The following is a 72089-nucleotide window of genomic DNA, read 5'->3' as shown; positions in this document are numbered from 1 at the left end:
TAATGAAGAGAAGATGTTGGAAATTGAAAGATCCACTAAGAGCTTCATGCAATCACAATATGAGCAAAATAAATTGTTTACTAAAACAATGAATGAGCAATCTACCTTGTTGAAGAATATAGGGAATCAACTTGAAAATCTGAATAGGGAGATCTCGGGGTTGCAAACTAAACTTGCTGATGCTGAAAACCGAATCTCATACATGTCTGCATCACAATCTTCTTTAATTAATAAAATGGCTGCTAAACCTGAGGATTTAGATGATAAAATTACTACTACAGCAAATGCCATCCAAGTTAGAATTAATGAGAATATAAGATTAATGGCTGAACTGCGTGCTAGGTGGGATAGAGAAGAAAATGAAAAACTAGCTAAAAAGGAAAATGTAGCTAAAGTTTGGACTATTACCACCACTAGCAATGCTAATGATTCATATGTTGCTGCACCTCCTACTATCAATGGTAAAATAATTGGTGTTGGCAATGCTTCTACTCCTAGTGCAAAGCGCGCAAAATTACCTGAAACTGCTAAAACTGCTGAAACTGCTTGTGATAAAACTGCTGAAATTTTTCCAACCTTGGGGATGATAATCCCATTGCTTTAGATTGTAATGATTTAGATTTTGATGATTGCCATATCTCTGAAGTTATAAAGTTCTTACAAAAACTTGCTAAGAGTCCCAATGCTAGTGCTATAAATTTGGCTTTCACAAAACATATTACAAATGCTCTCATAAAAGCTAGAGAAGAGAAACTAAAACTTGAAACTTCTATTCCTAGAAAGCTAGAGGATGGTTGGGAGCCCATCATTAAAATGAGAATCAAAGATTTTGATTGTAATGCTTTATGTGATCTTGGTGCAAGTATTTCGTTATGCCTAAAAAAGTCTATGATATGCTTGACTTGCCACCATTGAAAAATTGTTATTTGGATGTTAATCTCGCTGATAATGCTAAAAAGAAACCTTTGGGGAAAGTTGATAATGTTCATATTATGGTTAACAATAACCTTGTCCCCGTTGATTTTGTTGTCTTGGATATTGAATGCAATGCATCTTGCCCCATTATATTGGGAAGACCTTTTCTTCGAACCGTTGGTGCTACTATTGATATGAAGGAAGGTAATATTAAATATCAATTTCCTCTCAAGAAAGGTATGGAACACTTCCCTAGAAAGAGAATGAAGGTACCTTATGATTCTATCATTAGAACAAATTATGATGTTGATGCTTCATCTTTCGATGTTACTTGAGATACACTTTACGCGCCTAGCTGAAAGGCGTTAAAGAAAAGCGCTTATGGGAGACAACCCATGTTTTTACCTACAGTATTTTTGTTTTATATTTGTGTCTTGGAAGTTGTTTACTACTGTAGCAACCTCTCCTTATCTTAGTTTTATGTTTTGTTGTGCCAAGTAAAGTCTTTGATAGAAAAGTAAGTACTAGATTTGGATTACTGCGCAGTTCCAGATTTCTTTGCTGTCACGAATCTGGGTCTATCTCCCTGTAGGTAGCTCAGAAAATTACGCCAATTTACGAGCATGATCCTCAGATATGTACGCAACTTTCATTCAATTTGAGCATTTTCGTTTGAGCAAGTCTGGTGGCCTAATAAAATCCATCTTTACGGACTGTTCTGTTTTGACAGATTCTGTCTTTTATTTCGCATTGCCTCTTTTGCTATGTTGGATGAATTTCTTTGATCCATTAATGTCCAGTAGCTTTATGCAATGTCCAGAAGTGTTAAGAATGATTGTGTCACCTCTGAACATGTGAATTTTTATTATGCACTAACCCTCTAATGAGTTGTTTCGAGTTTGGTGTGGAGGAAGTTTTCAAGGGTCAAGAGAGGAGTATGATGCAATATGATCAAGGAGAGTGAAAGCTCTAAGCTTGGGGATGCCCCGGTGGTTCACCCCTGCATATATTAAGAAGACTCAAGCGTCTAAGCTTGGGGATGCCCAAGGCATCCCCTTCTTCATCGACAACATTATCGGGTTCCTCCCCGAAACTATATTTTTATTCGGCCACATCTTATGCACTTTGCTTGGAGCGTCGGTTTGTTTTTGTTTTTTGTTTTGTTTGAATAAAATGGATCCTAGCATTCACTTTATGGGAGAGAGACACGCTCCGCTGTTGCATATGGACAAATATGTCCTTAGGTTCTACTCATAGTATTCATGGCGAAGTTTCTTCTTCGTTAAATTGTTATATGGTTGGAATTGGAAAATGATACATGTAGTAACTCTAAAATGTCTTGGATAATTTGATACTTGGCAATTGTTGTGCTCATGTTTAAGCTCTTGCATCATATACTTTGCACCCATTAATGAAGAAATACTTAGAGCTTGCTAATTTGGTTTGCATATTTGGTTTCTCTAGAGTCTAGATAACATCTAGTATTGAGTTTTGAACAACAAGGAAGACGGTATGGAGTCTTATAATGTTTACCATATGTATTTTATGTGAGTTTTGCTGTACCGTTCATCCTTGTGTTTGTTTCAAATAACCTTGCTAGCCTAAACCTTGTATCGAGAGGGAATACTTCTCATGCATCCAAAATACTTGAGCCAACCACTATGCCATTTGTGTCCACCATACCTACCTACTACATGGTATTTATCCGCCATTCCAAAGTAAATTGCTTGAGTGCTACCTTTAAAATTCCATCATTCACCTTTGCAATATATAGCTCATGGGACAAATAGCTTAAAAACTATTGTGGTATTGAATATGTACTTATGCACTTTATCTCTTATTAAGTTGCTTGTTGTGCGATAACCATGTTTACGGGGACGCCATCAACTATTCTTTGTTGGATATCATGTGAGTTGCTATGCATGTCCGTCTTGTCCGAAGCAAGAGAGATCTACCACCTTCATGGTTGGAGCATGCATGTTGTTAGAGAAGAACTTTGGGCCGCTAACTAAAGCCATGATTCATGGTGGAAGTTTCAGTCTTGGACATATATCCTCAATCTCATATGAGAATAATAATTGTTGCCACATGCTTATGCATTAAAGAGGAGTCCATTATCTGTTGTCCATGTTGTCCCGGTATGGATGTCTAAGTTGAGAATAATCAAAAGCGAGAAATCCAAAATGCGAGCTTTCTCCTTAGACCTTTGTACAGGCGGCATGGAGGTACCCCATTGTGACACTTGGTCAAAACATGTGCATTGCAAAGATCCGGTAGTCCAAGTTAATTAGGACAAGGTGCGGGCACTATTAGCATACTATGCATGAGACTTGCAACTTGTAAGATATAACTTTCATAACTCATATGCTTTATTACTACCGTTGACAAAATTGTTTCATGTTTTCAAAATAAAAGCTCTAGCACAAATATAGCAATCGATGCTTTCCTCTTTGAAGGACCATTCTCTTTACTTTTATGTTGAGTCGGTTCACCTATTTCTCTCCACCTCAAGAAGCAAACACTTGTGTGAACCGTGCATTGATTCCTACATATTTGCATATTGTACTTGTTATATTACTCTATGTTGACAATTATCCATGAGATATACATGTTACAAGTTGAAAGCAACCGCTGAAACTTAATCTTCCTTTGTGTTGCTTCAATACCTTTACTTTGATTTATTGCTTTATGAGTTAACTCTTATGCAAGACTTATTAATACTTGTCTTGAAGTACTATTCATGAAAAGTCTTCGCTATATGATTCACCTGTTTACTCATGTCATCACCATTGTTATGATCGCTGCATCCACTACATATGTTTACAAATAGTATGATCAAGGTTATGATGGCATATCACTTCGGAAATTATCTTTGTTATCGTTTTACTGCTCGGGACGAGCGAGAACTAAGCTTAGGGATGCTTGATACGTCTCCGACGTATCGATAATTTCTTATGTTCTATGCCATATTATTGATGATACCTACATGTTTTATGCACACTTTATGTCATATTCGTGCATTTTACGGAACTAACCTATTAACAAGATGCCGAAGTGCCGATTGCTTGTTTTCATGCTGTTTTTGGTTTCAGAAATCCTAGTAAGGAAATATTCTCGGAATTGGACGAAATCAAAGCCCAGGGGCCTATTTTCTCACGAAGCTTCCAGAAGTCCGAAGGAGAGACGAAGAGGGGCCACGGAGGGGCCACACTATAGGGCGGCGCGGCCCCCCCTTGGCCGCGCGGCCCTGTGGTGTGGGGCCCCCGTGCCGCCTCTTGACCTGCCCTTCCGCCTATAAAAGTCTCCGTGACGAAACCCCCAGTACCGAGAGCCACGATACGGAAAACCTTACTGAGACGCCGCCGCCGCCGATCCCATCTCGGGGGATCCAGGAGATCGCCTCCGGCACCCTGCCGGAGAGGGGATTCATCTCCCGGAGGACTCTACACCACCATGGTCGCCTCCGGAGTGATGAGTGAGTAGTTCACCCCTGGACTATGGGTCCATAGCAGTAGCTAGATGGTTGTCTTCTCCTCATTGTGCTTCATTGTTGGATCTTGTGAGCTGCCTAACATGATCAAGATCATCTATCTCGTAATTCTATATGTTGTGTTTGTCGGGATCCGATGGATAGAGAATACTATGTCATGTTAATTATCAAGTTATTACATATGTGTTGTTTATGATCTTGCATGCTCTCCGTTTCTAGTAGAGGCTCTGGCCAAGTTTTTACTTTTAACTCCAAGAGGGAGTACTTATGCTCGATAGTGGGTTCATGCCCGCATTGACACCAGGACGATGTGACGAAAGTTCTAAGGTTGTGTTGTGCTTGTTGCCACTAGGGATAAAACATTGGCGCTATGTCCGAGGATGTAGTTGTTGATTACATTACGCACCATACTTAATGCAATTGTCTGTTGTTAGCAACTTAATATCTGGAGGGGTTCGGACGATAACTTGAAGGTGGACTTTTTAGACATAGATGCAGTTGGATGGCGGTCTATGTACTTTGTCGTAATGCCCAATTAAATCTCACTATACTTATCATGTCATGTATGTGCATTGTTATGCCCTCTCTATTTGTCAATTGCCCGACTGTAATTTGTTCACCCAACATGCTTTTATCTTATGGGAGAGACACCTCTAGTGAGCTGTGGACCCCGGTCCATTCTTTAATACTTGAAATACAAATCTGTCTGCAATACTTGTTTTACTTGTTTTCTCGCAAACAATCATCTTCCACACAATACGGTTAATCCTTTGTTACAGCAAGCCGGTGAGATTGACAACCTCACTTTGTTTCGTTGGGGCAAAGTACTTTGGTTGTGTTGTGCAGGTTCCACGTTGGCGCCGGAATCCTCGGTGTTGCGCCGCACTACATCCCGCCGCCATCAACCTTCAACGTGCTTCTTGGCTCCTCCTGGTTCGATAAACCTTGGTTTCTTTCTGAGGGAAAACTTGCTGCTGTGCGCATCATACCTTCCTCTTGGGGTTGCCCAACGAACGTGTGAAATACACGCCATCAGCCTACAGCGGGGGAATTACTCACACATGGATGGGGGAAACATGGCTGGTTGATGGAGAGGCGTTGGCGGTGATGGCGGCGATGATCTCCTCCAATTCCCCGTCCCGGCGGAGTGCCAGAACGGAGACTTCTGGCTCCCGAGACGGAGTTTCGCGATGTGGCGGCGTTCTGGAGGGTTTATGGCGACTTCGACTTCTCCCCGTGCGTTTTTAGGTCGAGGCGAATAAGTAGTCCGAAGGAGGGCGTCGGAGGCCAGCCGAGGGGGCCACACCACATGGCCGCGCAGGCCCCCCCTGGGCCACGCCGCCCTATGGTGTGGGGCCCTCGGGCCTCCACCTTACTTGTCCTTCTGGCTCCGTCGATATTCGGGAAAATAGGCCCTTTCGTCAAAATCCCGAGGTTTTCCCGAAAGTTGGATTTCGCACAAAAACGAGACACCAGAACAGTTTTGCTGAAAACAGCGTTAGTCCGTGTTAGTTGCATCCAAAATACACAAATTAGAGGCAAAACAATAGCAAAAGTGTTCGGGAAAGTAGATACGTTTTGGACGTATCAATCACGATCTTGAAAAAGCTCGAAATCTGAAATTAATTTTAGCAGCTTTCGAGCAATTACCAGGATTGAAAATTAACTTCCATAAAAGTGAATTGTTCTGCTTCGGTGACGCCCAAGACGATGTAGCTCTGTATACAGAGTTATTTGGTTGTGGGCAAGGCCAATTTCCGATTCGTTATTTGGGTATTCCGATTCACTATCGGAGACTGACAATTGCGGAATGGAAATTAGTGGAAGAAAGATTACAAAAACGCCTCAGTAGTTGGAAATGTAAATTGTTGTTCCTGGGTGGAAGATTGGTACTCATTAATTCAGTACTAACTAATATGGTACTGTATATGTTATCATTCTTCATCCTACCGAAAGGAATTCTGCATAAACTCGATTATTATCGATCCAGATTCTTTTGGCAAGGGGACAACGAGAAAAAGAAATATCGACTGGTTAAATGGAGTATAGTTTGTAGTCCCAAAGATCAAGGAGGGCTTGGAGTTCACGACACGGAGGTCAAGAATTCAGCTCTCTCGGGTAAATGGCTTTTTAAGCTACTTACCGAGGATGGGATTTGGCAAACTATACTTCGGAGAAAGTACATCGGCTCGAAGACATTATCTCAAGTGGTTTGGAAACCTGGGGATTCACACTTCTGGGCTGGTCTTATGGCGACAAAAAATGTGTTTTTTCGACATGGGACTTTCTCTATTAAGAATGGAGCACAGATACGGTTCTGGGAGGATGCTTGGCTAGACAATGCACCTCTAAGTGAACAATATCCCGCTTTGTATAGAATTGCACGTCGACAAGGTGATACCATTGCAACTGTAATGGCTACTTCACCTCCGAATGTGACATTCAGACGGGTTTTACTAGGACAAAGACTTGCGGCATGGAACAGTCTAATTCAGCGGCTTGGAGATATTCAGTTATCGCCAGAGCCAGATGAATTTCGATGGAACCTCCATGTAGATGGTACTTTTTCTGTAAAATCTTTATACAATGCGATCCTGCTTTCTGACTTACCAGTTGATAATAATAAAAAAAATTGGAAGATGAAGATACCATTAAAAATAATTTTTTTTGGATGGTACCTTCGTCGCGGGGTCATACTCACCAAAGACAATCTTGCTAAGCGGAATTGGCACGGAAGTACACGATGTGTCTTTTGTCATCATGATGAAACCATCAAACATTTATTCTTCTAGTGCCAGTTTGCGAGATCTATATGGTCAGTCATCCAAGTAGCGTCTACCTTGTATCCGCCGACTAGTGTCGCTAATGTCTTTGGCAATTGGCTTCATGGTATTAACTCAAGGTTTAAAATGCTTCTTAGGATGGGGGCGCTAGCAGTTATCTGGGCGCTCTGGCTATGTAGAAATGACAAGATCTTTAATGACAAAAATTGCTCTTTGTTGCAGGTCATCTACAGATGCACATGTATTCTCCGTTCGTGGTTACCTCTTCAGCATGTGGAGAACCGAGACCTATTTACGGAGGTCTGTACACGGTTGGAGGATACGTCGAGGGATACTTTTTCCCTACATGGGTGGCAGCATAGTCTTCGGATAGTAGCTCCACCTACATCTTAGGCGTCATATGATTCATCGTTCCGATATGTATTTCGCCTTTTTGTTTTCGTAACTTTGGACTCGTGAGACAAAAAATGGCTGTGTGCATCCTGGTTATGCAGAGGCTGGATGTAATTGCTTCTTGAAGTAATAAAGCATCCTTTATCGAAAAAAATGTCCTAGAACCTTCACCACGAGAGCGACAATGGCACGGTTGGAGGCTTACAAAGGATACTTCAGAGTGACATTCAGAATGTTTAACCAGACGCCAACTTGACATGGGGTTTTGGTTGGAACCGTGTGCCAGAGCTGCCAATCGGGAATCACAAAGGTCGTCAAGGATATGGAGAAGAAAATACTGGGTGGCATCATCACGGACATGGTGAGGTATCCCATCGGAGTATCGGTGTGGCATGGCTGTTGTACTTGTGTGGATTGAGTGGAAGTAAAGTGTCGCAGATGAGATTGTACGATTGTTTTTACAGTGCCTAGGTTAGCCTATTTTATCTAATAAATTAGACTAGATCTTGTTAGTTGTTAGATTAGAAAGTATAGATTACAGTTGTCTTAGTTGTTAGTTGCTAGTGGTGTAGTTTACAATGTGGTGTAGATTAAAATTGTGTAGATAATCTAGTAGTATAAAGTAGTTAGTGAAGTGTACATGAATTTGCTATTGTAATTGTTCGTGTTGTTGCTAGTATCACGTTAGAGTTGAAGTTCCATGGTGTACACGAGAAGAAAAAAAACATGGGGGCAACTATTACCAGCAATAAGGAACCCTTCTCACATTTGGCACGAAAGGCCTAGTTAATCAAAGATCGTCCATGTCAACTTTGGGCAGTGGCGGACGCAGGAAAGAATTGGAGGGGGCACACCTCCAACAAATTTTTTGCATCCTCCAGATTGTGAAAAACGTTTGCCAAATGAACAATATATAAGGCTCCATTTGAATGTTTATATTGGGAGGCTTGGCATTGTATTTACTTGAATGTCAATAACATAAGATATTGAGATTAAATGCCAATATTTTTGTTTGGATGTTTAGATATTCAGAAGCCAAACTTAATATTGAGGGTGAATGTCAAATGTTGTTTGGATGGTCGAAGTGTTGGAGATATTCCCAAGAGGCAATAATAAAATGGGATCCAAGACATCACGAGAAGTTCCGGAATGGTCCGGAGAATAAGATTCATATATGGAAAGTCACATTCCAAGTTTGGGAGTGGTCCGGTGAATTTATGGAAGGTTCTAGAAGGTTCTAGAATCATCCGGAATAATTCACCAGCCCTAGCCGACCTACAAGGTGGGAAGGTGGAGTCGAATCCTGTGGAGTCGACTCCACCTCCTTGGTCGGCCACATGACAAGGAAAGGGAGGAATCCCACCTTGTCTAGGTTTCCCAATTTGGTAAGTTTTGGAATTGGACTCGAATGTGGTTTTTGGGTGAACCCTAGGGCTTTCCACCTATTTAAAGGGGAGAGGAGGGGGGAGGGGCCGAACACACCTTGGCCGCACCACCTCAAGGGCTCCCTGGCCAGCGCCCTAGCCCCCTTCCTCTAAACCCTAGCGACTCCATCCTCCTCATATCTCCCGCACGGCTACAGCGAAGCCCTGTCGGAGTTCTCCACCACCACCGTCACCACGCTGTCGTGCTGCCGGGATTCCGAGGAGGATCTACTACTTCCGCTGCCCACTAGAACGGGGAGAAGGACGTCTTCATCGACAGTGTACGTATGACTGAGTGCGAAGGTGCTGCCCGATTGCGGGACCGTCAAGTTCTTGAACGCGGTCTTGAGAGCGGCAAGTGATCGACTACATCATCCACGAGATTTATCTCGTAATGCTTAGCGATCTTCGAGGGTAAGTTGATCTCATCTCGTTGCTACCATCTACTAGATTAGATCTTGAGTTGTTATTCGTTCTTGCGGTAGGATTTTTGTTTTTGTTTTCTATGATACGAATCCATACACAAAGTATTGTACTAAATTGTAGTGGTATGCGAGTATGATCATTTTTATCACATAACAATAAGAAGAACAAGGAAATATTACATAAAAATAGTCGGATCAGCTTTGAATTTATGAAAAACTAAGAAACAATGGGTTCAACATTGTGCTACTGTATATAGAACTGAGTGATGAAAATATCTTCAGTACTTAGCATTTTTGTGACATACAACAAGCACCCATTCTCTGAACATCGATTAGTTATTTTAGGCATTATTAGAAACTAAACTTTTCAATCTGAGGAGAATAGCTGAATAGGGGCAATTTTAAGATTTAAACACTTAAAAATAACACACATTATAGCACATAGAAATAGAATCAGAGAATGGGGAGGCGGAAGCAGACGCGGGACGCGGACATGCTGGAGCGTAGTGGTGTGGCGGCCGGCCGGAAGAGCCGGGGAAGGTGTACACTGGCGGTCAGTGGCCGGCGCCGCGTGCACCTGAGCCCAAGCCGGCTTCTTCTTGAGCGCCGAGCGGCGGCCATCCCCAAGCCCACAGAAGTGCAGAGGGAGTCTTGGAAAGGAGGCAGCTACGGGAGGACATGCTAACAAGTGGGCAGGATCCGCCGGACGACAAAGAGCATAGTGGGCCGGGCGAGAGAGGGGCGACGACAGTGAATCACGTGGTCGTTCTCCTCGTCTCTCTAGTCGCTGTTTAGAACGAGGCATGTTTATTGGGCCTTTTTGAAGCACTTAAATTAGGGGTATCAAAAAAGTTTTCAAAAATTCTGGGTGGCCACACCCCCGGCCTTCCCGCTGGGTACGCCCATGACTTTGGGAGAAGCAACCCTGTAACGATGGGATGACCGAGAGGGGCACGTGGCGCGGTACAAAAGCCCAAAGACGCGAGCAGACAATTTGGGACGTTCGACGATTGAATCGTACAGACCAAGACGTTAAAACGCTACGAAGGCTCCTAGGTGGTTCAGTTATATCGATACCTAATGAAGTTCCCCACCCCGAGCTTAGTATGTTAGCCGTGTCTTATTGGAGGCCTTCCCATATGGTTAGGATGATACACATAATATTTTGTGTCGTAACATTCTGTTCAAGCTTGATAATTCACTTGGTATGTGCGATCCATTTGCAACTATCATTGCCACCACGTTAATTTGCTTTCGGCTACGCCAGAAATGACGGTTGGCTTTGTGAATGGTCTTGCAACACATTTTTTGGGAATAGATTTAGTTGATGCAAGAATGTAGTATGCCATGTGTATGTTTGTTTCCCTTTTTAGTATGTAGGATAATATCCGTTAGGTGAACTGTACTTTGTCTTTAATGTTGAAGATGTTTGACCAACTTATCCAATCCTAATTTTGTCTAACTATTTGTATGCAGATCCTGGAGATTTCTGTGGAACGCATCCTGGAGCTTTGGAGGGGGAAAATCGGAAGCTACCCAAACATTTTGCACTTAGAAAATTTCAAAAATCTCTTTCATTCGTAGTCACAAGATTGCATGACGACAACCTGTCGTCATGATTTGCCTTTCTTGTGTGTTTTGATGTTCATATATCTGATCTATATGGTTCTTTTGTGCAGATTTTAAAGAAAGACATATATTTTTTGGGGCGTCAGACTTCAAGCTGGTTGGCTACAATCCTCGTGAGGGAATAGAAATGGAAATATATAGTGGTAATCTTTCAGCATATGCTATTTACAAATGATTTTTTTGGTTTCTTTTCGAAGGGTTTACTTCTTGGCTAGATGTGCCACCGATCATGATATATAAAAACGTAGTTCAGTGCTACAATCATGTCTGCAAGCCAGTACCAGTAACTTAAACTGATAAGAATATGGATTTCGCAGGAATGGGACAATGGAGCATGTGGTCGGAATCAGTGGCGAAGGACGAAAATAATCTGAGGTAGGACAGCGAGCTCTTGAAACATAATGCAAAGACAAAAAGAATAATAATGAGAAATTGATGTTAGAAATGATTACAATGAAAATATAAACATATGGCTGGTTATAAGTAGAACCAACAAACATAAAAAAATCATCTCAATGGCAAAGCTTTACCTTTTTTTAAAAAAATCTACAATTCTATTGATCAAGACTTCTGAACATCCCTCCTTTGATGCACAACTCGGTTTAATCTTTATCGCTGGAAAATACGTTTCAATTCTTATTATCATCTCCGGAAAAAGCAAAACCAATTCAATGAGCTGATAATGTCGTCAGAGAAAACATGTTGTGCCTTTTAAATATCAAGAAATTTTTAAAACCGCCAATTCCCCCTATATGAATAACAAATAGCTCAATATAATCTTGTATATACTAAGATTCATGAATAATCTCTGCAAGTCAAACAATCTTGTTCACATTAAACTTAAAAAAATGAGGCTCTATTTCTTATACCTAGTTTATGTTCTTGGTTCGAAGTCGGTTTTATGTTAGGGACATATGCAAAATTTTCCAGCGATTCCGACGCTCCGGTGATCTGTGTCTTGGGAAACCCTAAGACGGGAACCCCGCAGATCTATCTCTATAGCTTTCTTCGTGCAAGGGTTTATCAATGGATTTTTTTTATTTTCTTTGATTTGTTTAGAACATATGTACATGGAAACCATAGGTTGTGCATACTTTACCATAAAATAGGTTTCGTTTGAGCCGTAGCAGGAGTTTCCACATACAGATCATGTATTTTACCAAGTGCTAGCCATGTCTGCTAAAATCGTCAACGCCGGGTACATGCAAGGTTAGGAAAACCCTACATCACACTTGTACACATATGTTAGGGACAAATGCAAGTTTTCCAGCGATTTCGACGCTCTGGTGATCTGTATCTTGGGAAACCCTAGGGCGGGGACCCCGCAGATCTACCCCTATAGCTTTCTCCGTGCGAGGGTTTACCAATGGACTTTTTTATTTTCTTTGGTTTGTTTAGAACATATGTACATGGAAACCATAGGTTGGGAATACTTTACCATAAAATAGGCTCCGTTTGAGCCGTAGCAGGAATTTCCACATACATATCCTGGATTTTGTATGCGAAAATCGTCAACACCGGGTACATGCATGGTTAGCCAAACCTTACATCACATTTGTACACATATGTTAGGGACAATTGCAATTTTTCCAGCGATTTCGACGCTAAGGTGATCTGTATCTTGGAAAACCCTTGGGCGGGAACCCCGCAGATCTGCCCCTATAGCTTTCTCCGTGCGAGGGTTTACCAATGGACTTTTTTATTTGCTTTGGCTTGTTTAGGACATGTGCACATGGAAACCATAGGTTGAGTATACTTTATCATAAAATAGGCTTCATTTGAGCCTTAGCAGGAGTTTTCACATACATCTCCTGGATTTTACCAAGTGTTAGCCCATGTATGCGAAAATTGTCAACGCCGGGTACATGCAAGGTTGCCAAACCTTACAACACACTTGTACACATTTGTTAGGGACAGATGCAAGTTTTCCAGCGATTCTGACGCTCCGGTGATCTGTATCTTGAAAAATCCTAGAGCGAGGACCCTGCAGATCTACCCCTAGGGTCAGGGTTAGGGTTACCAATGGACTTTTCCTTTGTTTTGCTTTGTTTTAGGACATATGTAGCAGATGTTGGGCCTACTGGCTCCGGTTGACCCGTCTGCGAAGAGCATCACGCGTGGGACCTACATATGCCATCTAACATTTTTAAAAAATAGAACCATTTTTATATAATTTAGACTAACAGATAAATAATACAAACATAATATAAAGTAATAGTTGAGAGGAAAAAAATCATATGCCGAGGGTGGCCGTCGGCATAGGAGGGGGCGGCGTTATGCCGAGGGAAACCCTCGGCGTCTAGGCTCACGTTGTGGACGCACCGTCACGGCCGGGGCGGGACCGGATGCATGCCATGCGCTACACCGACGGCCTGGTGGACGCCGATGGCTGCCGAGGGCTGCCGTCGGCTTAGCCGTCTCTACGCCTACGGCCAGTCTACGCCGACGGTAGCGTTTGGAGCTACCCCGACCAGGCCGTACGCCGATGGCCCCGACATTTGGCCCTCGGCGTATAGTTTGGCCCTCGGCGTACTGTCCCATTCCTGTAGTGAGTGTTCACTAAAACAAGCATAACCTTTTCATACGAAATCTATTTCTAATGCACGACCACTCAAATTGTTCAGAAAAAACACGTGCATCTAAATGCATTCGCTTAAAATCAAGGTAGGGCGGCTGCCCTGCCTTGACCAAAGGGGAACTTCACCCCAGGTGCGTAGGTGGTCTACTATCACCGCACGGAGGTTTCGCGTCATACTAAAATGCGCCCCATGTAGCTGTTTCATAAAAAAACCGTTTGGGCACGCTAAAAATGAAAAAATATTCGCCCGTGGATCAGATTAGAAATCCGCATCCGGGGTCTTGCTTCCCATTCTAGGGCCCACACACGTGCCAAATATGACCTCGTTTCGGCAAACTATGCCATGCCGAGACCGTTTTCCACCTCATTTCCGATAAAGTCAGTCGGATTTAAACTAGAGATACTTGATCTAATGCTCATGATTTATGGGTAAATTAACTTTGTAGGTTCAAAAGATGATATGGATGTCATATTTGTATTCCTCTCATTTTTCTGATCAATTTAGACATATTATTTGCCAAATTCGCATTTACTAATATTAATTATTCCATATTAAATAAAAAAACAAATAAAATAAAATAATTTAATTGTTTTTCAAATTCTATATTATTATTATTTATTTATATTTATTATTGTTTACTTAAGTAATTGTTTAGAATTAAAAAAATATAGAGGTGTGGCATCACGGTCAAAGGGTTATATGATTGATATGGTAGTATTAACAATAAGGTGTTATTTCTTTCATGAAAGCTCATCCGAAGTAGTGTGAGGATGAGTGACCAACTCGAAAGTTTGACCGAAAAAAATAAAAAAATTGAATTTTTAAAATGGTATGTCGACGGTTAATGTTTGAATTTTTTTCAAAAAACATAATTTCAATTTTTTTCAAAAATAAATTTGAAAATTTTGAAATACTATGCCGAGGGTAAAACCGTCGGCGTAGCAGTCTGTGTCGACGGTGATTGGGTTGTCCCCGACCAGATCTTGCCCGACAAGAAAACGCTGACGGTCACCATCGGTACAGCCTGTGCCGACGGCCTTCCTTGCTGTGCCGACGGCTGCGGCCGTCGGCAGACTCCCAGTCTCCCGTAGTGATATCCCATACCTGGCTCGGTTTCAAGTGGAAATCTTGCTCTTCCTCTAACCTCTGGCCAAATTATCTCTGCATATCCCTTTGTAATTCACAACATGGAAGCGAGTGGTGGTTCTCTCGTAGAAAAGTTTGAAAATGATTTCAATGGCATAGGACATCGTGGTGTAACATTAGCATTACCATGTGGGAGGAAAGTACATACCTTCAGGCTGTAACAATGTTCTCTCATGCACGTCGCTTGCCCATCTGATCAAATCGGAGTCAAACTGATCGATGCTTAACAAGAACTGAGTACTAAACCAAGTTTTGCGTGCGCTTATAATATACATATATAGATTGTGGGATTTCTTTTTTTGCGGGTAAGTTTGGTAACCTTGGCTATCACCCGACTGCTCAGGACATCTCCAGCGGCGCATGGTCGCTGAGCGACCGTTTTTGTCCGCCGTGACCGGAAATGCGTCTGAGGCCTGCTCCAGCGGGGCGACGCAAAGTGATCGGGCCGTCCGTGGAGACGCAAACCTGGCCCAAATATGCGCCAGGTTTGCATCTCCGCGGATGCTTGGTGGTCGCGCCGAGTGTCCGCCAAAAATGACGTAGGACCCACGCGTCAGTGGCTGGAGGCCGATATTATTCCCGCCACTGGCGATTCCCCCGCGCGAAATTGTAAACTAGACCGGCGCGAGCAGTCCAGAAGCGATGGACGTCCTCGCCGCCGCAGCTACCGCCATGCATGCGGAGCAAACCCTCGCACCCGCCGCCGCCCCACACTCCCCCGTAGCCACGACCATAGCCACAATGAAGGCTGCAGCTCCGGCGGAAGCAAAGCGGGACGCCACCGGCGGCGGCCGGGAGGCAAAGCCGAAGGCGGCAAAGAAGGTGCTCTCCCCGGAGGAGAAAGTCATGGAGGCCGCGAAGCGTCGCGGGCGGCGCAAGAACCAGAAGATCAAGACTGCCGCGGCCGCCAACCAGCAGGCCTGGCAGATGCAGATCAAAGCCGGCGTCGCGCAAGTAGCCCTCCATCCGAGCTTAGCGGAGGGCTACATGCTCGTCAAGAGAGAGGGGATCGCCGGCGTTGCTCCTCCGGCCACTTCGGCCAGCTCGGTAAGTTCCCAGCTCCGTCCTGGAACTCCCGCTCCCTTGCAGGGCCACGCGGCGTCGCGGTTCGCCTCCGGCCTGCCGCCGGTGAAGTTGACCGGGGCGGCGGTTCCCGACCTCAACCGGACGCCTAGAAGCAGTGACTCCTGCCCGGGCGCAACACAGAAGACGCGCCAGGTGCCGGAGGAGAGCATGCCGCAGCCCCGCATCCTGTTCGACGAAATGACGCCGCCTGTCCCGACGATGGACGACCCGGTACGTGAGCTCTGTCAATGTGTGCGAGTGCCGTGTATCATGCGTCTGATGTCCTGATCGCCGACGCCATGCGTCCAACACCTTGGCCTCCTTTTGGACTTTTTATTATTGCTGTTTCAGGCCTTGTTGTGTCCTTTTGGACTCCACTTTGCACCGTACCAGCTGCAAAGTGTGATGAACTTGTTTCAGCCCTCAATTTGTGGCTGTAATTTCGTGCAAAGTTGACGCTAGTTCATCTTTTTTGAAATCTGATCAGCGCCGAAAATGCGTCGCCCCGCTGGAGCCAACCCCAGACGCAAACGGACGCACGACCATTTCCGCGTCCGCCAGGCGACGCAAACGGACGTCCGCGGACAATTTGGGTCCGAAATGCGTCGCGCCGCTGGAGATGCCCTCATGTCGTGTTGGTCTGCAGGTACAGTAGGACCCCTTTGATCCAATCTCCCGTCATTTCGTTTTGGTACATCGCTGGCGTTTCCGGTACGGATGGCTTCAGTTGACACGGGGAATGTGTATGTTCGGCACGAGGCTCCTTGGAATCGACATGCACAAATTCAGGGTGAGATTCTAAAAACGTTTCGTCGAGGGGCCATATATGCCAAGTGTCCAATAGGGGCCAATTTGTCAAAAAGAAGTGGTTATGCACGTTTCCGAGTCCTACTCGTTGATGATCCCGACGGGGACTGGACTCGATATCACGATCACGACCGATAAATAAACAGAGCTTGCGGAAACGCTGTCACAACCACTCTGAGACCAGCCATGGCAATCAAATGTGCGAGCTCTCGCCCAAGCTTGGACAGCCCGGTGCCCTTCACGTCGATGAAGTGCCTCCGTGCATGCCGCGATACGGCGACGACCCTTCCCGTGGATCTCCTGCTGGAGATCGCCTTTCGGTCCGACGCTGTGACCATCATCCGCTGCGCCGCCGTCTCCAAGCCACTACGGGCCTCCATTCTCGACCCCGGCTTCCGCCGGCTCCTCGACCTCCGTGGCTTTGACCCCTCGCTCCTGTGCGGCATCTCGTACAAGCTGGAAGCCGGAGGCGTCGCGCGCGTAGTCCAGAACACAGCGACGTCATCCGAACCCATCCCCGTCCGCTCGAAACCTGCAAGCCTCTGCTGCTTCGAGCCCGTGGCCTGGCGCGACAGCATCGTCGTCTTCCGACACAACAGCTACAGTTGCAGCCAAGATCATGATGATGTCGTCGTCAACAGCCGCCGCAGCCCTACCGAGCGGCTAACAGTCTGCAACAACATCACCGGCCGCACCGTCTCCCTTCCTCCCGTGGCCGTAAGAGAAAACCACTACCCTCCGGCGTTGCTCACCGTCGACGACAATTTCGAGCTGCTCGTCGCCGACAAGGATCTCGGCACCCGAGTCTACTCGTCACGGGGCGGCGGATGGAGCGCCGCCCGCGCAGCCCACCACGCCGTGCATCCACCACCCAGGCCACTGCGTGACCGAAACAAACACCCCGTGGTCATCGGACGCACCGTCCACTGGCTATGCGTCCCCGGCTGGTGCCACAACCTAGGGGAAGCCCATGCCTTACAAATCGTGGCTCTCGACGTCGACACGGCACAGGCGACCGTGATGGAGCTGCCGCAGGGCTGCATCAGCCGAATGAATGGCTTCAAGAGCAACAACGCGATCACGTTGGCTGTTTCGGCGGATGGCGCTAGGCTGCTGAGCTTGATCGTGTCTGAGACACAGGTGATCTCGATGTGGTCCTTGTCGGTGGACGGAGGGTGGAGCCGGCAGGTGCTGATGGACAGGCAGCACTGGGGCGTGCACCGCTCGGTGCGGTTCGAGGGTTTCGGGGAAAGGAGCGGCACCCTGCTCTTTCACATGACCCATGTTGGCCTCGTCCACTTCAACCTTGCAACTAAGCAGGAGGCGCAGGCCCTCTGCATGAGCGACGACCCGACAACCACCAACATCTCGTAGGTGCGATTGCACGAGATTAACTTGGCATGGATTCTGCGAGCCATGAAACCTTTCGTCTAAGGATGGTTCTTGCCTTGGATGCGCCGATGGGGTTCGATCGGCTCTACAACAGCGTGTTGGTGTGGTGGCGTCCGTCGGCGGCGGCAGCGGCAGCGGCTTGACAGCGGGGTGGTGCCGGCAGCGGTGAGCTGGACGGGGGCGGCTAGAGGTCCCAGCGGCGCGATGACTTCTGCGTGTTGTGAGAATCGCAGCGAGATGGCGTTGCGGCACAGTGAGCGCTCAAAGTGGTTGCTTAGAGCATCTCCAGCCGCGTCTCCCAAAGCGTCCCCCAAAGAGATTTGGGGCGCGCCGGACAAAAAACCGTTCCAGCTGCGTCCCCCAAAGCCCATTTTTGTCCGACGCGTCCCATACGGTGTTCGGCGCCCCGAGCCCGTCCCCGTCCCACAGGGGACGCATCGGGGACGCCGGACACAACGAAAAGCGAGGTGAACCGACGCGGGCCCGACCCGTCAGTGGCACAGGGAAAATTCGTCTCACACTCCCGCCAAATCCCGCCGCTCCCGCCAAATCGCGCCTATACCGCCGCGCATTTCAGGCTTCCCAAAACATATCCCGCCGCCGATTCATTTCTCCTATCCCGCCGATTTGTTTCTCCCTCCCGCAGTCCACCCGCCGTCCACCCGCCGGCGCTACCCTCTCCACATGGCGCCGCCGACAGCCCCCAAAAAGATGGCGAAGAAAGCGGCCAAGAAGCCGCCGGGCAATGGGACGAAAGGGGCGACAGCCGCCGTTCGCGAGGCCGCGGAAGGCGCCGGCTTTGAAGAAGAAGCCTGAAGGATGGACCGACGATCAATGGCAGCAAGATTGCCTGCGCCGGAAGCTATCGACGGCGGAGCGGAAAGGACGGAGGGCGGCGGAGCTGGAGAAGAAGGCTCTGGCGGCGCGCCAGCACCAGCACATATTGGCCGGGTGTATCGCCGCCACCAACGCGAGCCCATATAGTACGAACGTGCCGGTGTACGTTCCGGGAGTCTTCTCTCCGTCGTCATCCGCCTTCTACAACGATGGCCCCTCCGGCACTCCCGGGTGCGTGACGCCTAACTTGTCGCCGCACTACCAGGATGCGCTGCCGCACGGCGGCTTCAACCCCAACAACCTCTACTCCCCGGCGTACGAGCAGCGCGAGCCAGGACCCGGTCCGGACGGCGGCCCTTTCACCGGCCGCAGGGGTCCGCTCGAATACGACGGCGCCGGTGCTGAGGAGGACGACGGGGTTGAGGAGGAGGACGACGAGGAAGATGACGGGGTGGAGGACGACGAGGAGGACGACGATGAGGACGAAGAGGGCGGCGAGGAAGAGGACAACGAGGGTGCCGGTGATGATGATCTCGTGGAGGTAGACGCGGACGGCGTGAGGACGAAGAAGAAGAAGAAGAAGAAGAAGAAGAAGAAGAAGAAGAAGAAGAAGAAGAAGAAGAAGAAGAAGAAGAAGAAGAAGAAGAAGAAGAAGAAGAAGAAGAAGAAGAAGAAGAAGAAGAAGAAGAAGAAGAAGAAGAAGAAGAAGAAGAAGAAGAAGAAGAAGAAGAAGGCGTCGGGCACACGAGGCCCGAAGTGGACGCCTCTGGAAGATCTTTGTCTGTGCGAGTCGTGGGCGACGATGAGCCATGACTCCATCATCGGCGCCAACCAAAAAAGCGGGAAGTATTGGGCGAGGATCAAGGCCGAGTTCGATGAGCGCAAGCTGATCAACAGCGACTACCGTAAAGTGCCAATGAAGAGGAGCCGGAAGGCAATGTCGACGCGATGGGCCATCATCCGGGCGTCGGTGAACTCCTTCCATGGGTACCATCAGGACTTAGAGACCGGAGGCGACAGCTGCGCCGACGTCGCCCAACTGGTACGACTCTTTCTTCCATAATCCGTAGCGCCTACATTGTGTTCGATGAAATGACTCTGCTTCCTTTGGTTAGTTTGATAGGGCCATGGATATGTACTCGAGGCACTCGGATGGGCATAAGCCGTTCGCGCTGATGCATTGCTATAGCAAGCTCAAAGTGAATGAGAAATGGCGGTTGACGTGCCTGTCGCTATCCAAGGGGAAGGACGCCATTGATCTGGACGCGCCGCTGGCAACTTCGACAGGGCATCCTACTGGCAACAAGGCTGCCAAGGCCGCCTTGGCCGACGCTGCGTCGTCTGAGAAGACGCAGGGGTCGATCACGAAATGCCTCGCCGACGTCTCCTCGACCTTTATCTCCCGCGACAAGAAGGCCGACCAAAGGTGGGCCGAGCTGCTCAAGAGGCAAGAGGAGAAGCTGGAGCTCAAGAAACGCAGGGACGACATGTCCCTGATGAGAAAGTCGACAGAGGGAATGTCTCCCCGGACGCGAGCGGCGCACAACTTCTTCAAAGGCTAGATCCTCGACGACATCGAAGCCAAAATGGCGGCGGCGGACGCGGCGGCCCTGGCAGCGGCATCGGCGGCAACGGCAGTGCAGCAAGAGAAGGCTGACGCGTCTTCTACTGCTACACCTGCGTCGGCCTCTGCGTCGGCGACGGAGCAGACGCACCATGCACAACAACAGGCAGATCGCGACGAGGTCATCGTGCTCGACGGGCCTGCGTCGACTCGAGGATACGACGCCGTCGCCCAACCCCTTCCCCTTCTTCTAATTTGCATGCACCACCGGTCTGTAATATGATCGCGCGCCCAGTACTTTGATCGATCGCTGCTACTCTGATCGCGACGAATCGGCGGGAACGATCTCTTTTGAATGCATCTATTTGAATTTCTGATTGGGGGCGGCGTTTGGGGGACGCGGCTGGGGAGCGACGTCCCCCAAACGCGGCACGAACAAAACACGTCCCCCAAACGCTCAATCCGGCGCGGTTTGGGGGACGGTTTGGGGGACGCGACTGGAGATGCTCCTGGTCCTGTGTGCCGAGAGGCGGGTCCATGTGGTACTCCAACAGTGGCAGAGCAGCAAAAAAAAAAAAAAAAAGCGGTATGCAACGTATAGTGACGCCCCGAAGGGTGAAGGCCACCTTGTTGCTTTACAATTTGGACAATACTGAGGTCTCCAGGATCTGATTTCCTAGCTTCTTGTTCCGACACATCATTTTTGCTTTATATAGCAAAAAAATATTCCCGCTTTTGCTTCAGTGTAGTAAAAAAAGATTCGCTCACGAAAGAAAAGAAAAAAGACTAAGCTTGCCGGAAAACTCGCCGGAGAGCTCGTAGCGAAAATAAAATGCTATTGTAGCAAAAGTCAACATCGTTAGAGACATCGACGGAGTTGTTGCCGGAGACCCTCACTGGAGACCCCGACAGAGACCACGTAGCAAATATATTATGCAATTGTGGCAAAACCACATAGAAGTGGTAGCAAAAAAAGTAGTCCTATGTTGCAAAATAATAGAACAGAGACATCGACTAAGACCTCACCGGAGAAGGTTGCAGCAAAACTTTTGTACTATTATAGCAAAACTACAAAGCGATCGTAGCATTTAAAAACACACAAAAAATTATCAAAAAATTCGTGAACAATAGTCTTATAATTCATCACCAACTTGAATAAATCCAGCTGGCAGCAGGCTAACAACCCTAGCCACCAGGTGTAGCCCTGCATGCTACCATCACCAATCCTCTTGACAGTAGCGATAATAGCATCACCGACCAACATCGGTAGCACCTTCAAGTTCCAACGTAGCAACCGTGTCACCCCTTTTGCAGCGACCGCCGCTAGTGGGAAGCATCTATATGGCTGATAAGGAGGAAGGCGGTGGCCATATATCTGCACGGTCATCGGCGACGTGCCCCCCGATAACCTCAACCTTGGTACGACAAGGCCACGATCGGGGCCATGGGAAGCAGAGGAGGCCATGGGAGGTCGAGGAAGTCACGTATGCACGTTGTTAATAGGTTGTATTAAGTCTTTGCTTAGTCCCTCTACTCACTTGTTACAGTTCAGATGAGGTCGCTCCATAAGATGGTGGTTTCTAGGTTGACATCGACGAGTAGCTTGGGGTTCCCAGGTGGCAGCCTGGAATCTATGGTCTGGAACGTCTCCGTTATGCTACTGGCCTCTTAGGCCTTTTGCTATCTTACTATGTCTAATAATATAACTTCACGTTCGATGATTGATGTAATGTTAGGTCAGTAACCTGACCTCTGCTTGTAGTACTTCCGTTCTTATCTATGTTATGAGCTCGTATTACATCTTTGAGCCGTAGAATCACTGGTGTGTTACCGATTTTCTCATTGTAGGCTCTCGAGCTGTACATTAGGCTTATGTGAGACGAAGATCTAGCGTTTGTCTAACCCTGATCCCAGGGGTGCCACACCCGGGCCCTGTAGTACCGATCTGGGTTCGGTTAGTATCGCGTATTTCCTAGGTTTGGTAGGGACACTCCTGAATATTGGGGGGGGGGGGGGGGCTCTTACTTATTGGGCAGTACTACTGTGGTTGTACCGCGCTGGCCCGTCGGTACATGACACACGAAAACTGCTTGTAACGGTTCGATTTTTTAGCCCCTACATGTAGTTCCCAAGGATACTTATGTCTTATTCTCTTGCTCCACCATTAATGACTGAGCTTAAGTTGCCTAGATATCTCTTCCTAGCAACTCAAACTCCTTATCTTCTAGGATTTTAAGAGAAGATCTAGATCTGGATCGCGAAAGTATTAGGCATGCTTTCTTCTTGTGTCCACGTGTGTTAGAAACAGGGAGCTATTTAGGACTGGGTGATCTCATATCCGCACGCATGCAGCCTTGACCTAGAAGGAGGTTCAGTTCTGAAAGTTCTCTTTCGTGACAAAATGTCAAAGGCCCCTCTTCTAACCGATGTGGGCAGAGTTGGCTATGTGGCCACGGCCGTGTGGTACATATGGTGGGAACATCGACACGCAACTCACAGTGAGTTACTGCAGACTCCAGCAAGAACAGCGCAAGCAATCTCCACTTTAGCTCTCAATTTCTCACGGGTAAAGAAAAAGAGAAGTGGCATTCTGACGCATGGGTGAATTATATCAAAAGAGGAATGCTGATGCAAGTTTTTTTTTTTTTGACCGGGGCTACGGTGGGCTTACGCCAGCCTGAACAACTTAATAAAGACAATAGTACATGGGATCATTACAAATTTTTAGAGGGGGAGAGAAGCAGGGGACCTAGAGAGGTTCAAGGCGGGTCAAACCCATTACACCAATTATTAAGAGAGAGGGAGGGAGAGGGGGTGTTACAACGGTGGGCCCAAAGTCTGATGTCCTCAATGCACCTACGGGAGACAAGAGCAACGTCTTCAATGACATCATTGAAGGTCCGGGCATTCCTTCTCTTCCAGATGTTCCAGGCGATGGCGGTGTTGATAGTGGTTTCCTCGTAGCTTCTGCATCTCGTCATCCAGAGGCCGGTGAGGTTGGAGGGTCCCCTAGTGTCGAAGTCTGGAAAGAAGAAGCTCCAAACTTCCCTAGCTCGGGGCCGAGCACGTCAGCAGGAGGTGGTCCATGTCTTCATGTTGGGAGCAGGAGAGACAGGCAGCAGTGTCGCTGAGTTGATGTCGGAAACGCCGCTCGTTGGTGGGGAGATGCTTCTTCCAGGCAAGCCAGCAGAAGACTTTGCACTTGAGAGGGGCATCACTCCTCAAAACCTTTTCTGCAACCTCCTGGATTTGCAGATGACTGAAAGAGTTGGTGTAGACACATTTGTTCGAGAGTGTTTTGTTAGCGAGGCGGTCCCAATGGGTGTCCGGGGAATCATGTCGCAGGGCTACGGAGCTAAGCTCGTTGGAAAGGATACAGAGGTCGATCTCTGCAGCCAGCGAGAGGCGCGGTCCAAGGGTGTTATGGAAATCAGGTGTGAGAGCAGCGGCGACATTGATGTTAGGGCGGGTGGAGTGGGAGAAAAGGTCCGGGAAGCGGTCCTGAAGAGGGGTATCCCCAATCCAAAGGTCAGTCCAGAAGGCGGTCGAAACCCCGTTGGCAACGGAGACTTTGGTGATGGCACGAAAGATACTAAGCCCGACCACAATGTCCTTCCAAACAGGGGTGTCGAGGTGATGGGAATCCCCCAGATCTCTGGTGTCGTTTCAGCCGTATCTACGGCGGAACCAGGAGGCCCGGGGAGCAGTGGTGTCAGAGTGAAGTTTGGTGAGGAATTTTTTTAGGAGGGCGGAGTTTTGGGGGTGGATGGAGAGAACGCCCAGCCCGCCACGGTTTTTTGGGGTATAGACGTCATCCCAGGCAACTTTGCAGTTTCCACCATGGCAAGTTTCTTCGCCAGTCCAGATGAAAGCACGCCGACGCTTGTCGTTAGCCTTGATAACCCCAGCGGGGAGGAGCCCAGCAGCCATGGCATGAGCAAGCATGACCGTGAGAACGGAATTTACAAGGACCAGGCGGCCACCAATGGGCAGACACCGACCTCGCCACCCCGAAAGGCGCATGTCGCTTTTCTGAATGATGGGGGGAAATTTGGAGGGTCTAAGCTTATAGGTAGAGAGGGGAAGCCCAAGGTAGGTCTGGGGAAAGGAGGAGACGACGCACCCAAAGGCATGGGCCATGGAGAGGGCCGTGGCTTGGTTGGTCTTGATGGGAATGAAGGTGCTTTTGTGGAAATTGATGATGAGACCAGTGGCCGCAGAGAAATTATCGAGGATAGCTTTGAGATTCACAACATGCTCAGGGATGGCCCGAATGATGATGAGGGTGTCATCGGCATACTGGAGGACAGGGCAAGGGAGGTCATCGACCAGAGGATGTAAGAGAATGCCGTTGCGCGAGGCGTGGAGAATCATCTGCTGAAGGATGTCAACGATAATATTAAACAGAAAAGGGGATAGGGGATCGCCTTGCCAGAGGCCGCGGCAGCACTGGATCCATTTGCCGGGCACACCGTTGAGGAGAATAGCCGTCAGACTTGTTTGGTTGAGCATTTTGATCCAGGCCCGCCAGAGCTCAGGGAAACCTTTGGCAAGGAGGATGCGGTCTAAAGCTTCCCAGCTGATGGAGTCGAAGGCTTTTCGAAAGTCAAGCTTGAAGACGGCAGTTGGGGCAGCCCGCTTGTGGCAGCTTTGGACAATGTCAGCGGCGTAAACAAAGTTTTCAGCGATGGAGCGCCCCGAGATAAACCCAGTTTGGCCGGGGTGGACAAGGTAAGGGATGAGGTCGCGGAGCCTCATGGTAAGACATTTTGTGTGTACTTTGAGGCAGCAGTTCTGGAGCGAGATGGGGCGGAAGTTATCGGGTTTGTTTGCACCTTCTTTCTTTGGGAGAAGGACAATGTGCGATTTGTTAATAGGCCTCAAGTCAGAAGAAAGGTTGTGGAAGCTTGAAAGGGAATCGAGCAGAGTCGTTTTGACAAGGTCCCAATTCTTTTTGAAGAAGGCAGGCCCGAAACCGTCCGGCCCAGGGCTAGAGTTGTCATTCATGGTGAAAAGGGCAGCTCGAATTTCTTCGAGGGAGAAGGGGCGGACAATGGCAGTTGCCTGAGAAGGCGAGAGAGAAGTGGAGGAAACAAGGGTAGTCAAGTCGAGGTGGTCAGAAGTGCTGACTGGAGTGCCAAGGAGGGTTTTGAAGAAATCATGGAGGATTGCAGACTTTGCCTGATGGGGGAAGACCACATTACCATCTTGATCCTCAAGGTTTTTGATTTGATTTTTGCGAAGGCGGCCCAAAGCGTAAAGGTGGAAGTACCGGGTGCTTTCGTCACCTAGAACGCAGTTTTTGACCTTTGCTCGTTGCCGCTAATAAGTTTCCTTGTTGGATATTTTTTGGCTGAGGGTGGTTTTGGCAAGGGAGCGAAGGCGCCCTTCCAGAGCAGAGAGGTGACGATGCTCCTCCAGGCGGTCAAAAGGGAGATGACAGCACGGCAGTTTAGAAGGTAAATTGGCGGAAGCTTGCGATTCCTAGACCAAACCCGAGCGGCCGCTCGAATACGCTTGAGCCTGAGGCAAAGGCCACTAACAGGAGAGAGGTGAGAGTGCCTGGGTCCAACGCTGTTCCAGTTGGCGCTAGCAAGGTCAGCGAAGGAAGGGTGGGTGAGCCACGAGTTTTCCATACGGAAGAAAGTACTGATGCAATCTTTAGTTATGAGGAGGGTAAAGAAAGTACTGATGCAATCATACGTGATGAAAGAGGATTTTTTTTGTGGCGACAAGCAATTGTGGTATTCCTTTTGCTTTTGAAGCAGCAACCACAAAAGCTCGGCGCTTGGGGCGGAGTATTGTTACAGAGCCAAATGAGTTGCAACGGAATAGAGATAAACTCGGATTCTGATGAAGTTATCAAAGTGGTGAAGAATGGAGGCAACTCGCTTGGACCCATCAGCAACAATCTACGAGGAGTGTACTTTTCTTTATCGTAATTTACGGAAGTTGTTTTTAGCCATTGTCCTAGGGAAGCTAACGTGGTAGTGCATGTCCACCTGATTTTATTATACACGTATTAGCGAATGATGTATCCTTATTTTTTGATCAATAAAGCTTGACATGATGGCTTTTCCTTAAAAAAAAGAAGACCTAAATCTGCCCCTCGCCCAAAAAAAAAAAAAATCCACCCTTGCAACCCTATAAAAATGATAATTATATACACGATGTACATAGTAACATACACGCCGTCCATAAATATGATTGGAATTATAGTACCATGAGCCGTACATACCTAACATCGACAAGCTAGCTAGGGCACCATGGAGAAGGAGGCGAGGCGCCCAAGCAAAAAGGCTCGCGGCACGTCTGGTGGCTCCACCAGCGGCCTGGCGGCGCTCGCGCTCCGGCTGTCAAACAAGCTCGCCGCCTGCGAGGAGCACGAGGGCAAGAACATCATGTTCTCGCCGTTGTCCATCTACACCGCGTTAGGTCTTGTGGCGGCCGGCGCCAAAGGCACCACGCTGGACGAGGTCCTCGCCGTGCTCGGTGCCGTTTCGCGTGACGAGGTCGCGGGAGTCGTGCGAGCCGTGGCGGAAGGCGCCCTCGCCGCCGCCGACGAAGATCCGTCAAGGCCGCTGGTTGTTACGACCGCGTGCGGTGTGTGGTGTCAGAAGGATTGGTCGCTCAAGCCGGCCTACCGGCAGGCCGTCGTCGAGTCCTACAAGGCGGAAGTACGCGCCCTTGACTTTGTAAGAAAGGTCAGCCATAGTATTCAGCCAAAGCTATCCTGATTAGATCTGTAACATATACTAGCTCACGTACTATTTGTGAGTTGTGACCGTGATCGATCGATGTGAACTGGCCTGTTTTGCAGGCAGAGGATTCAAGGGAGGAGATCAACAGCTGGGTCGCGGAGGCCACGAAGAAACTTATCACTTCCGTCCTCCCGCCTGGCTCCGTGCACGTCGACACCAGGCTCGTGCTCACCAATGCCATCTACTTCAAGGGCGAGTGGGAGAAGGCCTTCCGCCGGAGCGGCACCAAAGAGCACATGTTCTACCGCCTCGACGGCACTGCCGTCCGCGTGCCATTCATGGCCGGAAGCGGAAGCTGCAAGTACATGGTGTCATGCTACGACGGATTCAAGGTGCTCAAGCTCCCGTACAAACAAGGGAAGAACAGCGGTGGCGCACGGTACTCAATGTGCATCTTCCTCCCAACCGCGCGGGACGGGCTGCATAGCCTTACCGACCAGATGTCGTCTGGCGGCTCAAGTTTCCTGTTTGACCACCTGCCCACGTGGCCAAAGAGCATGACCAGGTTCGGTCTCCCCAAGTTCAAGTTGTCATTCTTCTGCAGCATGAAGGAAGTTCTCAAGAGCTTGGGACTCCGGGCAGCATTCGGCGACGCCGATCTGTCTGACATGGTGGAGGCCAATTCCGGCAATATTTCGGTGGAAGATGTGTTCCACAAAGCAGTAGTTGAAGTGAACGAAGAAGGAACCGAGGCGGCCGCCTCCACGGCGGTCACAGTGATTCTTCAGAGCTGCAGACCTCCTATGGACTTCGTCGCGGACCACCCTTTTGTTTTCTTCATCGTGGAGGAGGTGTCCGGTGCGGTGCTCTTCACCGGCCACGTCATTGACCCTTCTATGAAAACGGACTCATAACAGGGTTGTTCTGGAGTGAGTCGTTTTGCCTAGATGAAAACGGCCGATGAAAACAGACTCGCTACTTTCTCTTTTAGCTGAGTATAAGTAGGAAATCTGATTGAACTTGTCTTGTAAAAACTGTTGGACATCTCCCACATAATGCTTCCATTGAGCTGCCAGAACAGCTAAGCTACCCTAAGATCCACCTTGTGTTACCACTTACCACCAGAGCTCGTTTGATTGGAGATGGAGACGTAGGACCAAATTACAACCGCGAAAAACGCCTCTGAAACAGTTTGAAGGCTCGAAATCCACGGTTTCTTCAGACCATTACATCATTCTAGCTCTCACCTACGGCTTGGGTCCTAGCGGAAACGCCCAACCTCTGAACTGCAGCAGCCCAGCCATACGCTTTGCACTGTTTGCTCCATCCTGTCCCTTCTGCAACCACAGGCTTCTCCTTCCCCTTCGCCGGCTCCTGCGACTCCAGCACATGAGGTGGCCAAGTTACTACTTACAAGTACTTCTTGGTGGTTCCATACAAGAACAGCAAATTTGCATGCCCCTTGCAAGAGGGGCCTGCCATTTCTGTCAACTTTGTATTCTCTAGCACGGCCTGCCATTTCTGTCAAGGGAGTGAGGGCTTACTCTCACACTCTCTCCTCACCTTGAGAAGCTTGCTCTTTCTCTCAATCCTTCCATAATTCTTGCCCCATTTGAGGGAAAAGAGAAAGAAGATCTTGATCTACATTTTTACCAATCGAATCCCTCTCTTTGTGAGTGGAATCCTCTAGATCTTGATCTTAGATTCTTTGTGAATTTCCTTTGTTCTTCCTCTCTTCTTTCCCCCACAAGGTTTTGTAGCTTTGGTGGAATTTGGCAGTGAAGGATTTGCCATTGCATTTGGTGCATCGGTTTGAGTTCTCCAGGATGATGCGTGGTGGTGAAAGCAAGAATGTTGTTACTTTTGGGTTCTTCGAACCCTAGACGGAATCTAGGCCTCTGTGGAGATTTCTTGGGAGCCTCCAATTAAGTTGTAGATGCGTGCCCCAAGCTTTGTGGTAAGACCCGGTTTCCGCCTCGAAGGAAATCCCTTAGTGGAACCGTGACCTAGGCATTTGTGGCAAAGGTCACCGGAGAATAAGATGAGACCTTCGTGGCGCTCGGTGTGTGATGTGACTACCGCATCTTGGGGTGAGGCCTTTGTAGCGTTGGTGTGCATCGAGCAACCACACCTCAAGGTGAGGCCGTTTGTGGCGATCGGGAGCACTAAGCCACCGCACCTCTCCAACAAAGATTAGCACTCGCAAGAGTGTGAATTTTGGGATAAATCATCGTCTCCCGCATGCATCGGTTATCTCTATACCCGAGCTCTTTACTTATGCACTTTACTTTGTCATAGCCATCGTGCTTGAAGTTATATATCTTGATATCACATAGTTGCTTGTATTGCTTGCATAAGTTGTAGGTGCATGAACCATAGAATATAGGTTTTAGGCTTGACAAATAAACGCTAGTTTTATTCCGCATTTGTTAAACGTATCTCGTAAAAGTTTTAAACCGCATATTCATCCCCTTACTTTCCAAAAAAATGCTAGACCGTTCGTCAACCGTACCATCTACAATGCTTTGGAATAAAAAAATTGTTTGACCAACATTGCAAACCTTCATCTACATTGACATAAAAAAATCATTATTCATCCCCTCTTTTATTCGGAAAAAAATACTAGCTTTCTAAGACGTGTGTGGGGTGTCATATTTGGAGTACAACTTCCTACGTCTCTTTTGTCTTTGAACTACTGTGTTTTGCTGTAGTGTTTCAAACTTACCATCTACAATATTTCAGAAAGAAAATGTTCGTAGCTTCTCCAGTAGTTTGGAAAAAAATAGGATCGTTCCTCGCTTGCTTTATTTGGGAAAAATAGTACGACACCCTTTAACAGAAAATACTTCATCATTTGTCACCTCTTCTATTCGGAAAATATACTATTGCTTTTTTCTAAGGTAACTTTAGGAAAAAGGATGCTCCTTTATTTGTGCACTCTTTTAGTTGAAAATTATATTACTCTCTTCTTTCATTTATCACGCTCTACAGCTTCCTAGCTTGTATTATTATTCATCCAAAAGATACTCGAGCTCACCATAGTGCTAGTATCTTAACTAGTATCATGCATCTTAACCCCACCAAAATACTGATGTGGCAGCTAATTACTATGGAGGGAGAGAATTAGAGTAACATATGTGGATACCGTATCATAGCACATATCACGATAAAAATTAGTGTCAAATAGATCTTGTACGCAAATTTGTATTGAGATTTTACAAACCAATAAATAAAGTAAGACTATGATACTAGCCCATGATACTATGTATTATAGAGGTAGTATCGGGTGTTAAGCTTTTTATCATTCGAGCTATTTTGCCGCAGGACCCATAGCCATGCACCCTCAGCGTGCCATCAAGTGTTTTCTGCCAAGTTTCCACATTGTTTATTCCACAAAGTATATCTGAATAATTATTCTACCTTTAACTGTGTGCAACGCACGGTACTAGTAAAATACTAGCTGGCTCTTAATTATGTAAAGAATAGAAAAGAAGAAAAGCACAGTAGCTCCATGTGCCAATTGAAGACCGTGCTTCCACTACTACCTTGGGCACAGGACAAAAACCCTGTTCATTACTCGGTGTTGGTAGAAGGGTCAAGAACGTGGCCGGCGAAAAGCACCGCACCGGACAACTCCTCAACTATGAAGAACGCGAACGGATGGTCCGCGACGAAATCCACAGGCGGTTCAGGATCTTCATCGCACTCAAGGACCATGGTGACGGCCGTGGAGGCGGCCGCTTTGGTGCCTTCCTCGTTCACTTCCACGACCGCCTTGTGAAACACATCTTCCACCCGCATGTTGATGTCGCCGGAGTTGGCCTCCACCATGTCAGACAGATCGGCGTCCGTGCTGAATGCCGCCCGGAGCCCCAAGCTCTTGAGAGCTTTCTTCATGCTGCAGAAGAAGGACAGCTTGAACTTGGGGAGCCGGAGCTCGGTCACGCTCCTAGTCCACCTGGGCATGTGGTCGAACAGGAAGCCGGAGCCGCCGGATGCCATCTCATCAGCAAGGTTACGCAGACCCTCACGCGCAGTTGGGAGGAAGACGCACATGGAGTACCGAGCGCCGGCGCCCTTCGCGGCCTGCTTGTAAGGGAGCTTGAGCACCTTGAACCCGTCGTGGCAGCCTACCCGGTAGTCGCCGCCTCCGATTCCGGACATGAAGGGCACGTGGACGGCGCTGCCGTCGAGACGGTAGAACCTGTGCTCTTTGGTGCGGCTCGGGAGGAAGGCCTCCTCCCACTCGCCCTTGAAATAGATGGCATTGGTGAGCACGACCCTGGTGTCGACGTCCACGGAGCCAGGCGGGAGGACGGAGGTGACGAGGTTCTTCGTGGCCTTCGAGACCCAGCTGTTGATCTCCTTTCTTGCATCCTCTGCCTGCGCGGTTGAGAGATCGATCGATCACGGTTGAAAAACACAAATTGTGAGATACATATGTTACAGATCTAGATCGAGTGACCGACTGATGGCTTTGCCGACGAACTACTGCTAAACTTACTAATGAGGTCGACGGCCCGTGCTTCCGCGTTGTAGGATTCGACAGCGGCCTGCCGGTACGCCGGCTTGAGCGACAGATCTTTCTGGCACCACACGCCGCATGCGAAGGTAACGACCAGCGGCCCTGAAGGGTGATCGGCGCCGGCCAGGGCGCGCTCTGACACGGCTTGCACGATCTCCCCGACCTCGTCGCGCGACGTGGCTCCGAGAACCGCTAGGAGCTCGTCCAAGGTGGTGCCACGGGCGCCGGCCGCCACAAGGCCCAACGCGGTGTAGATGGACAACGGCGAGAACATGATATTCTGGTCCTTGTGCTCCTCGCTACTGGAAAACTTGTTGGCCAAGCGGAGCGCGAGCGCCGTCAGCCCGCCGGAGTCGATGGAGGTCCCGCGACCGCGAGCCTTCTTGCTTGGACGCATCGCCTCCTTTTCCATGGTGGCCTACCTAGCTTGTCGATGTTACGTATGTGCAGGGGTTTATATCGCTAATTCCAGAGGAGACATACTCCGTATTTTATTGACGGCGCTGGTGTACGTATGGCATCTGCTTTTTTTTTGTGAATTATATGGGCACGCCTTGTTATTGACCTTTTATAGCACTTTTACGGTTTCCTCTAAACTAGTAAGCGGGCATGTGCAATGCACGTCTTGAATGTCATTAATAAAATTTCTTAATAACCACTTGACAAGGATTTTTTGAGGTATTGATTGTCGCCTCTGTCCAGCAACAATGTAAGGTCACCTCCAAACTTGAGTTCCTAACTCATGAAGATTCCCACGACACTTATGTACATGAAGCCTAGGTGGTTTACATCTGGAAGTCCCAACACCACTATACATGCAAGGATGTTCTCAGCGAATACGAATGAAGCCAAATAAAAGAGCTCAAAATTATATTACTCATTTCTCCATCTATGTTTGAAATGTTCTGCCACAAAAAAATTCAATGCTTAATTAAGATATAATTTCCAAAACAAATATAATTACTAAGCTAAAATAGATGAGTCGATCTACTTGACCTCAAGGATCGATTGAGCTCTCAAACTTGATGGAAACCAGAAGTCCGAAGATAGAGTGCCATATCTAACACACAAAGAAAAAGAAATCAACTAATCAAAAGATACTCTTCACATTGTTATCTACCTCGTTAGTGGTGCTCATCTCACTCAAAAAGAGTATTACAAATAACTTACGTTTGCCCAAATCTCTTCTAGGCAGGGTTGATAAGAATGTGACACCTCTTTGTTGCTCTAATATGGAATGTGGCCTATTCACTTCGACAACCAATCATGTTGCAATTTTGTAGTCAGAGGCATTGCTTCTCCAAATGAATGGTATAAAGATGTGTATAGGTGGTTGCGGACATACCTTGATCAGCTGGATAAATATATAAGCTACTACACCTCAATATATGCGCATTGGCCTTCACTTTCAAGAACAATGTCGTGTGCCCCACTGGACACCAGCAGCACGCTGTAGCACAATTGTAATATTGAAGATATGAGACAACCACACAAACTGTAGGCAATCAGAGATTTCATAGGATCGTTATGTGAAGTGCATATCTCAAAAAGTTCCAATTTCTACGAATCGCATCAAATACATCTTGCTTGAGTGATGTGGGCATAGTTTTTCTTTTCTTTGTAAAACATCAGCATGGGAACTCAAACTCATACAAACAAACTTTACATTGCAAAATAACTGCAGAAGTTCAATCTCGTGTGTTTTTCTCTGAAACCATAGCATCAAGAAGTGATGAGAAATTTGACCCAAAAAAACTCACCATTAGTTACGGCTGGCAATTCCTTGGGATAAGGAATCAGAGGGCACCATTGTGCACGCCCATGACGCCTAGAAGAAACAGAAAAGGCTGAAGGAATCAGAAAAAGGAAGACCTCTTTGCGCCCAGGATGCCCAGCACGCTTGAGACACCCGCCGGAAGACCTCTCTGCGCACGTCGTCGAGGCATTGAAGCGCCATCCTGGACATCTTCGTACACTACAAAAATACCTTGCTGCGCATGCGTTGCGGGCTCCATGCTTGTTCTTGAGGGAGCCGCCACCGACGGGGACGTTGTGCAAGGATCCGCCCTCGCTCCTCGGTCTAGTACCGGCGACAGGTCTTGCAGAAGTAGCGCGGTTGCTGGTAGAGAGCTTCATACCTGAAACTGTTTGTTGTGCACGCCATGCGAATCTTCGACGGCACGCCGTGCGATGGATGTGGGAGTAGTTATGGCGGACGGGGCTGTTCTCCTCATGGTCGCGCAAGGGCCTTCCACAGTTCCACGTACATGTCACCGGTGTGGGAACGACGGAACCCAGGGCCTCTCTGACGCGACAACGTCCAAGCCGACGGCGGCGAGTCGAGCGAGCCAGCAATTTGTCTCCAGCTCCCCTCATTTGATTATCCAATGTCGTCGCATGAAAGATAAATTAGGCAAGGAAAGCATATTTCGGGAGATAATTATGTTGCGTGATTTTTGGAATGGTTGGCCTGCATATGTAGCTGTTAATTTACAACGTAATTTTAGGATCTACCAAATTGCGGGCGTGGCCGGCGGTTGAGGGTTGTGGGAGAACAACGAAATATGGACCGTGTGATGCGTGTACATAAACGGTGGAGATTCAATTTTCCTACGGCACTTCGTGCCTTTATAAGTAGTAGAGACTACGGCACTTCGTGTCTTTATAAGTAGTAGAGATAGAGATAGAGATAGAGATAATTTTGGACAATCTATTCCTTACTAGCATAAAACCCGTGAATTGCTATGGTGACACATTAAATAAAATAAATATCTTTATCGATCGAACCAAAAAATGTGGAACCTTTTTGTACTGTACCGTGTATTACCTTGAATCGCAAACCATTAACTTCAAACGTGTAATAGTGTGTACATTGATACAAAGTGTCGTTAGTTCTATAACATGTGCTTTCATAACAATATATGGTGAAGTCGCGAGCATTCAGTTCACATTCCGTAACATGCTCCCCCTGTAGCAAACATTGTGTGTCCCAGGCTCCCAGCCCGGTGTTCACCGCCACCTTGCGCCCCTACTTGTCCCTCATCCGCAGTCTTCCTTTGCCAGTCATGCGCCGCTGCCTTACCTCCCTAGCAACCACCGTCTGTCGACGTGCCGGAGTCGTAGCAGGGTGTGGTCGGACGGGGCCGGAGGATGTGGCAGCATAAGGAGCAGGCCAAGGTGCGGGAGCGGCAGCGGCGCGCCATGACAGCCCAGAGGCCAGATCCTTGCGTAACCGACTCAGCACATGCATACGTTAGTTAGAGGATGGTAGAGCGGGCTGGCCTCTTGTCTGACTTGAAGCCTGGCTCGACTGGCGACGGCGGCCCTTCGCCGAAGAACTCGACGGCGGACCACTATCCTCAGCCGGCTCTTGGCGCAGCAGCGGGACACTCCAGAGCGGCGGCGGCGCAAACGGCCAGCCGGCGCGGCGATGTAGGCGCCATCGACAGCGGACATCGTGCCCCTTCCCACGCGCGCCTATTGATGCGGTAGATCAAATCCGAGATGTCCGGAGATGATGTTTCCCCGGGCAAACTTCGCGTTGCTCAAACCTCGATCGCGCCAGGAGTATCTCGTGTGTTGAACAAAATCAGTTGACCGATCTTCCCCTTCCCCTTTGTCGTGGCCATTGTCGCCGGCACCAGACAACCCCATGACGATGTGCTTGTTCTCACGCGTCCGCAATTTTCGAGTTTCGGCTACGAGGTAGCTGCCAAGTTCCAACGACGATCGTTCACCAGGCGAAGACCGATGATTATTGCTATTGGAGAGAGCTTTTCGCTGATGAGTCGCCGAGATCTTGCCGAAGCGCAATAGGAGAATACCATGCGTTGTTGTCATTCCGCTAGCCTACCATCGAGAGGATTAAATCGGGAACAGATATTGAAGGAAGTACGGGCAACGCCAACCTCCACCTATGGACGCGGTGATGTGGGCATTACCCGTACCTGAAATTACACTACCTCCTCTGGCCCAACAGGGACCCACGAAGATCTCTGCAACCTAAGATGGACCAATACGTCAGTTGCAGCAATGAAAAGATACAAGGAGACAGATTCTTGGCGGACAAGGCAAGGAGATGTGGATTAAAGTAAAAATAGATTAGATCTTGTTTTAATCTAGTCGAATCCGTGCAGGACTCTGGGACCTAGCCTCCAATATAAATGCCAGGAGAGGGCTTGCCGTATCTTACCCTCACAACCTACACAATCCCGCATACACCAAACCCTAAAAACATTGCCTCTCGATGAGATCAACCCTACGTAGTCTATTGGTTGCCCCATTGTAACCTTTTTTTATCGATAATCAAGATCAGACAAGCAGGAGTAAGGGTTTTACCTCATCGACGGTCCCGAACCTGGGTAAATCTCGCATCTTGCTCGTTTGGTATCCGATGTCTAATGCTAACCTGCAGGATTCCGTCAACCCTAAGCCCCTCATGGTGGGCATTGGCGAGGAGCCCCCTCATCAATTGGCGCCGTCTATGGGAAACATGCTCGTCCAAGGCACATTATCGGTTGTTTAGATCGCGCCGGCCACATCCGTGTCGGCATCATCACCATCATCGGCTCCATCGTCGCCGATCTTGGAGGACTCGATCTGCTTCGGGTCCTTTGAGTTCACCCCCCACGCCTTCGCGTCGCGTTCGGCCTTCTCTGGCCTGTGTGGCGGGAGGAACATGGCGTTCGGGAGCGTCCACCTCAACATCAGCGCTGCCGGCGTTCTGCGGCTTCCTGACCCGATCACTTCGAGCCTCGCAGCGGTCGCGACTTCGACTGTCACGTCCTCCGCTTCATCACCAACCGTGGCCGAACTGTCGGCTGCTACTGCAACGACTACTGTGTCGGCAATACACCGCCGCTGCCTCGCTTCCTCGACAGTGCCTTGCTAGATCTGAGAGAAGAGCTTCTCGATCTACTCCCCGACAGCGTGGAGAAGCTCTAGGTCGAGGGAAATATTGGGGAGCTCGTCGACGACCCCTGTGATGAATACGACGAAGAGGACGAGCTTCCCTATTGCCGGTGATTACTCTTCCTCCGAGGATGCCGTGGGTGGTGCGCCCCTAGGTATCATGCCGCCTGCTCCTAGACCCCGACGGGAGAGCTGGAGCGGGCACGGAACGTGAGGGCGCGGTTGCCGCAAGAGGAGGTGGAGGGCGCGGCAAGGCTCGCATAGGAGGGGAGGTCCTTCGACGTCACTTACTCTACGACAGGGCGTCGGGGAGTTCGTGGTGCTCATGAAGGAGGTGGAGGACGCGATGCAGGTGGCCAACTGGGAGCCTGAGATGTAGGTGGGAGCCCGGAATTCTGATCCTCATCATGGGAGTACACCTGAACCTAATGGTCGTGTTGGGTAAGTTCCAGTTTATCCCCGGTCCATGCTCTAGAAGTAAATGACCCTCTGCAATAATCGGTAGAACAATATGTCTGTATGGTACAGATGCTAGTGGTTTAGTTCGTTCGGTGGAATTCTAGTCCAATTGTTTTTCCAGTGCAAGATTTGCTGAGCTGTGGTAACATCTTCGTAAATATGTTAGGTTTCTTGATTTTGGTTTGCTCTGCGAGATGGAGAAGAATCATAAGCATGCTATGCTTTCGAGCATTGTGCACATTGTAAATGGAGATTGGACTTCACTTGTTTAGGATTTGACTGAAATGGTTGTTGTTCCACCAAGAACTAATCTACGTCGAGTGACAAAGGTAATTTACTGGGCTGAATATATTTTTGTGTGCTTGGGGATAATCAATCTTGTTCCTCAATTCGTTAACCAAACAATATCTACTTGCATCTTCCATTACTGCTTAAACATAAGGGTTATTAACTGATAAGAGATATGGATATTGTGATTTAGTGTGGCACTAGATATATGTATTTTTTTACAGTAGTGTCTTTGATATTTAAGACATAGAGGATGCATTGGCCGAGGTAACCTTTAAAGATGGAATTCCAGACATCTTTTAGGTGCTTGGAAAAAATTGGTCAACCAATATCCATATATCTAGTGCTTGGAAAAAAATACATATATCTAGTGCCACACTAAATCACAATATCCATATCTATTATCAGTTAATAACCCTTCGGCAGATGCAAGTAGATATTGTTTGGTTAACGAATTGAGGAACAAGATTGATTATCCCCAAGCACACAAAAATATATTCTACCCAGTAAATTACCTTTGTCACTCACTGTAGATTAGTTCTTGGTGGAACAACATCCATTTCAGTCAAATCCTAAACAAGTGAAACCCAATCTCCATTTACAATGTGCACAATGCTCGAAACCATAGCATGCTTATGATTCTTCTCCATCTCTCAGAGCAAACCAAAATCAAGAAACCTGACATATTTACGAAGATGTTACCACAGCTCAGCAAATCTTGCACTGGAAAAACAATTGGACAGAATTCCACCGAACGAACTAAACCACTAGCATCTGTACCATATAGACATGTTGTTCTACCGATTATTGCAGAGCGTCATTTACTTCTAGAGCATGGACCGGGGATAAACTGGAACTTACCCAACACGACCATCAGGTTCAGGTGTACTCCCAGGATGAGGATCAGAATTCTGGGCTCCCAGCTAGCCACATGCATCGAGGAACTTCATGCGCACCTACATCTCAGGCTCCCAGTTGGCCGCCAACATCGCGTCCTCCACCTCCTTCCTGAGCACCACGAACTCCCCGACGCCCTGCCGCAGAGTAAGTGACGTTGAAGGACCTCCCCTCCCATGTGAGCCTCGCCGCATCCTCCACATCCTGTTGCGGCAACCGCGCCCGCACGTTGCGTGCCCGCCCCAGCTCTCCCGTCGGGGTCTGGGAGCAGGTGGCGGGATACCTAGGGGCGCAGCCACACACGGCATCCTTGGAGGAAGAGTAATCACCAGCAATAGAGAAGCTCGTCCTCTTCATCGTATTCATCACAGGGGTCGTCGACGAGCTCCCCAATATTTCCCTCGGCCTAGAGCTTCTCCACGCCGTCGGGGAGCAGATCGAGAAGCTCTTCTCTTAGATCCAGCAAGGAGACGTCGAGGAAGCAAGGTAGCGGTGGTGTATTGCACGGAAAATTCCAGCCTTGGACAGAAAAGTCCAATCTTCGGAGTCGGGGGGAGGAGCGGCGCGGGAGAGCTAGACTTCGGAGGGGGAGCGACGCGTGGGAGATATATGGTGGAGGGGGGCAGCGAGGGCGAGCTATAGGCGGCGCTCATCGGCGGAGGGAGAGCAACGCCGGGATCCAAGCGGGGCGAAGAGAGCGGTGTGAGGAAGGAAGAAGATGGCGTGGACGGCGTGTTGTGTCCGGAATTCTACGAGTGTGTTTTTGCAAATTCACCCGTCTGACACTTTCCGTGGGCACTGCATTTTGAAATCACATTTGCAGAGTAATTGGACTAATACCAATTTGTTATAAAATCTGAAGGTTGTCTGAAAATATCAAAAATTTAGTGTACCACATGCAAATATATCTGTCTGCAGGTAGTAATAACATACTCATGGTTTAGTTCAGCCTCCTGAGTTAATCGACTGAGTTACATGAAATATATCTGTCTACAGGTGGTAATAACATACTCATGGTTTAATTTAGCCTCCTGAGTTAATTTACTGAGTTTCATGGGTTCGGAGCTGTACTAGGCTACTAGCACTAAACTAGTCAAGCATATGTATCTAACTTCAACCGTCTACGGTAGATGAATGGTCAAAAATGATGAACTCGTGAACTTAAAGAGCTCTTCAAGCGGCTCTAGTACATGTACATTCAGAAATAATCAGCTGGTGAACTTGAAGAGCTCATATAATTTAATTGTTCAAAACTTTGTACATTAGAATGTGCATTTAATATATCAATGATTTGCACAGTTTATAAGAGGGCGTGCATGCCCTGATCTGATTTATATCCTTGCAGCTACAAGTACATTGCACCTGAGAAATAGTGTCCTCAAAATGGGAATAAAGCTTACCAATATTGTACTAGTGTCTTTTAACAGTACAGCATATTTGCACCTATTTTTTCGAGCAATCATATTTGGACACAATATATCGGAGTAGGGAAAATATATATCCCTGGATCAGGATAGAGTTACCCATCAAGCAGGCTTGGAATTTGAACGTTACGAATTGATCATGCCACTGCCTATATCCATCTGAATCCCAATACAACCTGACCGGTCGTCAGTATTGTTTGCATGAAAAAGAATCATTCGATAACCACAAGAAAAAAGGTAAAGGTGGATCACAAACATAGCAAACGAGACATTTGTAGTACTGTAAATGAATCGTCAAGAATGGCATAATTTTAAATAGATGGTTATGAACATGGGATATCCTTTGCTGGTGATTGAGTGAGTCAGGGTCAACAGTCGACCACCACGACGCTCTGTCAACATTTCAAGGACTCAAGGCAAACACCAGAGCCAGCAAAAGGAAAATAAGTGCCAGATAGAAATGACAAATGTTCCAGAGATTGTATTCTGGAATCGCATTTGCAGAGTATTTGGATTAATGCAAGTTAGTTATAAAATCTGAAGTTTGCAAAAACGATACTAGATAGAAATAAGCACTTATATATCAGAAATATAGTGTGCAAAATGCAAATATATCTGTCTACAGATGGTTGCAACATACTCATGGTTTAGTTCAGCCTCCTGAGGTTGATTGTCTGAGTTACACGACTTCAGAGCTTGTACAAGCACTATAAGTAGTTCAGAGCAAGCATATGTTCTATGGTACTCCCTCTGATTCATATTAGTTGAATCAAGTTTGTCTAGATACATATGTATCTAGTTAACAAAAACATCTAGATACATCCGTATTTAGATAAAGATGAATCAATTAATTTGGATCGGAGGAAGTACATGAATTTTCAAGAATGATGAGCCCAACAGGCTCTAGATACATGTACATTCAGGAATGTCCAGCTGGTTGACTGAAGCTTATATAATGTACGTAGTAAATTGTTCCCAATTAGAATATGTATTTAATATTTTGATGATTTGCAGAATGTATAAGGGCATGCATGCCCTCATTTGATTTATATCCTTCCAACTACAAGTAAATTGTACCTGAGAAAGTGTCCTCAAGATGGGAACTATAAGCTTTTTAATGCCATAGTGTCTTTTAACAGTGCATCATATTTGCACAGATTTGTTGAGCAACCATATTTGCATAGATTTGGACGCACAAATATCACACCTGCCCATGTAAGATCGAATACTTTCCACTAACTTCCTGCACAGCAGGTAAATGACAATTCCATTGTACTAACTGCAACTGAATTGGGGCAAAGTAAAAAATGGGAATTGTTTTGTGCAAAACTAAAAGGGTGAGGGACCACAACTACTCAATAAAATGCATTGTATTTTAGCAGTATATGCTACTATACAAATAGATAAAAAAAAAAAGTGGACGACGATGAACACAGTTTGTCTGACAATGGAAGTTCAGAACTGAGAACACAATCAGAATGGAAGAACATGTCGAACTCACCCTTCTTGCCTCTGTGATGACATCAGTATTGATTGCAAATGTTTCATCAGAAAGTACCCCTAAGCATTGATATTTTCGATAGGAGCACATAAGCGGCAGTAGCACATACACCCAAGCATTGCAAATTCTAGCCAAAGGTGCCAGAGTGAACATGGAATCAATACGGTAAACAAATTTTATTACCCTTTTGATATCTGGCTCAAATGCATAATGATAAATGCAAACTGTTATTTTAAAGGATCAACGGATGGATTCCCAGCCAGCACTAACACCATAACGACAAACTATCAAAGCATACTAAATTCAGGAGTGACTCCATTTCCTTTTAGAACTATTGGCCAAGTGCCCCGACAGCTTAAAGCTAAACCAGCTGCTCTAAGCATACGAAGTACAACAATAACTGAATCAAAAAAAACATTCTCAAAACTTATACATAAGCATCTAGCTCAACGATTTCATGGCTTAGATAAAAAAATAGACCATGAAGAACACAGTTTGGCAGACAATGGCAGTTCAGAATTGAGAACACAATCAGATTGGAAGAATATAATGAGCTCACCTCTTCTTGCCTCTGTGATGAACCAGCCATCATCATTGATTGCAAATGTTTAATGTGGAAGTGCCCCCTAAACATTGATCTTTTTTACAGGAGCACCATCCACGGCGGTAGCAGATATACTTTTTCGGTGCAAGAATCAATACGGTGAATATATTTTATTATTGACAACTGGCTCAAATACATAATGGTACATGCAAACTGTTATTTTAAACGATCAACGGATGGATTGCCAGCTAGCACTAACAGCATAACGACAAACTATCAAAGCATACTAAATTCATGAGTGACTCCAATTCCTTTTAGAACTATTGGCCAAGTGCCACGATAGCTTAGAGCTAAAACAGCTGCTCTAAGCATACAAAGTACTCCCTTTGTCCTGAAGTACTTGTCGTAGATTTGTCAAAATACGCATGTATCTAGACGTGTTTAAGTGTATAGATACATGCGAATCTAGATAAATCTGTAACATCTAATTCCGGACAGAGGGATTACAATAATAACTGAATCAAAAAACATTTTCGAAACTTATCCATAAGCATCAGCTCAACTGTTTGATGGCTTGGATAAAAAAATAGACCATTAAGAACACAGTTTAACAGACAATGGCAGTACAGAATTGAGAACACAATCAGATTTGAAGAACATAATGAGCTCACCATCATCACTGACTGCAAATGTTCAATGTGGAAGTGCCCCCCTAAACATTGATCTTTCTTACACAAGCACCATCTGCGGCGGTACCACATATCTTTTTCGGTGCTAATTCTAACAGCCAAAGGCTGCCGTGCCAGAGTGAGCATGAAATTAATACGGTAAATAGATTCTATTACCATTTTGACAGCTGGCTCAAATACATAATGGTACATGCAAACTATTATTTTAGAGGATCAACGGATGGATTGCCAGCGAGCACTAAGAGCATAACAACAAACTATCAAAGAATACTAAATTCAGGAGTGACTCCATTTCCTTTTAGAACTATTTGACAAGTGCCACGCCAACTTAGAACTAAAACAGCTGCTCTGAGCATACAAAGTAGAACCAGAACTTCATCGAAAAATATACTCATCCATAAGCATCTATCTCAATGGTTTCATGACTTGGATTAAAAAAAATAGACCATGAAGCATGAAGAACACAGTTTGGCAGACAATGGCAGTTCAGAATTGCGAACACAATCAGATTGGAAGAACATAATGAGCTCACCTCTTCTTACCTCTAAGATGAACCAGCCATCATCATTGATTGCAAATGTTCAATGTGGAAGTACCCCCTAAACACTGATCTATTTTATAGGAGCACCATCTGCGGCGGTAGCACATATACTTTTTCGGTGCAAATTCGAGCAGCCAAAGGCTGCCGTGCCAGAGTGAGCATGGAATCAATACGGTAAATAGATTTTATTACCATTTTGACAACTGGCTCAAATATATAATGGTACATGCAAACTATTATTTTAGAGGATTAACGGACAGATTGCTAGCGAGCACTACGAGCATAACGACAAACTATCAAAGCATACTAAATTCAAGAGTGACTCCATTTCCTTTTGGAATGATTGGACAAGTGCCACGGCAGCTTAGAACTAAAACAGCTGCTCTAAGCATACAAAGTACAAGAAGAACTTAATCGAAAAACATACTCATCCATAAGCATCTAGGGTTTCATGACTTGGATAAAAAAAATAGACCATGAAGCATGAAGAACACAGTTTGGCAGACAATGGCAGTTCAGAATTGAGAACACAATCAGATTGGAAGAACATAATGAGCTCACCTCTTCTTACCTCTAAGATGAACCAGCCATCATCATTGATTACAAATGTTCAATGTGGAAGTACCCCCTAAACATTGATCTATTTTATAGGAGCACCATCCGCGGCGGTAGCACATATACTGTTTCGGTGCAATTTGTAGCAGCCAAAGGCTGCTGTGCCATCATTGATTACAAATGTTCAATGTGGAAGCACCCCCTAAACATTGATCTATTTATAGGAGCACCATCTGCGGCGGTAACACATATACTTTTTTGGTGCAAATTCTAGCAAGCAAAGGCTGTGCCAGAGTGAGCATGGAATCAATACGGTAAATAGATTCTATTAGTACCATTTTGATAACTGGCTCCAATACATGATGGTACATGCAAACTGTTATTTTACAGGATCAACGGATGGATTGCCAGCGAGCACTAACAGCATAACGACAAACTATCAAAGCATACTAAATTCAGGAGTGACTCCATTTCCTTTTAGTACTATTGGCCAAGTGCAACCATAGCCTAGAGTTAAAACAGCTGCTCTAAGCATATAAAGTACAACAAGAACTGAATCAAAAAACATTCTCGAAACTTATCCATAAGAATATAGCTCAACGGTTTCATAACTTGGATTAAAAAAATAGACCATGAAACATGAAGAACACAGTTTCACAGTTCAGAATTGAGAACACAATCAGATTGGAAGAACATAATGAGCGCACCTCTTGTTGCCTCTGCGATGAACCGACCATCATCATCGATTGCAAATGTTCAATGTGGAAGTACCCCTGAGCATTGATCATTTTTTACAGGAGCACCATCAGCGGCAGTCGCACATATACTTTTTCAGTGCAAATTCCAGCAGCCAAAGGGTGTCTCGTGCCAGAGTGAGCATGGAATCAATACGGTAAATAGATTTTATTACCATTTTGATAACTGGCTGAAATACATAATGGTACATGCAAACTGTTATATTACAGGATCAACGGATGGATTGCCAGCGAGCACTATAACAGCATAACGACAAACTATGAAAGCATATACTAAATTCAGCAGCGACTCCATCATTTCCTTTTAGAACTAGTATTGGCCAAGCGGCACGACAGCTTAGAGCGAAAACAGCTGCTCTAAGCACACACACAGTACAACAAGAACTGAATCGAAAGACATTCTGGAAACTTATCCATAAGCACCTTCTAGCTCAACGGTTTCATGGCCTGGAGCAGAGAGGACAGATTAATCTCATGCAGGCAAACCTGCGAGACGTAGGCGGTCTCGGTGCGGTAGAACACGACGTGCGCCTCCTTGGTTGCAACGTTGAGCCGGATGAGCCCAACTCTACCAATGTAGAGGATAGCAGTGCCACTCCTCTGGCCGAAGCCCTCGAACTGGACCGAGCTGTGCACGCCCCAATCCTGCTTGTCTATCAGCACCTGCCGCCTCCAGGTGCCGGGCAGGGTTGGGTCCTCCTCCGTGGGGGGTGACAAGGTCCACATCGAGATCACCTGGGTCTCTGAGACGACAACTAAGAGCTTCCCGTCGACCGTGGCGGCCAGGAGGAGCCCCCGGTGGCTCATGGAGGCCGTCATTCTGCTAGTGCAGCCCCGTGGAAGATCGATCACGGTGGCCTGCAAGGTGTCGACATCCATAGCGACGATGTAGGGCTCCGGGCCCGACAAGTGCCGCCCCGGGGGCAGCGGTTCCGGGTTGCATAGCCAGTGGACGGTTCGGCCGATGACCAACGGGCAGGAGTCGTGGAAGGGGCGGGAGCCTCGGTGGAGGTGGATGGGGCGCACGGGGCTCCAGGCGCCGTCCCGGGAGGAGTAGATCTGGGTGCGCAGGCGCTCGTCCGCGACGAGCAGCTCGAAGGAGCGGCCGCGGTCCTCGACGCTGATGAGCGCGTGCTTGCGGTAGTCGCGGATGGAGACGGAGGGGAGGACGGAGGTCTCGCCCGTGACGCTGTTGACGACGCGGAGCACGCTCCCGGGCGGGCCCTCCTCGAGGGACTGCCCGAAGAGCGGGCGCGGGCGGAGGCGGCGGAGCACGACGAGGCCGTCGCGGGAGGCCACGGGCTCGAAGACGAGGGGCTCGTCGAAGCGGACGAGGGAGGGCTCGGTGGGTGGGATGGGCTGGACCACCCGCACGGGGCGCGCCGCCTCGCTGTCCTCGAGCCGGTAGGAGACCCCGCGGAGGAGGGCCGGGTCGAAGCCGGCGGTTGAGGCCGCGCGGTGGGAGAGCAGGCGGCGGAAGCCGCGGTCGAGGATGGCGCGGCGGAGCGGCTTGTTGGTGGCCGCGCAGCGCACGACGCTGACGACGTCCGAGCGCGCGGCGATCTCGAGGAGGAGATCTACTGGGAGGGTGGCGTCGCAGTCGGCGTCGGCGTCGGCGGGAGGAGGAGGAGGAGGAGGAGGGGCGTGGGAGGAGGCCGGAATGGAAGGCGGTGGAGCGGCGTGGATGTCCATGGGGGAGGGGAGGAGCGGGGTTAGCGCAGTGTGAGTCGATTGACCTTTTTTGTGGGTGTGGAGGGGATTTTATCGGAGTGAGTGAGCGGCGGCGCCGGGTTGGCCCGTAGCGGATTGCGGGCTAGTTTAGGGCATGCCCAATGCATAGCCCTAGGGGTGTTGCCTCACACCTTTAACTAGGTTCGGGTGGTCCAAAGTAGGTTCGGATGAGGAGGCAGCCTCTTCATCAGGAGGCAACCTCTTCAGCCATAAAGTAGAAAATGTGAGAGAGAAAGAGAAAAACCAAATCAGCTTTTGAGAGAAAGACATATTAATAGGACCATAACATGGCATGTATATGTCAAAAGTTTTATCCAATCCTAGTTGGACAGCTGCCTCCATTGCTCATGCCCTTAGGGCCGTGCAGGGCTAGGTCACCCGCCCAACCGCCCTGCGCCCTGCCACACTTTTTCATTTGTTCGGGAAAAATGACTGGACTTGTAAGGTGACGGTTCTTTTTTCTGGGACGATACAGGCAGGGTGACGTTTTCTTCCCGTGACGGTATAGATAGGGTGACGCCGTGATGTAAAGTTCCACCGAAGACAATATAAAACAAACAAGAGATAGGGTTTTTGGGATGGAGTAGCACAGCTCAAACCGGCCGGCCTCCTCAATCTATTTATATCAACATGTCTTGCGTTACAAGTACAGAGATAAGCACAACGTAACAACCTAACAAACTAGTTAGGATTCGAGCTTATCTAGCTACAAACTATGTTACAAGTTATGTTACGTTTAATACCCTCCCTCAATCTCAGCCACTTTCAATAAGGTTGAGATTGCGTCGACAAGCTCGAAACGCCGGCAATGGGAGAGGCTTCGTGAAGATATCGACTATCCGATCCTTTGATGAAATGAACCGGATCCGTAAAAGCTTCTTGGACACTCTCTCTCGAACAAAATGGAAATCCACTTCAATGTGTTTTGTTCGAGCGTGAAACACAGGATTGGATGATAGGTAAGTCGCTCCAAGGTTGTCACACCATAGAACGGGAGGACGACGCGGGTTAACTCCAATTTCTGGAGAACGGATCGAATCCATATCAACTCGGCCGTGGCGTTGGCAAGGGCTTTGTACTCGATTCGATCTCTGGACCCGGACACGGTGGCTTGCTTTCGCGCACTCCGGGCGATCAAGTTCCCACCAAAGAAGAGAGCATAGCCCCGGTTGATCGCCGATCATCGAATCACCAGACCCAATCGGCGTCCGAAAAGCGTAAAGCAACATATACGTCGCGGGACGAATGTGCAACCCATGATGACCAGTCAGCTTGATATACCTTAAGATCCGTTTGACAGCAGCCCAGTGAGAATCATGCGGATCATGAAGGAATTAACAAACCCGATTAACCGCATAAGATAAATCCGGTCGAGTAATTGTGAGATACCGTAACCCGCCCACAATGCTCTGCGATACCGAGTAGCTTCATCGGACAACAGATGAAACACCGGACGATGAACTCAGAGGATCACTTGCTGACATAGGCGTGGTTGCTGGCTGACATTTGAGCATGCCTGCCCGTTGCAATAGTTCAAACGCATATTTGCGTTGAGTCAGAACAAGTCCTCCTGACGGCTGCTGAACCACCTCAACAATAGCTATATGAGATAGATCAAGAGAAAAATCATAATCTTTATCCCTAATGTTTATAGGAGATGTGGCAAATTTAGGATCAGGAGACAGTTTATATCTAACAGTATGTTCTGCAAGCAACTTTTTAATTTTTCTTGCATCGGTAGTAGCATGGCATTTTTCAATAAAATCATCATCAAGTTCCACATAATCTTCATCAAGATCATCACTAGAGTATTCAAGTTCGGGTGAATTAACAGGTGTAGTAACATCAGGAATTTCAGCATTTTCAATTTGTCTAGACCTAGCAATGGAAGCATCTAGAAAAGTTCCCAATGAACCACTATCATCAAGCACAGCAGAAATATTATCGTATTATGAGAGTGTTCAGATTCGAGCGAGATGTACCCGCATGCGAAGCATGTGGCGGTGAAACAAGTTTATCAATCACGGATGGTGAATCAAGTGTAGCGGAGGTACTCAGAATTGTACCTTTTCTTGTAGTGGATGGTAATATGGCGATCTTAGTATCGCGAGGTTTACCCATGATGGAGAATTTGCAGCGAACAATATTAATCCAAGTGAACTTCCAAATAAAGCTATGCTCCCCGGCAACGGCGCCGGAAAATAGTCTTGATGACCCACAAGTATAGGGGATCGCAACGGTCTTCGAGGGAAGTATTACCCAATTTATTGATTCGACACAAGGGGAGACAAAGAACACTTGGAAGCCTTAACAACGGAGTTATCAATTCGGTTGCACTGGAAACGGACTTGCTCGCAAGAGTTTATCGGTAGTAACAGCTTTATAGCGATAGCGTAGTGAAATAACGAGCGACAGAGTAACAAAGACAGCGGTAGTGATTTTAGTAAACGAGCGGGATTAAAATACCGTAGGCACGGGGACGGATGACGGGCGTTGCATGGATGAGAGAAACTCATGTAACAATCATAGCAGGGCATTTGCAGATAATAATAAAACGGTGTCCAAGTACTAATCAATCAATAGGCATGTGTTCCAATTATAGTCGTACGTGCTCGCAATGAGAAACTTGCACAACATCTTTTGTCCTACCAGCCGGTGGCAGCAGGGCCTCAAGGGAAACTACTGGGATATTAAGGTACTCCTTTTAATAGAGTACCGGAGCAAAGCATTAACACTCCGTGAACACATGTGATCCTCACATCACTACCATCCCCTCCGGTTGTCCCGATTCTGTCACTTCGGGGCCATTGGTTCCGGACAGCGACATGTGTATACAACTTGCGAGTAAGATCATAAACAACGAATATCTTCATGAATCAATAACATGTTCGGATCTGAGATCATGGCACTCGGGCCCTAGTGACAAGCATTAAGCATAACAAGTTGCAACAATATCATAAAAGTACCATCTACGGACACTAGGCACTATGCCCTAACAATCTTATGCTATTACATGACCAATCTCATCCAATCCCTACCATCCCCTTCAGCCTACGGCGGGGGAATTACTCACACATGGATGGGGGAAACATTGCTGGTTGATGGAGAGGCGTTGGCGGTGATGGCGGTGATGATCTCCTCCAATTCCCCGTCCCGGCGGAGTGCCGAACGGAGACTTCGGCTCCCGTGACGGAGTTTCGCGATGTGGCGGCGTTACGGAGGGTTTACGGCGACTTCGACTTCTCTCCGGGCGTTTTTAGGTCGAGGCGAATAAGTAGTCCGAAGGGGGCGTCGGAGGCCGGCCGAGGGGGCCACACCACCTGGCCGCGCGGGCCCCCCGGGCCGCGCCACCAGGTGGTGTGGGGCCCTCGGGCCTCCACTTCAATTGCCCTTCGGCTCCGTTAGTTTCCTGGGAAAATAGGGCCTTCGCATAAATTCCGAGGTTTTTCCCGAAAGTTGGATTTACGCACAAAAACGAGACACCGGAGCGGTTCTGCTGAAAACAGCGTTAGTCCGTGTTAGTTGCATCCAAAATACACAAATTAGAGGCCAAACAATAGCAAAAGTGTTCGGGAAAGTAGATACGTTTTGGACGTATCAACTCCCCCAAGCTTAGCTTATTGCTTGTCCTCAAGCAATTCGATTAACAAGCGAGCGATAAAAGAACTTTCACGAACACATTTGCTCATATGATGTATATATTCTCATGATATGGCTAATACTTAAGCGAGTTCATAATGAGACACATGCAAATAAGATCATCTAACAGCTATGTCAATCATGGAGAGGTACCAACAATTAATAATAAGCATCATGAATCATGTATATAAGCAGGATTGCAATGTTCATAAGAGAGTATGATAAAGTGGTATCTCGCTTGCCTGTATTTGATTGGCAAAACATAAATTCCCGGGCACCTCTGGAGTTCATAGAAAGACTAGAAGTAGTGATTGTCAAAGATAAAAGCATCAAAGTTATACCACAATCAATCATATTTTGAGACAAGCATATTATACTAAGAATGACAGTTGTGCTCTCGAGAAAGTGCTCAAAGAAATAATGGAGACACAACATAAAAGTAAAAGATTGACCCTTCGCAGAGGGAAGCAGGGATTAACATGCGCTAGAGCTTTTCATTTTTATAAATCAGGAGTAAAATTGTTTTGAGAGGTGTTTGTTGTTGTCAACGAATGGTAATGGGTTCACCAACTACCTCGCCAACCGGACTTTCAAGAGCGGCTCCCATGAATTATTGCATATTTATTTGGCACTCCTTCCAACCTTTCTTGCACAAACCATGGCTAACCGAATCCTCGGGTGCCCGCCAACAATCTCATACCATGAAGGAGTGCCTTTTTATTTTAGTTTTATTATGATGATGACACTCCCCCCAACCTTTGCTTACACAAGCCATGGCTAACCGAATCCTTCGGGTGCCGTCCAACAATCACAAACCATGGAGGAGTGTCTATTTAAATTAATTAATTCGGGACTTGGGAATCCCATTGCCAGCTCTTTTTGCAAAATTATTGGATAAGCGGATGTGCCACTATTCCATATGAGAGTCCGTCAAAAGTAAATGACAAGGTTGAAAGCTAAACACCACATACTTCCTCATGAGCTATGAAACATTAACACAAATTAAGAAGCATTTTGAAGGTTTTAAAGGTAGCGCATGAGAATTTACTTGGAATGGTTTGAAATGCCATGCATAGGTATTTATGGTGGACACTCTGGAATAACTTGGTTTTCATGTGTTTGGAGGCACGAGCAGCGTTCCCGCTCGGTACAAGTGAAGGCTAGCAAAAAGACTAGGGAGCGACAAATCAAGAGAGCGATAGCATCGTCATAATCATGCTTGCGGCAAAATAAATTAATTGAGGCATAAAAGTGATACAAGAACTCTGAAGCAATATAGATCATCGAGGCTTAATTGACTTTTTGTTCAGTCATATGCATGCGTGAGCATGTGCCAAGTTGATATAAATGAATTATTCAGAGGAGGATACCACAATGCCATACTTACTTATGAATAAAACAATGCAAGCAAACATCCATGACATGCTACTCATATTAATAGGTTGGAGCTAATCATGAGAGATCATGAACTACTAGACTTTCTTAAATAACATATACCTCACATGAACCAACTAAGCATGCTCACATGGATGAGTATATGTACAAAAATGAAAACAAATAGAGTTCATACCAGCCTCTCACCACAATCAGATTGTCGTAGATCGTCATTATTGCCTTTTCACTTGTGTAGCTTGGATAATATAAAATGAAAACCACGCTCCAGCCACCGAAGACCATTGAACTCATGATGAACTTTACAAACCAAAGAAGAACAGCAAATATTTTTGGTGTTTTCGAATTTGAGAACAAGAACAAAAGGAAACAAGCAAACAAAGCAAAATCTTTTTGGGTTTTCTTATAGCAAACTAGCAATAGCAAATAAAGTGAAACAAATGCAAAAACCAAGATAAACAAATGATGAAGAGAAACAACAGAAATATTTTTGATCTTTTTGTGTTTTGGGAAAGAAACAAAGCTAAAGCAAGAAATAACAAACTAAAAGAAACACAGAGAAGCGAGATAGCAGAAATCTGCCAAAACCTGACAGCAGTACAGAAATCGATTTTTACAAAAATCTTACGTTGCTCAGTTCGAAAAGTGTTCAACTAATGAAAGTTAGATAACAACCTGGGGAACATGCACAAAAATTTTCAACTCAAAATACTGTTCTGGCTGGGCACACGAATTTTTACGGTAACAGCCCAGAATCTGTTTTCAGGCAGCACTTCCCCAAATATCATCTTCCTCTCATTGGAAAACCACTCAAACAAGCAAAGCAAGTATGTGCAAGTATCCAGCAACCATAATATGCAAAGAATGAGTGATGCCGGTATACCTCCCCCCAAGCTTAGGCTCTTGGCCTAAGTGGAGTTCAACCCCAACGAGGGTCGTTCCTCGCCGGTGGGTAGTCCATGGAATAGTCATAGTAAAACTCCTGCGCAGAAGAAAAGCGTGGCGGCTCCGCATATCCACCATGTTGATGCGAGGAACTTGCTGCATCGGATGATGAGTCGAGGTGCTCCTCGACCTCTATGTCGTCTCTTGCATGTTGGCCTCCTCTCTCTATATGTGCATCCAGTGCACCTTCTGTGACCGACCAATCTCCCCTGGAATCAAGGTTAGACAGAACAGGCGCAGGCAATCTTACTAGTTTCTCGGTTTTCTTAGTTATTCTCCAAACTTTCTTATAAAATATTATCTTATAATACAGGTTACCCAAGTTGGAGGAATCTGAAACAAATTCATGTTTAATCATAGAGGCTATGTCAAGTCTTTCTATGGGGAACGGAATATCAAAATGATGAGGTTCTACATTATGAAAAGCTAGTAAACGGGAGGCGATGAGGCCTCCACACATTCCACCTTTCTCACGGTTAGTAGCAAGTCTATAAGCTATTAATGCCCCCAAATTATAAGACCTACTATTTTGCAGTGCTGCAGCTAGAAAAGCCAAATCCGGGATAGAAAGTTTACTACCAATCCTTTTAGCGAGAACGCATTTAGTAATAAAATAAGCAAAGTAGCGGATAGCCGGGAGCTGAATACTAGTGATTTTACCATTTTCACCTGAGAAACTCCTTCCATCGCAAATCATCTTGTAAAGATCCGAGAGTTCTTGCGGCGATCCCCTTATCTTCTCGCACGACCCCCATTGCGGTATTCTAATTGCTGCACAAAAAGCACTAAATGGCAAGTTGATAGTTTTATTGTAAATTTTATACTGGACCGTGGGGTTAGATCGCGACCAATTAAACTTGAAGTCCTGCACAAAATCCATAGTTAATTTTACATGTTGTCTTGGCTCTCCTTCAACAAAGTCACTCAGCCCTGCACGAGAAATTAGAGTTTGAACATCTTCAAATATCCCCGCGCTTCTCATGAAATCCGCGCACGGGTAGTAAGAGGGGTATACTCCCTCTTCACGATTGACTACCATAACTTGTTGGACTTCCAATTCTTGCTGGTTCAAGTGATATCTATTCCATTCCATTTTCTGAAATTTCAACAACCAATATAAAAGTTTGATTTGGTGACATAAAATTGAGGAAACTACCATAGGAACTTGCTAGAGTACTAATCATGCATCAAAACTAGTTTCTACCACTTAGAACAAGCATGCAAGCTCACTAAACATGTTACCTACAGCAGCAAAATATTCAAGATATACTCAACCAAACGAAATTCTACTTGGATGGGTGGAGGAGTCACATACCGAAGAGCAAATGTGCCAAATTTCGGACGAAATGCGGGCTGAGCAAAGAGATCGAGAAATGCGGAGCTCCGGAGCAAAAACGCGAGAGAGATGAACTTGGTACGAGTTTTTCGGGAGAGAGAAGGTGCTTGGGAGGAAGAGATGGCAAAGTGGGGCGGAGGGGAGCCCACACCACATGGTGGCGCGGCCACCTTGCAGGCCGCGCCGGCCTGTGGTTTGGCGCCCTACGGTGCCCCACGAGTCATCCTACTGGTGCTCCCAGTGCCTCGTCGAAAAATAGGACCAACGGTATAATTTTCGCGAATTTTTGAAAACTTTGAAAAATGCACATTTTACGGGTATTAAGTTTATTATTACTGGCCGGGAAAATTTTTGAAATCTCAAATCAATTAAGAAACTTTGCAAATTAAAAGTGCTAGAGCAACTAAAGCAAGTGGAGAAAGAAAGAGATGTTGTTTACCTCCTCTATGCATATAAAAGGTATTTGTTAACAAGGTTGATCAAGTCTTGCCACCAAATAAATTTTACATAGCATATGAAGAAATAAACCTCAAATCAATCATGTTACCTTGAATTGTATTGATATGGATCCAATAACAAGAGTTTGATATTCTTCCTTAGGCTCATATATAGGACAATCGATGGTTCCCACTTTGATAGTTCTCACATGAGAGATAGTATTAACTCCGCACGCTTTTTCAATCCTCTTGGGGAAATAGACGGTGTGTTCCTTATCATCAACATTGAATGTGACCTTTCCTTTGTTGCAATCAATAACAGCCCCTGCGGTGTTAAGAAAATGTCTCCCAAGAATAATAGACATATTATCATCTTTAGGCATTTCCAACACAACAAAATCAGTTAATATCAAGCAGTTAGTAGTAACTTGAACAGGAACATTCTCACATATACCAACGGGAATAGCAGTAGATTTATCAGCCATTTGCAAAGATATATCAGTAGGTATCAACTTATCTAAGTAAAGTCTCTTGTATAGAGAAAAAGGCATAACACTAACACCGGCTCCCAAGTCACATAGAGCGAGTTTTAACATAATTATTCTTAATAGAACAAGGAATAGTAGGTATACCGGGTCGCCCAACTTCTTTGGAATTTTGCCATTGAAAGAGTAATTAGCAAGCATAGTAGAAATTTCCTCATTGGGGATTTTCCTTTTGTTAGTAACAATATCTTTCATATACTTTGAATAAGGAGGCAATTTAATAGCATCGAGTCAAAGGGATTTGCAAGAATAAAGGTTTCATCCAATCACAAAATTTATTATAGCGTTCTTCTTCCTTTGATTTTAGTTTCTTAGCAGGAAAAGGCATTGGCTTTTGCACCCAAGGTTCTCTTTCATTACCATGTTTCTCAGTAATAAAATCTTCTTTAGTATATTTTTTATTTTTAGCATGCTTTTCAGGTTCTTCTTCAACCTCTTCTTTATCGGGAGTATCAATCTTATCATTATCTTTATCATTATCATGTTCATTACCACTTTCGGTTTCAGCATCGAAATAGAAATACTATTAGGATCATTAGCAGGTTCGGAGGATTCTACAACATTTTTATGTTTCTTCTTCTTTTTCTTAGAATGAGCTCTAGGTTCAATGCGTTGAGAATCTTGTTCAATTCTTTTGGGATGCCCTTCAGGATATAGAGGATCCTGGGTAGAGACACCACCTCTAGTTGTTACTTCATAAGCATGTTTTTCTTTAGCATTATTTCCTAACAAGTCATTTTGCACTTTAGTGAGTTGATCAATTTGAGTTTGAATCATATGAAAATGTTTGACAAGCATCTTAACATCATTGGAGGTTCTCTCCACAATATCATGCAATTGACTAATAGCTTGAGAATTTTCCATTAAATGATTCTCTACTCTCATATTAAAATTTTCTTGCTTAACAATATAATTATCAAACTCATCTAAGCATTGTGCAGGAGGTTTCGAATACGGAATATCTTCCCTAGTAAAGCGTTGAAGCGAGTTTACCTCAATCATGGATGAAGGGGGAATTATCTCACATATATCTTCTATAGGAGGTAGATTCTTCACATCTTCAGATTTAATACCTTTCTCCTTGAGAGACTTCTTGGCTTCCCTCATATCTTCATCATTCAATTTAATTAAACCCCTCTTCTTCACTATTGGCGTTGGAGTTGGTTCGGGCGTATTCCAATCATCATAATTCCGGCCTATTTTAGCCAATAATTCTTCGAGCGTCGTACGGAGTTCTTTTCCGAAAACACAACCAGCACAACTATCCAGGTATGCCCTAGACTCAATGGTTAGTCCACTATAAAATATATCAAGTAAATCATGCTTTTCTAAATCATGGTCGGGCAAAGCTCTAATAAGAGAGCAAAATCTCGCCCAAGCCTCGAGGCAATTTCTCTTCATCTCCACGATCAAAATTATAAACTCTCTGCAAAGCGACATGTTGAGCACTAGCGAGAAAGTATTTGCGGAAGAAAACAACAAGTAATTCTTTTGGACTTTTAATAGAACCAGGTGGCAAATTATTATACCAAGTTTTAGCGTCATCCTTCAATGAGAATGGAAATATTTTAGCAACAAAGTAAGTACGCTTCTTAACATCATCAGAAAACAAGCTACTCAAAGTAGATAACTCGATCATGTGTTCAACGAGCACTTTCTTTTTCAGTACCACAAAAAGGTGTTTTCTCAACAATAGCTATATGAGATAGATCAAGAGAAAAATCATAATCTTTATCCCTAATGTTTATAGGAGATGTGGCAAATTTAGGATCGGGAGACAGTTTATATCTAACGGTATGTTACGCAAGCAACTTTTTAATTTTTCTTGCATCGGTAGTAGCATGGCATTTTTCAATAAAATCATCATCAAGTTCCACATAATCTTCATCAAGATCATCACTAGAGTATTCAAGTTCGGGTGAATTAACGGGTGTAGTAACATCAGGAATTTCAGCATTTTCAATTTGTCTAGACCTAGCAATGGAAGCATCTAGAAAAGTTCCCAATGAACCACTATCATCAAGCACAGCAGAAATATTATCGGTATTATGAGAGTGTTCAGATTCAGCGAGATGTACCCGCATGCGAAGCATGTGGCGGTGAAACAAGTTTATCAATCACGGATGGTGAATCAAGTGTAGCGGAGGTACTCGAATTGTACCTTTTCTTGTAGTGGATGGTAATATGGCGATCTTAGTATCGCGAGGTTTACCCATGATGGAGAATTTGCAGCGAACAATATTAATCCAAGTGAACTTCCAAATAAAGCTATGCTCCCCGGCAACGGCGCCGGAAAATAGTCTTGATGACCCACAAGTATAGGGGATCGCAACGAGTCTTCGAGGGAAGTATTACCCAATTTATTGATTCGACACAAGGGGAGACAAAGAACACTTGGAAGCCTTAACAACGGAGTTGTCAATTCAGTTGCACTGGAAACAGACTTGCTCGCAAGAGTTTATCGGTAGTAACAGTTTTATAGCGATAGCGATAGTGAAATAACGACGACAGAGTAACAAAGACAGCAGTAGTGATTTTAGTAAACAAGCTGGATTAAAATACCGTAGGCACGGGGACGGATGACGGGCGTTGCATGGATGAGAGAAACTCATGTAACAATCATAGCAGGGCATTTGATAATAATAAAATGGTGTCCAAGTACTAATCAATCAATAGGCATGTGTTCCAATTATAGTCGTACGTGCTCGCAATGAGAAACTTGCACAACATCTTTTGTCCTACCAGCCGGTGGCAGCCGGGCCTCAAGGGAAACTACTGGATATTAAGGTACTCCTTTTAATAGAGTACCGGAGCAAAGCATTAACACTCCGTGAACACATGTGATCCTCACATCACTACCATCCCCTCCGGTTGTCCCGATTTCGTCACTTCGGGGCCATTGGTTCCGGACAGCGACATGTGTATACAACTTGCAGGTAAGATCATAAACAACGAATATCTTCATGAATCAATAACATGTTCAGATCTGAGATCATGGCACTCGGGCCCTAGTGACAAGCATTAAGCATAACAAGTTGCAACAATATCATAAAAGTACCATCTACGGACACTAGGCACTATGCCCTAACAATCTTATGCTATTAGATGACCAATCTCATCCAATCCCTACCATCCCCTTCAGCCTACAGCGGGGGAATTACTCACACATGGATGGGGGAAACATTGCTGGTTGATGGAGAGGCGTTGGCGGTGATGGCGGTGATGATCTCCTCCAATTCCCCGTCCCGGCGGAGTGCCGAACGGAGACTTCGGCTCCCGTGACGGAGTTTCGCGATGTGGCGGCGTTCGGAGGGTTTACGGCGACTTCGACTTCTCTCCGGGCGTTTTAGGTCGAGGCGAATAAGTAGTCCGAAGGGGGCGTCGGAGGCCGGCCGAGGGGCCACACCACCTGGCCGCGCGGGCCCCCCGGGCCGCGCCACCGGGTGGTGTGGGGCCCTCGGGCCTCCACTTCAATTGCCCTTCGGCTCCGTTAGTTTCCTGGGAAAATAGGGCCTTACGCATAAATTCCGAGGTTTTTCCCGAAAGTTGGATTTCTGCACAAAAACGAGACACCAGAGCAATTCTGCTGAAAACAGCGTTAGTCCGTGTTAGTTGCATCCAAAATACACAAATTAGAGGCCAAACAATAGCAAAAGTGTTCGGGAAAGTAGATACGTTTTGGACGTATCAGATGCTGAGGAGCTAACCACAATTATATCATCCACATAAATGAGTAGATAGACTGTAACAGTAGTACTCTGAAGAATGAATAGCGAAGTGTCAGCTGCTGATGCCTTGAACCCCAGTTTGCCAAGAACAGTTGACAATCGGGCATGCCGAGCCCGTGGAGCTTGTTTGAGTCCATAGATGGCTTTCACTAGCCTACACGAGTGACTCGGATTGCTTGCATCTTCAAAGCCCGGAGGCTGCCTCATATACACTTCTTCATCTAGGACACCATTAAGGAAAGCATTTTGGATGTCTAATCGACGAAGATGCCACTTCTGAGAGACAGCAAGAGAGAGCAACAATCTGATGGTGGTTGGCTTTACAACAGGACTGAAAGTGTCAGCATAATCCACACCGTACCGTTGTTTAAACCCTTTGGCGACCAATCTCGCCTTGTATCTTTCAACTGTGCCATCTGCTCGATGCTTCACCTTAAATACCCACTTGGAGTCGATGACATTGAGACCAGGGCGACGAGGAACTAGTCGCCATGTGCCATTCTTTTGCAGTGCATCGAATTCTTGACGCATTGCTTCACTCCATTGAGGACTTGTCATTGCATGGTGAAGATCTTTGGGAACAGAATCAGCAGCAGCCTGAGTGAAACAGGTGGTCATCCACGCTACCGTTCCATTTGTACGCTTGCGAGGACGCCGTATACCGTGCTGCAGTCGTGTTGTAACACCTCGAGGAGCTGCCGCTGGAGCAGGCTCTGTTGATGCAGAGACACCAGGAGAGTCTGTGCCTGGCGATGTGTCGTGAGCCGTGTGCGACGGCTCAGCAGACGGAGACGATGGGCTCCGTGCGGGACTGGGCTGCATGGCCTCAGGGTCGTCGTTTGCATGGTGATCGACGTGACCGTCGCCCGACTCTGCATGGTTTACGTGATCAACATCAGCAGTGGCTTGATCATCTGGAACCTCTTCAAGACGTGCCCCTCTTCCAACGCCTGCACCATGATTAGGAAGCAAAAGTGGAGAATATGCAACATCATTCAGTTGGTCACGTGTTGGTGTGGATTTATGTAAGGTGGACTCCGAGGAGAGTGTAGGAAGATTGGAGAAGGGGAACACGTTTTCATCGAAAATAACATCTCTGGAGATATACACCCGGTTAGTTGGCACATGTAAACACTTGTACCCTCTATGAAGTGGACTGTAGCCGAGGAAAACACATTTCTTGGATCGAAACTCTAGTTTCCTATTGTTGTAAGGACGAAGGTGAGGCCAACAGGCACACCCGAAGACCTTTAGGAATGTGTAGTCGGGTTTTTCTCCAAGGAGCCTTTCTAGAGGAGTTTGCATATTGATGACACGACTCGGAGTTCGATTTATAAGGAAGCTAGCCGTGATAAAAGCGTCACTCCAAAATCGAAAAGGCATTGAGGCATGAGCAAGCAATGCGAGACCTGTTTCGACTAGATGTCTATGCTTGCGCTCGGCACGACCGTTTTGTTGATGTGTATGGGGGCATGAGACTCTATGTGAGATGCCTATGTCATCAAAGAATTTATTTAACTTGAGATATTCACCTCCCCAATCTGATTGCACATGAATAATTTTGTGATTCAATAGTCGTTCAACATGTTTTTGAAAGGCAAGGAAAATATGAAACACATCTGACTTGTGCTTGAGGAGATATATCCAAGTAAATCGAGAATAACCATCAATGAAACTAACATAGTAGCTATGACCACTAGTGGATGTTTGGGCAGGGCCCCACACATCTGAATAAATAAACTCAAGAGGTTTGGAGATTACACGGTCGGAACTTGAGAAAGGCAATTGATGACTTTTGCCTTGTTGGCAAGAATCACAGATTACATTATTTGTGGAACCATCTAATGGCAATTTATTCCTATGAAGAACATGTCGAACTATGGGTGTTGCTGGATGGCCTAGACGCGCATGCCACTTCTCCCGTGACACTTTGAGACCGCTGAAAACTTGTTTAATGAAAGGATCATCAATGCGATACAGGCCACCATGGACGCCTCCTCTAAGTAGAATTTCCCTCGTGACTCGATCCTTAACAAAAAAATACCAAGGATGGAATTCAAAGAAGACGTTATTATCTCTTGTAAATTTGGAAACAGACAAAAGATTTCTAGTGACAGACGGGACATGAAGAACATCACGAAGTTGCAAGGATCGAGTAGAATTTGGAATTGTGGAGTGACCAACATGATGAATATGCATACCTGAACCATCCGCTGTATGCACCTTGTCCTTTCCTCCATAGCGCTCCTTCACAGAGAGCTTGTCGAGCTCGGAAGTGAGATGGTCGGTGGCACCTGAATCAGCATACCACCCTGGATCGACGGTGTAAGATGGAGTGTGTCCACCAGCTTGATTGGTGTGGGTTCCACCATTGCCACCGTGGGTGGCTGCAGCAGCTTGGCGTCCTTGAGGCTGACGACCGTCGTTGCCGACGCCAAGGAAATCTTTCTTGAAGCGCTTGAAGCATCTGGAGGCGATGTGACCAACTTTGCCGCAGAGCTGGCACAGCGGGCGGGTGCGCTCGGACTGCTCGTACTGCTGCTGCTGGCCACCACCATCACGCACAAAGTTGGGCGTGGGAAGCATCGATGGTGGCGGAGAGACAGGCTTGAAGAAGCTCCTGTCCTGTTGGCGAGGCCCACCACGCCCGCCAAGGTTGGCGTGGATGGTGTCGTTGCGAAGCTCGGCCTTGCGCGTCTCAACGCGCTGCTCGGTGTTGAGGAGTTGCGCATACACGTCGCGCACTGGCATTGGCACGGTGGATGCCGATACACGATCGACGAAGGGGTCGTAGTCCTGATCCAGCCCGTTCAGCAGGAACGAGATGAATTCCTCGGGGCGCAGTGGTTGCCCGATGGATGTGAGGGTGTCGGAGAGAGACTTGATGCGGTTGAAGTACGCCGATGCCGGCGCATCCAGCTTCTTGGTCGCCTGGAGCTGAGCACGTAGCTGCATGACCCTCGCAGTGGACTGGCTGGCAAAGCTGCCAGCGAGAGTGCTCCACGCCTCCTCGGCAGTGGTAGCCAGGACGACGACGCCAAACACCTCTGGGGTGAGCGATGACAGGAAAGCTGTCAGGATGGCCTGATCCTGCTTGTACCAGGCCGTGTACTCAGGATTTGGGATCTTTGCCGGAGCTCCGGCTTCCCCCGCCTGAGGATTGGCGATCTCTGCCGGTGGTGCGGCAACGCCAGGGGTGATGAAGGACATGAGTCCATGGCTGCGAAGCAGAGGAAGGATCTGCGCGCGCCAGAACATATAGTTTTCCTCGTTGAGCTTCACCGTGATGAGATTGGTGAGGCTGATCGGTGCGGCTCCAGTTGATGAAGAAGCCATCGTCGCGTGTTGATGAAGGACGATCGAGGCAGCGTCAGGAAGCATGGACTATGCGAGCGACGGCGGCGCGTGGGGTGAACCTTCGTGGCTCTGATACCATATAAAACAAACAAGAGATAGGGTTTTTGGGATGGAGTAGCACAGCTCAAACCGGCCGGCCTCCTCAATCTATTTATATCAACATGTCTTGCGTTACAAGTACAGAGATAAGCACAACGTAACAACCTAACAAACTAGTTAGGATTCGAGCTTATCTAGCTACAAACTATGTTACAAGTTATGTTACGTTTAATAGACAAAGTAGTAGTAGGAGTGAGCACGACGCATGTCTACAATTTTTGTAGGCATTTCAGCGGTCCAAGTACACCATCACGCCCATAAAAGGTTCAGTCCTCGACCTAGTGGCCCGATGCAAAGTGATGATTAAACGATACGCGGAAACATGTTTTTGCCTCAAATTTATACCGCAAATGCATTGGTGAGGACACGGCGAGATCTGCATGCATTCTGTCTGCATGTGTAACCGTCTGGTTGGATTCCAGGCATGCTGTCTGCTAAAATTGCATAGGCCTCATCACCAAGTTCTTCAATTATTTTATTTCCAGTTTATATGGCATAATATTGAATAATCTCCTTTTATATGTTGGGGCTAATTAAGATGCAACGGATGAAGCCCAGTGATCAGGTGTATACGAGAACGCACCCAGAAAGTGACATGTGTCTAACGGCATCCGTTTTCTCCGTGAGGTGATGTACTACTAAAAAAATTGTTTCACATGATTCCTTAGACCATGGCGTGATCTTTTCCTCCATCTACTCCCACTCGGAGCCGCCCCCATCAGCGCAAAGGACTAGGGAGGCCGTGCTACTCTTCGGCACGACATGGCCGCGCCGGCTACCGCTGCCCGCAGGAGCCCTGGCCGGCGGGGAAATCAAGTGGGAGAAGAGCTCACTCAAGCCGTCCGCCGACGCGGGCCAGTGACAACATGGCGTCCCCATGGCCGCGCCGCCTCGTGACCCAGCCTTGGTGATACACATCCGGCGAACGGCGGAGCATGTGGTGGCCGGAAGGCGAGGGGAGGCGGCGGCAGCGGTCGAGTGCCGGGGCGAGAGTCACGGAAGAAATCGAATCTCCCACAGCAGCTCCCCATCCCACCGCATCCACTCCCCGTCCCGCAAACCGCCATCGGAGAAGGAGATCTCGAGCCTTAGGCGGAGGTGGACGAGCTCCTCGAGGCGGCGCGCCGGGACCCGTGGTGTTGCTCGGTAGCGGCAATCTCCCCGGCGGCAGCCTCCCCGTGGTGTTGCTTGGCGGCGGCGACCTCCCCCGGTAGCGGCCTCCCCGCGGTGGTGCTCGACGGCGGCTACCTCACCGGCGGCGACCTCCCCCCGGTAGCGGCCTTCCCATGGTGGTGCTCGGCGACGACTACCTCCCCGGCGTCGGCCTCCCCGTAGCGTTGGTTGGCTGTGGCCTCCCCGTCACAAATCGAGTCAACGCACGCTCATTTGGTTGTTGCTACTCAAGCGGGTCCCACACACATTGGGTTGTTGCTACTCAGGCATGCATGCTAGCGACTGCTGCGGTCGCTTTACACGAATCGAAAGTTCACAGAACCGTTAGTCGTCGTTTGTTGATAGGCTGAATCCAACGGTGGTGGACCAGATCCAACAGTGATGACCGCGTGCTCACGTATCCCCTGATCACTAAATCCACTCTCTAAGATGCAAATAACTGGAGCATTCTTCAAAACATACTCATGCACTTCTTCTCTATTTTCCGCGAGAACCTCCAAAAATTCAAGAAAGTTCCCTATGGCTAGACTCTTCACTTTTATCATGTCCACGAAAAGCCACTCCTTAGTGCAAAAGAAACTTGATAATCTAAGTGAATAAGTCAGCCTTATCTTGTAGAGCCAAAGATCCTCATCAGTCCACTTCTTAATGTGACAATCAATTGACACCTTGGGATTTCTGAAGCCAATGTGTCTCTTGAGCTGCATTATGTGCATTAGAACACAAATGTTTCAAAAGTGCTTTATCTCCAATATTTCAGTTCCTCCATCCATCAACAACAAATGTATCTGACCCACTACCCTTCTTGAATAAGTAGCATACAAAGCAAAAAAAAAAAAAATCCTTCCTGATACTATATTGCAATCTTCCTTTTTGGAAAAACATGTGCATAAAGTTTGAATGGACCCTCAAGAATATATGCTCTTGATTTGCATCTTGATAATCAACAGGATAACTCTGAATGGGCTGCCTTTCACCTGGATCATGTGGAAGACGACTCGAGTATACAATACACTAGACCATGAAAGCACGCTTTGCCGCGCCCGTCAATTTTCAAGAAAAGAAAAAGTAAAACATCAAATATTATATGCATCAATATAAACGGTGGAGCATGTATATGATTTTTTTTGGTAACATCTAACAAGCCTTACTATCAGTTGAGCCTTCGTAAATATTTAAGTATTAAATAGCATTGCATTTATACATGGTAAACAATAAAAATAAGTATTGTGTTGTGTGTCATATAACATGAACCACAAGTAATAGTATTATGTATCTCAAGAAAAGGTTAAAGATTGGTAGTATCTCACCCAACTAACTTGTATATTTAAGTACAAACTTCACAGTGAATAATCTGAGGCGACGACAAGCTGGGTGCTGCAATCATAGGGAGGAATCGGTACATTTGGTAGAGATGCAACAAAAAGGTGGCTGCAGTTACCTATGGCACATAGATCTCATATTATATATTGAAATAATCACGGAAACTAATTTTAATCTTCAAGTCCCAATCAAAATCCATATATTACACATCCCAATGACATAGGCCATCTCATAAAACAAAAAACTATATGTTATTTTGCAATAAGGGTTCATCATTTCCCTCAATTTTGTTGGTTAGAGATAGACAATTATATGATCGTAAATGGCACGTATTTGTACACATCTAATCATTTAAGGTGGCCATAATAGCAATACCTAAAGTTATATAAGTCAAAAACATGATGGATGCAACTGGAGACCCCACACTTGCATGCATGCTACAAACATTATAAGAGATATTGGAAAATCTTTCATCTACTGATCTACTCTCTGAGGCCCTTCTCATGAAAATATGTGAAGCCTTGAATCGAGCACTAAACAAAAAGTCCAAGGTGAAAATAAATTAGAGAAAACACGGTTAGCGAAAGCATATCTGCACACCCGTCTTTTGTCAATGAAATTATTCATAATAAAACTGTAAGGAAAAAATGAAGCAAAATAGTGAAAGAAATTATCAGCTCCGGTCACACATATGGCTACATGAGGAGTTGGTAACTATTTGGACATGCAAAAGAGAAGCTATCTGATAATAAATGGCAAATGACTGGAGAACAACTATGCAGGACGTGAGAGAGGTATACTCCTTCTGAGCACAAACATGATGCATATATCATGATCAAGATCAACAATAGAATTTTAAAGAATCTCTGTATAACTAATTAGTTTAAAAATACCTTTTGTTTGTAAGTACCCCCAAGAAAAGCAAGAAAACTCCAAGAACCTTAATCCTCCATAGACAATTCTGATCCTTTGGTATTCAAGTTAGATTTACCATGTAGCTTAGTTAATTTTTTTTAAAAAAAGATTGCTATTACCTGACCTGCAGATGAGGTTGATGTGGAAGCCTGGGCACCAAACACCCAGCCTCTGTACAAAAGAATTGACCTACAACGCCTCCGCCAATATATCACCTCCGACTTGAATTATACGCGGGGACCAACCAACCAGTTGACAGCCTACGGTTTGCTAGGATTCGAGGAGAAGAGATGGAGTGTGGAGGGTTTCTGTCGTCGTTGCTTCTCGCCGTTTGAGATACTACCATATGCTTCCCCCTGGTTGTGAAGTGGAAGCGACAGCCAGGGCGGCAACGCGCTGCAATCGGTAACAAGAAGACGTGGGGGCCGGCCGAGAAAAGGAACCTTGGCGAGGACAAGAGCGAGTGAACTGCCTTACTACGGCGGCGGTGGGCATGGATGATTGGGCACTCGGATGCGACCATGCGAGGGGAGGCCCATCTCGAAAGAGGCCGCACGAATCATGGTTCGGCCCGGTTCATCAGAAGACGCCCAGGTCCAAATTCCGGAGCAGAAGCCCTATCACGTTGAGCAGACAGTGGCGTGCGTTCAGGCGCGGTGAAAAGACCCAGCGATGCTCGGCGGGATGACCAGAAGATCTACGACGTCTAACTGCATGATCGGACGGCTGAGAGCGTTAAATAGCTGTGGTGGGCTCCTAGGTAGTTCAGTTTTACTGTTAACTAACTAATGTAGCACGGGCTCTCAAAAAAAAAAAAAACTAATGTAGCACGGTTGGGCATGGGGTATGCCGCCACCCACTTGCCATTTCATTTGGCGGCACTACAGGTGGACCAACCTGGGCTGTGTCCCACCCTTTCATTTGGGTTTTGTTGGTATTATTATGGTCCACCAGTAAAAAATGCCACTATGTATATCTTGTTTAGGCATATTTTGCAGACCGGTCCAGTCTTGCAGTCGCTGCATGCTCCACTGTCTGCTAGTCCAATACCTTGAGGATTCGACTTTCGCCTTCAAGGGGAATCCTCGAGATGGTGAAGAAGATGGCATGTGGCAGGAGATCATCATCTCCCATCACGAGACCTACGGTCGCGCCAACGTCAAGGCGACTGAGTATCAACGAAAAAATAGCACGCTATTTTAGCGTTTTAGAGGCGCTATAGCGTATTTGAAACGTGAACGTTGCGATATACATATTTGGATTGTTACAACACTAATATATCTATTAGCGGTGCTATACGCTCTATTTTCTATAACGTTGTAGCGGCGCTATTTTCTAGAGGGAAATAGAGGAGCTGACTAGCCATTTTCGGCCTTTTGGCCAACGAGTCGCCGAAATCTCCATTTCTAACCCTAGCTATTCAACCCGTCGGCAACCATGGAACCAGTGGCGGACCCAGGATCAAAATTGAGAGTGGGCAAAAATATGCTTATAGGTAAAAATATTCTTTTTAAGTGAGGGCAAATCACTCTTTAGGAGTACTATTACAAGGAGAATTACCAATTGAGGGGGGGGGGGGCAGCTGCCCCCCTCGCCAACAAGCTGGATCCGCCCATGCATGGAACCACATCGACAGTTCTCACTCCTCACACGGCGTGTACATGTTGAAGAAGAAGAAGAATCAATATCACAACGAGAAAGAGTTGTTGCTGCAAAAAAAAGAAAGAAAGTTTGTCAGCCTAGGAAGAAGTTGTTTCCAGTTTTTCGTAATGGTGAGGTGCAAGGTGCGGGTTCTTCTTCTGAATCGGATGATGACTCCATGCATTCTCCATCTTGTTCATCCGATTTTGGTTGATTACTACTTCTGTGATGTTGTTGGCACGTTATTAGTTTATCTGGACTATGCCTCTTGGTGTTAGTTGTGTACTTATCTTTCTTAAATCATAAGTCTCCATCTAGTTCGTGACTATGGTTGTTGAATTGATGTTACTTGTTAGACTGTGACACATCTTTGTATTTTATTGTGATCTCGACTTCATCAATTTGATTTGTTGATCATTGTGATATGGATAATCATTTAGCTACCGAAATCCTTAGTATACATGTTATGTTTGCTTTTTTTGTGACAAGCTATTTTGTAAAATAGCGCTCTATTAGCATGTTATACGTGTGTACCGTATTTTAGAAAGGTACGCTATTTCATTTAGCGCTCTATTTTTTTCGTTGGTTATGATGCTATGTTAGCTGATCTGTGATAACCTATTAACCTGGGTGCTCATTTGTGGGTATCGTGGACGTGTTAGTGATCACTGCTGTCATGATCTTCTTGATAGCTAACTTTTTTAGATGGCGATTTAACCGTACATGGTATGGCTCTGATCTTAGATGCAACAACAATAACTGGAAGTTACCCGCAAAAAAAAAAACAATAACTGGAAGTTGGAACAGATAGATCAAGTCACGGACGCTCTGCTTAACAAAGCTGTACTCCAGTGCACGTTATCAGAAATTACAATTGAAATACTATACATGGGGCGCTCATTCAAACACATTAAATGCCAGAAATGCAATTACAAACAGTAACAGAGAAATTAACATGGCCGTGCATTTAGTTATTCTAGGCCCGCCAAGGGAAACAGGGGAGTAAGGAAAAAATTAGGTTGGTAATTCAAAGCTTAAGAAAATCCTGCAAAAAACGTTGTGTTTGCAGGTAATGCAAAAGGTTGTTTACAGTGTCAAATGGTTGATCATTAATTTTTGAATGTGTCTTTTTATTTCTACCAAAGGGTGACGCAGGACCAAAGTATAATCAACAGAGCTTTCAGTAAGTATACACGAGGAAAATACCGCACTGGAAGCTATACCCTTCTCAAGTTCTCAGACAACTGAAGCGCTGGCAGCCATGTCCAGATTAGTAAGAACGTACTTTTGGCGGAAAAGCCTGGACTTCGTCATCCAACGTATTCATGTGAACTGGCCTGTAGTCTAGTCTAACCTTTTCGTCCTCCCAATACCTATATGAAACATAATGCCAAATTCTCAGACATATGAAATGATGGGATTATTCAACCAAAAAGAACTAATAAAGAGAAGACACTAACCCTATCGTGTGCTTCAGCCACTTCTCGTCATCTCTTTTCTGTGATGAAAAAGAGGAAATGCAATGTTATAAAGAAAAGAAACACGTGGACCGAATGCAAAAGAGCACAAATGATGAGAAGAGCAGCAAACCTTGAAATCTTCCCGAGCATGAGCGCCCCTGCTTTCTTGGCGAGCCTCAGCTGAATACATGGTTAATGCATGCATTTATTAGCAGATTTTCTAATTCTATGGTCTCTATCAAGTCTGAATTCCTGTAGAAACCAATGAAAATGAAGCGCAATTATTAGAAGCATAAAAAACAAGCTGCAGATAACAAAATATAATTTAATGAGAAAGAAACTTACCATATGAGACTTCTGTCACTGATCTTGACATCATGGAAACTTTCCTGCGCTTTACTAATCAGCTCACAGCCTAATAAGTTCAGAAAAAAGTGGAAATTCATCATTATACAACTTTTCATATAGTTTGGAACTGGAGCTTACACATATGCTTCCTACTGCTAGGTGGTCTGAAGATAAATTTACAGTCAAAAAGTATACAAATGGTGTCTTCATACCTTCCGTGAGAGTTTCCTGTGTACGGAACACTGCAGCATTATTTTGCATAATACGTTGCATTTTCAGGCGGATCTTCGAAGTAGGCAGTGATCCATTTGAATTTCTCAGCTTATCCAACCAAGCGATGGTCTTCTCCCCCGCATCTTTTTCAAGAGGTTTCTGTGTCTCTCCTATAAACATGGCGCACCATGATAGAGAATAAGCTAAGAAGAGCAACACGGGATACTAGTCAACCAGACATGAACTTGCCTGGCTTGGAAATCTCAGCAACCCTATTTGCACAAGCCCTCCCAAATACAACAATATCAAGAAGTGAATTCGCACCGAGACGATTTGCACCATGAACAGATGCACAAGCTGCTTCCCCAGCAGCCAACAGACCAGGAATAACTGTGTCTGGGTTATCACCCCTGATATCCACTACCTAATGCGCAAACAAGCAGCACATTGATTACACCATAGGCGTATAATAATAATAATAATAATAATAATAATAATAATAATAACAACAACAACAATAACAATAATAATAATAGAGTAGTAATAATAATAATAATAATAATAATAATAATAATAATAATAATAATAGAGATCCATAATAACGACCGCACTGCATATTCAAAGCATACCTCCCCATGATAATTGGTCGGGATCCCACCCATATTATAGTGCGCAGTCGGCAACACAGGAATAGGATCTTTCGTAACATCAACACCAGCAAAAATAGCAGCAGTTTCAGATATACCAGGAAACCTTTCTTTCAAAATTTCTGGAGGAAGATGATTAAGCTGAAGGTAAATGTGGTCCTTCAATGGTCCTGAAGTAAAAGGATAGAAATAGTAAAATTGTGATAACAACCACATATGATTATTGATTACCACCCAAAGCATAAAAAAGAGAGTGTGCACATACCGACACCACGACCTTCTCGAATTTCCATTGTCATAGATCTTGCAACAATGTCACGAGTTGCAAGATCTCCTGCCATAGGGGCATATCGGCAGTACATGAACTTCTCACCTTCACTGTTCCTGAGAATACCACCTTCACCAGAGACACCTAAAAAACAAATTATCGAACCACTAATTCAAGAAAATTTGGGTGTTTGCCTGATAATTCAATATCAACTGACAAAATATACCATGCACAAGCTAGAGTTAATAAACATGTGACTGCGGTAGGATAAACAAGTTTCAGTATATAAAACCTTCAGTTATGAGGCATCCAGCACCATAAATGCCTGTAGGATGGAACTGCACAAACTCAAGATCCTGCAAATTCAACAAACAGATATAAGTATATAACCATAACATATGGTTAGAAGCTAAATCTACTAGATTTAGTCTAAACGACTGACCTGAAGAGGTAACCCAGCACGTGCAACCATAGCATTGCCATCACCAGTACAGGTGTGAGCTGAAGTAGCTGAGAAGTAAGCTCTGCCATAGCCCTGTTGAGGTTTAGAATAAGACAGCATTAAGTCTGAAAAAAGGTTACTCCCTGCGTTCACAATTACTTTGAGTTCTAGGTTTAGTCAAAGTCAAACTTTGTAAAGTTTGGCTAAATATTCAGGAAAAAATATTAACATCTGCAATGTAAATTTTATAGTTTTAGAATACGGTTGTTGATACTTTTTCCTATACTCTTGGTAAAACATAACAAAGTTTGACTTTGACTAAACACAGGACGCGAACTAAATGAAATCAGAGGGAGTACTAGTTAAGACAGAAAGATTCTTACTCCTGTTGCTATAATAGTATTTCTTGAACGGAAACGATGAAGGGTACCATCCTCCATGTTTAGTGCAATCACCCCCTGGCAGGTGCCTGGAGAAAATAGTATGCATTGATCAGCAGGTCATAAACATGCGGTGCAGAACTGAGGCACTGTAATGATCCTGATAAATAAAGCAAGAAGAGAAAAGAAGTTGTCAGCAAGATGATAGACCTAATTATAACCATTGAGTAACAGCTTGTGTCACCATGCAAAAAGAAAAGCTTAGAAGCTGGCACTGAAAAAAGGCAGCGCATCAATGGCTTAACGCTTATTGAAAAATATCTTGAGCAGGTGAACAAACGCAACAGTTAATACAAAGGGACGAAATAGATCAAACAAATATGGGGCAATTGAAGACTGTTCTTCACATATGGAAATTATGCAAATCTACACCATGTAGTAGAGTATTGCACAATGATTCAAAATAAGCATATCTTGGACCTTGGATAGTACCAGGACACCCAAATAAATAAGTACCTTCCTTGTCCATGATAAGATCCAACGCAAAATATTCAACAAAAAACTGAGTATAGTGCTTCATTGCTTGACCATAAAGGGTGTGTACCATAGCATGCCCAGTTCTGTCAGCAACACAAGCGCATCGATAGGCATGGCCACCTGAAGATTAATTAGAAACAGAGAAAGAACAATAAGAAACATGTTACAGCTGCATATTTGCAAGCTCAAAATGATGATGGAAGACAAAATACCTTTTCCAAAATCTAAGCTTTGACCTCCAAAAGCACGTTGATAAATTTTCCCATCTTCAGTTCTGGAAAATGGTAATCCATAGTTCTCAAGCTCTATAACAGCTTTTGATGCTTCTCTACACATATACTGGATAGCATCTTGGTCACCTGGAATGAATAAGAATAGCAGGTTAAAACCTTAAAATCAAAGGAGTCAAATAAAAAAATAAGCTAACCTCTTGAAACATTGTCATGCATTTCTTAAATTGTTCCTCCTAAACTTACCAAGCCAATCACTTCCTTTGACTGTATCATACATATGCCACCTCCAGTCATCTTCAGTCATGTTTCCAAGAGCGGCGTTTATACCTCCCTGAATTATGAAGTGTTAATAACGAAAGACAAAAACACATAGAGCATTCTCCTGCAGGCAGGAGTGCACAACAAAACATATAAATCATCATCCAGATATGTACAACAAAGCCTTGAATCTTATACTCACCTACAAAACTAAGTACAAATTTTCCCACATGCTCAGTGAGTTTATATATTGATCCATCGGGAGTGAGAATGATGGAACAATCAAAAGTATAGGGTGTGGAACTATAGATAACTTTAATTAGCAATATAATAAGGATTAAAATGGACACAAAATAAACTAAACTATTGGGAAGGAAATACAAGAATGCACAAACTTAACAGATGACCATCCCATAACAAACTTCAAGCGGCTTCAAACCTAAGTTACAAAAGGACAATAATCATGCAAGTACCACCGTTGTCCGAAGTTCCGATTTCTGAATCTACTTTAATACAGGTAAACCACGTACGGATTCATGACTTCATTCTTACATGAACTACCAGTGAGCAAGCATAAAACATGAAATTTCCAAAATAAAGAATAACAATCTGAAAGTGGTACCATTGTACACACTTCAAGTCTACCTAACTTCAAGAGGGACAACTGCTACATTCAGTTTTCCAAAATTCTTCGCGTGAATTGATAAAGTTGCAGTCCAATTAAACACATCTTCCAGTTTGCAGCTTGCATTTCACACAGAATAAACCAGCCGGTCTGACCAGGACAAACAGAAAAGCAGGTG

At 46.0% G+C, this 72089-nt stretch overlaps 3 protein-coding genes and 1 pseudogene across 3 annotated transcripts; 1 reads left to right on the top strand and 3 right to left on the bottom strand.

The window, feature by feature from the left end:
* The first annotated feature begins 26715 nt into the window (after nt 1–26715).
* On the top strand, nt 26716–28064 carry LOC124697566 (serpin-Z2A-like). Its single transcript, XM_047230138.1, has 2 exons — nt 26716–27153; nt 27270–28064. The coding sequence occupies exons 1-2, from the start codon at nt 26716–26718 to the stop codon at nt 28062–28064; spliced, it is 1233 nt and encodes a 410-aa protein (XP_047086094.1).
* Nucleotides 28065–30723: 2659 nt separating this feature from the next.
* On the bottom strand, nt 30724–32087 carry LOC124704344 (putative serpin-Z6A). The gene is made up of 2 exons (XM_047236598.1): nt 31646–32087; nt 30724–31529 (listed from the first exon to the last, which is right to left on the bottom strand). Exons 1-2 carry the CDS (start codon nt 32085–32087, stop codon nt 30724–30726), a joined length of 1248 nt encoding a protein of 415 aa, XP_047092554.1.
* Nucleotides 32088–44372: 12285 nt separating this feature from the next.
* Nucleotides 44373–45859, bottom strand: LOC124697565 (the record flags this gene model as incomplete). Its single annotated transcript, XM_047230137.1, has 1 exon — nt 44373–45859. A coding segment is annotated over one exon (1194 nt), but the record flags the coding sequence as incomplete, so codon positions are not given.
* Nucleotides 45860–67770: 21911 nt separating this feature from the next.
* Nucleotides 67771–72089, bottom strand: part of LOC124704443 — a 4905-nt pseudogene continuing 586 nt past the window's right edge.

Source organism: Lolium rigidum, chromosome 3, assembly GCF_022539505.1.
Source record: "Lolium rigidum isolate FL_2022 chromosome 3, APGP_CSIRO_Lrig_0.1, whole genome shotgun sequence".
NCBI lineage: Eukaryota > Viridiplantae > Streptophyta > Magnoliopsida > Poales > Poaceae > Lolium > Lolium rigidum.
The sequence above is the reverse complement of the archived record's forward strand: the minus strand, read 5'-3'. Positions and strand labels throughout refer to the sequence as shown.

Bases quoted from the DNA above. Each gene is read 5' to 3' on its own strand.
- LOC124697566 (XM_047230138.1), top strand. From the start codon at position 26,716: ATGGAGAAGGAGGCGAGGCGCCCAAGCAAAAAGGCTCGCGGCACGTCT. The intron at 27,154-27,269 runs GTCAGCCATAGT...CCTGTTTTGCAG, and splicing joins CCCTTGACTTTGTAAGAAAG to GCAGAGGATTCAAGGGAGGA.
- LOC124704344 (XM_047236598.1), bottom strand. From the start codon at position 32,087: ATGGAAAAGGAGGCGATGCGTCCAAGCAAGAAGGCTCGCGGTCGCGGG. The intron at 31,530-31,645 runs GCAGTAGTTCGT...CCGCGCAGGCAG, and splicing joins CGACCTCATTAGTAAGTTTA to AGGATGCAAGAAAGGAGATC.